At 43.5% G+C, this 72089-nt stretch overlaps 1 protein-coding gene across 2 annotated transcripts; it reads left to right on the forward strand.

Moving 5' to 3' along the window:
• The first annotated feature begins 21737 nt into the window (after positions 1 to 21737).
• KCNE1 (potassium voltage-gated channel subfamily E regulatory subunit 1) lies at positions 21738 to 43190 on the forward strand. Of its 2 annotated transcripts, XM_030552277.1 has the most exons (3): positions 21738 to 21804; positions 39495 to 39566; positions 42209 to 43190. In XM_030552277.1, the coding sequence occupies exon 3, from the start codon at positions 42247 to 42249 to the stop codon at positions 42625 to 42627; it is 381 nt and encodes a 126-aa protein (XP_030408137.1). In that variant the 5' UTR covers positions 21738 to 21804; positions 39495 to 39566; positions 42209 to 42246; the 3' UTR covers positions 42628 to 43190. The 2 variants fall into 2 exon arrangements, with proteins under 2 accessions (XP_030408137.1, XP_030408147.1); XM_030552287.1 differs by lacking the exons at positions 21738 to 21804; positions 39495 to 39566 and adding an exon at positions 34407 to 34461.
• The last annotated feature ends 28899 nt before the right edge of the window (positions 43191 to 72089 follow it).

Here is a 72089-nt window from a genome sequence, read left to right on the forward strand (position 1 = left end):
GCACAATCACTTAGAAATATTTGTATTGTTCTTAGCTTTTGCAAGACCTTGTTTTCACAAAGCCCAGAGTTGGGGCCAAATTTGACTTGACAATGTCCCTTTAATATTAAACTAGTATGATACTTCAGCAAACAAATGTACTTTATTGCTTTATATGGAACACTTTTTTATGGCATGCTGTATCTTGACTTTCAATACTTTGTTCCAGCCACAGCAGCTGAGTCAAGGCTGTCAACATATTTAATGTATTTGCCATCAAGCTCATTATTACATCTTGTGAAGGATGAGAGAGAACCATTTTACTGGTGAAAGTTAAGGTCATTTCCAGATCTGCTAGTGCAAAGTTATAAACTATTGTAGTGATCCTAACCTTCAAGTTTTCTATTTAAAAGCTTTAACTATACAACTTCAGCTGGTCATTTATATAGTCAGCAGTTAATTGCAAGATTTTAAAAATGAAAACAAACAATGCGACTGTTAGCGTCTATAAAATATGTTAGCTCAGTAGTCAGGTGTTTTCTTCTGCTTAGTCACAAAGCAGTTACAGCATGGGCATCATGTGAGCTGGCTTTCCCATGTTGCCTGACAATATGACTCAGCCCTGTCAAGTAGCAGCAAGTAGGTAGTTCAGTCTCCTCTGTTCATCCATTCTTTGACTTTTTGGTTGATGCTGCCAGTAAAGGTGTCAGTTACAATGAGGACATCCAGCCACTGAAAAGTGGATTGAGAATTCAAGCTCTTTTCGTTTCACAGAGTACAGCAAACACACTGGTGGTAATCAATTTTGGTCACTCACTACTGAACTGAGCCAAAGTTCACTGCTCCTTTAGCAATCGTAAGCTTCCTCGTCTCCAGTGACAAGATCTTTATTTATTTCAGTAGATCACATCTCTAGAGCAAAAAGGCCGTCTCATTTTAAGGGACAGTTCTCTGACATGAATTAAGTTCCCTAAATTCCTGAAATACATTGTTCATGCTGTCCCTTATATTTAACTACTCCTACAAATATGTTCGTTTTCATCCAACCTGCGTTTTCTTTCAGACATGGGGTAAGGAAAACCAGTTGATTAATGATTTTCCATCTAAAAGTAATCTCTAAAAATTAGTATTTTCAGTACTGTCCTATATCAAAATGAAAAGCATTCTGTGGTCAGTGCTTCATGGATAGATAGCAAATTTTGTGTACACTCTGTATCCATTCCCATACAGAGACACTGTAATTCAGACAGTTGCTAGGACTCACAGAGAGGGGAAATGAGAGGTAGTACTGAGTCAACGATGTTCAATGATAGTATTGACTCAATGGTTTTTAAAAATATTGTTAAGCTGGAGGGTATTGATGGCTTCCAGAAACTGTGTATTTGTTCTATGGGCATTCATAGACCTCGCTGAAGCTAAAGGGCATGCTAGTCACTTTTCATTCAGCAATTAAATTACCTTTTGTTTAGTGATAGCTAAAACACCAGAAGCCACTGCCCAAGATACGGACCAGCATAGCAAGTCCTGAACAGAATCTGAGACATGTGGCTCAAGAGGTTTCCTTGGAGACTGATTGTAAACACAGGGGACATAGTGTTGATTTGGTTGCAGCTGTTTGAATGTGTGTGAAAGGAATCATAAAGTGAGCAGGCAGACAAAAACTCAGTGTGAGTGTGACCCGGGGGAAAGAAAGAGAGAGAGTTTCTTTTGGGCAGAGTGCTGGCCAGATAGGCAGGCCTGGAAATTGTGAGTAAGGAAACTATCTTCTGTTGTTTGTTCTACTGTGGTCAGGGAAACAGGACTGGATGTACATTCTTTGTAAATAAATAGGATTGCACACACAGACAGCCCTGACTCCTATCATTAACTGGGGAGAGAGATAGCTCAGTGGTTTGAGCATTGGCTTGCTAAACCCAGGGTTGTGAGTTCAGTCCTTGAGGGGGCCACTTAGGGATCTGGGGCAAAAATCAGTATTTGGTCCTGCTAGTGAAGGCAGGGGGCTGGACTCAATGACCTTTCAAGGTCCTTTCCAGCTCTAGGAGATAGGTGTATCTCCTATTATTATTAATAATTTCTCCTCCTAGCAGAAACAAGGCAAGACACCAAATATTGGTGAAGCACTCGGACCAAGGGGCACCCATATTTTCCAAAGTGCTAAAAATCATTTAGGGTCATTTGCTTGCTGAGGTTTTAAGAGCTATGTACTCAGTCCATGGGTAGGAGCAGGTCACCTCACATTGTCCCAAATAATCCCTCCAGCCAACCCAGGGGTAACACTAATGGTCACTGCTGGGAGCTATACCAGGCCCTCCTCAATTAGAAATATAAAATGAGCTTCTCTGGGGCCTTTAAGAGGGGGATTAAGGGAATATGTTCCTGATCCTTTGCCACTAAAATCAGTGGCAGTTGATCAGTGGGAAAACCTGAACTGCTAACACTTCACCAGCTAGGTGGATAAACAGGGGACTTCAGTCTGCAGGGCTGGCACCGTTTTACTTCAGTGAACATTGGATCAAGGGCTGTACGAGGGCTATTAACTAAAAAACAAAATACACCAGCAAGCCTCAGCTCCTGGTCAAAACATATTGAGAATTGATTGTTTGCTTGGCCCTTCCTGTGATTTTCCTCAGCTTTCAGGAGCTCTCACTGTTAAGCAGCTGTGGATATTCTGCCAGTTGGGCTTTTCTTGCTATATTGTCAATAGCATTGAACAGAAAACATTGTTAGTTTTTCAAAAAGAGTAACCTCAAACTGTGTCTAAAGATTTAGCTAATTCCTCCCTCCCTCCCTCCCCCCTTTTAACTCAATAAGCCTTTGGTTTTGAGGCCCATACTCCCTTCAAGTGTCTTCCTGGGTAATCTTTTGTCCCTCCTCCTGCTTCATCCCATTGCCCCTCGTCTGGGGAATGACACAAGGATCTGAATCAGCATAAGCTAGTAAGTCTGTTGTTGGATTCTGCTGCTCTGGCTGTTTAAAATGTAAATACTCTTTGTGGTGTAGACATTGTCTTAATTACTGCAGGATTAATTATTCTCATGGGAATGGTGGGAAGAAGGGATTGTACAAGGGATTAATACAGTGCTCTTGGAGCCAGAACATCCAGAATGCTTTTAAATGTTAGCTCCAGAGCCATGGGTCCCAACAGAGGGATCACTGGCTCCTGCTACTCTAGCATTGAATATTAGGCTGACTGGTCAGACTTGAAGACATTGTCAATAGATCTGGGATTCAACGGGGCTGCCCGTACCTATGTTGGAAGGAGTTACCAAGTGGCTAAGATTCTCTCATGGAAATGCAATGGAACCAAGCTGCCTACTGGAGTAAGCATGAAAGTTGTGGTGCCTGTCAGGGGACTGTGCAGGGAGGGAGAGGTGGCAGGATGGGAGGTTTGGGTATCTCATCTGAAATAACCATTGTGTAGGAGTACCTGAACTCTTGGATGCTCATTTGAACCAAATTACAACTCTCAGCCTTTAGAGGCTTTCCCATTGCCAGTACTAGTTATTCCTTAAAAAGCACTCGGAATAAAAGAAGACACCAACTAGAGCTCTTTTAAACTCTCACATTTAGCATGTTATTTCACCAGAGAAAGAACCTGTTGCTCTCCTGGAAACTATTTGGATGTGCTTCCGTTAATACAGTTTGGGTATTGGAAAGTGTTTGGAAACAGAACTTTCCAAACAAAAGGAATAATGTGTAATATATCTAGCACAGTAGCTGAACCACAGGAATTCACTTTTTCCATTTCCTTATACAAGACAAACAAAGCAGGCTTAAAATTAGTAAGTTCCTGTTAGTCAGTGCATTGTGAATGTCAAACTATCTTAATGCCACTGCTCATGGAAAGTGGTTTCAAAGCTAATATACAGGTTTTAAATAACTTGCTGGGTAGTTAGCATATGGACTTTATCGTAATAAAGATGGACCTGCTATTTGGACATCCAGCTAGAAAGCTAACGATCTTCATCTGTATACACCTGGAGGTTTGAGATAGAGAGGGCCAGTAGGATTCAGTAACCGGAAGATTCTAGACACCAGTAGACTGTGATTGTAAAGATACCTGAGGGAATTTCCTAGAAGCTGACTACTGGAATAAGATATAATCTATATGCTGAGTGATATGGTTTCACGGTGTCCTTCCAGAGATGAAATGGCCAAATTAATTGGACAGATAAGTGGTGGTGTTAGTATGGAGAAAATCCATTTCATCACACGTGTCTTTTAAACTTCCCCTGCTTTTTTCCAGTGGAAGAACGAGACAAAAGGTAAAAAGTGGGGGGAGGGGGGAGGAGAGGTAAAAGTCCCTAAAATCCAAGTCAAGTTTGGAAAACTGAAATGTTTTGGTTCCAGAAATTGAAATGAAACACACAACTGAAATGTTTCAACTGTGTTGATATTTTCCCATCTTTTTCTTTTTCTTTTCAAAATCTGTGTGTTCCTGCAAAAATTGAATTTTGATGAAACTCCATTTTCCACCAGGAAAATCTTTCATTTTAAAACTGTTGACCAACTTTACTTATGATGTGTGTGTGTGTGTGTGTGTGCATTCCAGAGTAAAATATCTTGCACTGGAAATCTGTAACTTTAAACGATAATTTTTAATTTCAACTCTTCCATTTAAAGGTGCAATATTCCCTGAGGAGGGTTATTTTTATTAGCGTAGTATATATGTGTGCTACCCGGAAATGCTAAACCCATGAGAAACAGGTTACATACTGCTTGGTCACAGCACCTTTCATGCATGGATCTCAGTCGCAACAATGTAAGCTTCTTATCGCCCTTCAGACTGAGGTATTATTAGCCCCATTTTGCACATGAGAGAGGTGGTGTGTGTGTGTGGGGCGGGGGGAAACTAAACCAAAAACCATGACTTGGCCATTGTTACACAGTAAATCAGTGCTGGAGAGTCTAGAGGACATGACTGCCAGTCACCTGCTCTAATCATTCTTTAGGAAACAGAATATGCTCCACCCTTATTGTTGTAATGTAGAGGGGCAGGACATATTAAACTAGTTCAGCAACAGCCTTTTATTTAAGTGCACAGAGAAAAGAGTGTGTATAGTCTGATTTAGGGGTGGGCAGATCCATTTTGCTTAATTTTAAGCCCGTTTTGACTTGGGATTCAAAACTATGACTTACATGTTCTTGGGTTCACAATTTGCTTATGATAAAGAAAATTGTGTGTGTGTGTGTGTGTGTGTGTGTGTGTGTGTGTGTGTGTGTGTGTGTATATATAACCATAATCCAGCCAGGGAGTCTGGCCTACAGAGTACAGGAGCATAAGGCACTCAGACTAGGACTACCCAGAGACAATAGAGCAGATCTGATCAAAAAATATTGAAACAAAACATTTGGACATTTCTGAAGTGAAAGTTTTCAGAACTTTCCATTTCACAAAAAATTTGGTTATTTCAACTTTTCATCCTGATTTAACACACAAATTTTGAATTACTGGAATTTCCCATGGGATGGCCATTCCCATTTTTGACCATCTCCAATGATAGCTTCTTTAGGCATGATAGATTAACCACAAGTGCCTTTTACCTTCTCATTGATGGTTTACAGTAAATGTATTTCAATAAATCTCAGAAAAAAATCAGTAGATTCTGTAGGTGTGTAATGGCACTTCTCTGCCATAGGTCTTCCAGCAACTGAGCTGAAAGGAGTGGTTCCTTTTTCTCAGACCCTCTGCTGAACCTGCATTTCTAATAGGTCCCGGCCTCTTCTTTTATGTCTGCACCAGTGCAGGGCCAATATGCTGAGAGGTGGGTTTTGAGGACGGCAGTTTACAGTATGTGAATTGCTATCAGGTCATTTAGTTCAGCGAGATGGCATAAAATTCTTGGCCTATACTTGGATGTTACTTATGGGCTACCCATTCCTCTTTGCCATTTATACTGCTTATATTTGTTCCAGCTTTGCAGCGGAGCTGGTCTGTCTCTTTCAGTAACACAAACATAGGCCTGGACTTCTGTCTCTTGATGGTTGGTGATAAAACATCCCATTGGGCTTCTCGCAGAGTATCTGCCACAATTAACCTTTCTCACGGCATGTCTGGACATTTTGCAACATCATTAGGTAGAGCGTCAGCCTGTGGCACTTCCTCTGTGTCTTGTTTATTGAAAGTATTAAAGATTTATTATACCTTAAATCAATTAATTATTCACATTACCTCTATCTATATGCAGCCCAAAGTGTGTGAGAGGTTTTATAGACAAGTCAGACAAGTCCCTGCCCTGAGGAACTTACAATCTAAATAGACAGAACACAGATGACAGAAGAGAAGTGGGATGCACTGAAAACAACGAGGCTGAACCATGAGATTTGGTATGAATCTTGTTTTGTGGATATCATGCTATGCTGGTACCAGGGAGTTACAGGGATAAAAGCCTGGCACCACTGAAGTCAATGGCCAGGACTTCACCCCAGCTCTTTTGTGGCTTGATTCTGCCCCACATTCCCATGGTTCATAGTACTTACACAAGTAGTTCCATTGACTTCAACAGGGCTGCTTGTGGGAATAAGAGTATCACGAAAGTGCTCTTCATATACTTAAAGGAAACCATCTCAAACTTTACTACCCGCTACTGTAAGTAAAAGTAGCTTTCTGGGACCTTATCCTTCTCTAACATAAACACACAGCTCTCTGTCTGTGCGTGTGTGTGCGCGTGCGCATTAAAAACATTCCAAAACAACACTCCACTGTGCACACCTTTTTCCCTAAGGAGACGATAAGAGAACAGATACGTGACAGAGGTTAATCATGTTGCTTAATGTATGCTTGGACCTATGTGCAATAGAGTAGAATTATATCCAAAACAACAGCATAGACATTTTAAAATGTAATAATCAATAAATATGTGTATGGAGACCATCTTTCCAGACAATAAGGATAATTAAGGAAGGGTGGTGGTGTGAAAATCACTGTGTTCAGGATTTAGTGGGGAAAAGACAAAACATCTTGCATGCTGTTTTAAAGGCAAGTTTCAATGGATATTTACAAAAAATACATTGGGTAATGTCTCTTTTGTTTCTTAACATTTTTAAAACTGTTTCATTGCAGGGTCCGGGTGCTGTAGATTAACCTAATCTACATACTGCCCCCTCCTGTCCTCCTGAGAATTGGTGTTTCTCTGATTTCCTTCCCCTTTCTGTTTGCTCTTAAACTCATCCATCATCACATAATTTGGCCTGCCTTTCCATTCCATTCCACCAGTGTAACTAGGCTGACTTTACTGGAGTTAGCCAGTATATACTGGCATTATGGAGTGGAGAATCAAGTCCATAGACTAATGTCATCTATGGTATTCATAGTAAGACTTTACTGAATGAGTCTCATAGAGGCCAAAGTTGAGTTGGGGCGTGATGGGAAGACAGATGAGTTGCCAAAGAATCAGGGAAGGAAGAAAGAGGTACTGTGATGAAAGGCATTTAAAAAATGCTGATAGACTATGTAGTTCAGTTATAGGAGCAGTATTCCCAGGGGTATGGGTGGGGGATGATTATCTAATCTCACCGATCATCACCAGACCTATCTGCCTATAAAGTGAACAAAACCAACTTATTTTAAAAAGAACAACCTGTGTTTAAAAGAAATTGTAGATTGAAACGGGTCTTATAAACATTGTTCAAAGTGGTCACCTTCTCTCACTGAATTTTATGCAGAATGAGTTTCTCCACATCCTTATTGCTCTCACTTTCTGGAAGTAGCAGCTTTCATGTAGGTCAGAGTCATCCATGGCGATAGGAAAGATAAAACTTTCAGCAGTTATTCTCTTCAGTAATATTTGTTATTTCTCAACATTCTTCTTATAGCAATATTTATCCGTAAAAAAATGCTTCCGTTTTCTATTTAAAAATAACTCCATTTGATCTTGAATTTTAATTCAATTCAATTCAATTCTTTTAATTCTTCAATCAGGTATAGAGGAGTTGTCTAATAATAGGTAGTTCTGACAAATATCACCTGAAATAATCTATCATCCCTAGCATCCATTTCAGCTTGGAGGTATTGCTTGGCGGTGAGAGTTTCTGTATTGCCTTCACCTTTTCTGGGTCACTCTTTTGCTTTATATTTCAAGAGATGTGTAGGAGTGTAGAGGAATCTTCCAGAAACACCTGGCTGTGACCAGGAATGAAAACACTGTTGTGTCCTGTCAGCTTTGAGGCAATATCACGCAGAAGATTGCCTCATTTACTTTCCTGATTCCCAGTTCCATGGTCTTTCCTTTAAGCTGTGTCACCTTTCCTGTTCCAAGCTTCAGAAGTGGCACCATAGGTGTGTACCATTCCATTGGGTCCATTATTTTCACTACTCTCTCATTTATTTCTGTCCTCATTAACCTTGCTATATCTTTCTTCAGTTGGTTGTTTGGGGAGTGTAAGATCTTATCTGCTTGTTTTAAAAGTTCTTTTAACAGGTTCTTGCCAAATATACCACAAGCTCCCAGATTCCTCTTACAAGGTCTATTGTTCTGGCTGCTGTCTGACCTAACAAGTTATACACAACAGACCTACTGATTATAAAAGCTACATATGCATGTATAGGCTATGACCTTAAAGGAGGTGCAAGCCACAGATGTGTGTCTGTAATTTTTTCTGCCATCTGTGCTGTTGATTATAACTAGAGTTTTCTCTGTCTCAGGGGAGGACTCTATTCATTTTGTTAGTGTTTCCTCTGTATAGTCAGGTGCTCCCATTTTTATTATAAAGTTTAATAAAACAGTTAAACTTTTTCAGCTTCACCATATACTTGAGTCCAGAGGTGAAAGTAAGCTGGTACGGTTCAGTACGGCATACCGGCAAGAGCCAGTACGCCATGCCGGACCGCACTGGCTTTTGCGGTGAGAATTTAAAGGGCTCTGGGCTCCCTGCAGCAGAGGGGAGCCCAGAGCCCTTTAAATCCCACCCGTGGCTCAGCGGCCGGGCTGGGGCTGGGATTTACAGGGCTCAGAGCTCCCTGCCACTGAGGAGAGCCCAGAGCCCTTTAAATTCCGCCCGCAGCTCGGTGGCCGGGCTGGAGCTGGGATTTAAAGGGCTCAGAGCTCCCCGCCGCAGCGGGGAGCCCAGAGCCCTTTAAATCCCGCCCGCTGCTCTGGCAGCCAGGCTGGGGCCGGGATTTAAACGGCTCGGGGCTCCCTGCAGCAATGGGAGCTCCAGGCCTTTTAAATCCACACCTGAGCTCGGCTTCTGGGCTGGGACCGGGATTTAAAGGGTCCGGTGCTCCGTGGTGGCCGAGCCCCAGGCCCTTTAATTTGCCCCTGAGCCCCAGGGGTTCCCAGTCACCTCTGCAGCTGGGAGCCCCGGTTGATTTAAAGGCCCTGGGGCTCCCAGCCACAGCCAATGCCCCAGGGCCTTTAAATCTCGAGAGGCCCCGCCTCTTCTGGTTGAGGCTACACTTCTTCCAGATGAGGCCATGCCCCCCGCAGGACTCCGGCAGTACCAGTAAGTCCTGTAAGTTACTTTCACTCCTGCTTGAGTCCCTCAGAAAGACCCAATGGGCAACAATCAGTTTAGCTGTGGTTTTGGTTTACCAGGCCTGTTCCCACTGACTTACCTTCCTGCAATTCCTGCTCATGCCTCTTCTGGCCAGTTGGGTTTCATTGCTCTTGTGCACCAGTTTGCCTTTCCTCAGGTATAGTTCTTCTTCATGCTGTTCACCCCAGTTCACACCTCTGTTTGTCTGTCTCACACATACATTGTCCCTCTTCACTTGGAAGTCTTTCTTTGTAAGCGCTTCCAGACTCTCATTGCCTGACCTCTTTTTGCCATTTCTAAGTACTTTACCATTTGCGCTGCTTTGCACAGTGATATCCTTCACTGCTTTTGTTAGAGGGGCCTTATTATCTAGGGGCCTGAATGTAAGTCTGTTTCTAATGCATGCGACGATCCACAAAATCTATTTTTTCTACATGTTTGCATGGAAGTCCTTGTGGCAGATGTGGAGTCATGATATGCATAGTGATATGCACTGACATATAACGTGTAAGAATGGTTCAAGTATGATCAGAAGCCTGGCCAGTGAGGTACAGTTACTGTGTTACTGCAGTGGGCATTAGAATTTCCTGTATGATTGACAGTATGGATCTAACTTAAACTGGGACAGTCAGGGAATGTTTATTATTTGTCTATAATGCTTGAATTCAGTTGGGACTGTACAGGAAGGCAGCACAATGGTGCGGTAAATAAGAACATCCCAGCAAACAGTTGGAGGGGAGGGACGCGGTGACTTGCTCTTCACGGCTTCAGGCTGAAGTGGCACAGTTTTTTTGAGAGAATGGGAGCCTGGAGATCAAAAGAGCACAAAACAGTTAAGAAGCCCTTTGGAAGGGAGGTACGGAGATCATTTGCCAGAAGCTGTCTAGGCAGACAAGCTGGAGGAGTCTGAAGGAATTGGACCTTCCAGGTGCAGGGTATAGTAAGCTTAAGGGGAAAGGTAAATATGCAGACAGTCCATTTAAGTGAATTTAAGATCTATTTTTTTGAAATGCTTTTGTTCTAAATACTTCACTTGAAGAAGGATGCTTGGCCACTGGTTCCCATAGTCATTGCCCCAGAGGGAACAGAACTTCAGGGTCTATGCCTATATCAGACCTGCTGAGGCAAACACAGTTGATCACAAGGGACTGAAACCTAGGGCCCATCTGAGAGTGGGAAAATCACATGATTCCATCCCAAGAGACAGGAGATGGCCTGAGCCTGGACCTCGATGGAATGTGTCCAGAGAGCACAAGTGGGGTCACAGGTGTCGTTTATCCCATAAGTAGGAGAGTGTATGATGGTCTCATCTACTTTAGTTGCTTTCCAGTGCTCTAGCATACTGCAGTTTGTATTGACATGAAGCATTTCTCCAATAGTCTTAAGCGGTCTAAATTGTCTCTTCCCCCTCTTTCAAAAATAATTGCCTGTAAAATGATTCTGGGCATGGCTGCCCACCTCATGAACTAGTGAGTAGAGCTGGATAAAAAAGTGTTTAGATGAATCATTTATTGGATGAAAAATGCAGTTTTTGGTAACATGAAACAGTTTGCAAATATGACATTGATATGACATTAATTGTTTCTGCCATTCACAAAATGGTCAGAGGAGGAGGAAGAGATGGTCAGGCCTAGAGGTTTAGGCACTCACATGGGATGTGGAAGAGCTGAGTTCAAATCCTTGTTCTGAAGCAGACCCAAAAGAGACTTTTGCAATTCGATAAAAACTGAAAAATTTCAGTTTGATGTGAAACACCCTTTTTTCCAGAACTGCCACAGAACCAAATAATCACTTATTTGCTCAGGGGTCACCCAATGAAATGAATAGGCACCAGGTTTAAAACAAACATAAGGAAATACTTCTTCACACAATGCAGTAAACCTGTGGAACTCATTGCTAGTGGATGTTGTGAAGGTCAAAAGTATAACTGGGTTAAAAAAAGAATAAGATTATGGATAAGAATAAGTTTATGAATAAAGAATAGGTCCAGCAGTGGCTATTAGCCAAGATGGCCAGGGATGCAACTCCATACTCTGGATGTCCTTAAACCTCTGACTGCCAGAAGCTGGGGTTGAACGATGGGATGGATCAATTGATAAATTACCCTGTTCTGTTCACTTCCTCTGAAGCGTCTGACACCAGCCACTGTTGGAAGACAGGATACTGGGCTAGATGGATCATTGGTCTAACCCAGTATGGCCATTCTTATGTTCTCTACCAATGAGTTAACCTGTAGCTCTGAGTTATCCTCTTTGACCTTGGTGGCTATGTGGAAACTGCTTAAGTGCTGTTGCAAGTGAGTCTAGTCTGGCAAAGTAGATCCTTATAATTAAGGATTTTTCCCCATTTCTTTTCTCTTTTTGCCCTGTGCCACCATGTCATGCAGAGATAGGCAGTGCACATGAGATTACTTCAACAGCAATCTTTTATTTAAATGGAAAAATGTAAAGAATTTATATGGTCTAAATGTTTTTCTGACCTGTCCATCTCTAAGCCTTCAAGTTTCATTTCTCTGTAGCTGGCTTTGATCTTTAATATATAGATAGATACACACTTTGATAATAATAACCTTAAAGCTATAGAGTTATCATTCAACTCACCAAAGCAAGCAAAATGGTAATTACAGCAGTTTGCAAATTCTGTATCATCTTTCAGCATGACAAAGCACAAAATATTTTTACAGACTTCAGTCTAGTGCGAGGGAGAGATCACTTACCTGCCACTTGTATCCTATAGCCTTTCCGCTTCACAAACACTACACCACAGTGCTTAGTAGCAGAAACAAAGTATAATTTGCGGTGAAACTATAGCAAGCATTTTAGAGAAGCAGAATGAAATCACCCTTGTTTAAATTTGGCCATGATGCTGGGATCAGCACTTGTGTGAGAAGTGTCAGGCATCTCAAATGACCACCTATAGGAAGAGCTTGGTTTCACAGCCCCTTCCAGTAAATGGCACTCCCAGTGGAACAGAGCCCCTTACCATCTTGCTTGAGGCATTATATTCTTTCTGATTGGAGAGAAGTGCTAGCTGCTGAATCACCAACACTGGATCCTGGAGTGCCTCCATTTTACATGGGGCCTCTCGCCCAAGCACTGAGCAAATCTTATGAAAGCTGACAAGCCTGCAGCAGAATGGTTGCAGGGTTAACACGGATGGACACTTCTAGTAACTAAAATATTTCTCTTTGGTTGAAAGCCTTAAGCACCTTCTGACGAACAAAAAGTCACTTTAAAAATCATCCGGGAAGGGTTGAATATCCATTATGTATCCTAAGATAAGACTTTGCATGGGAAAAACTTGCTCGGCCGGCAGCACAGGAGCATGTGTGATTTTCAGAATTGCAAAAGTGAGATTTAATTCCCAAATAAAGAGGTGCCAAGTACATGAGCTCACTCAAAGCACTCCACTTCAAAGAAGTATTAAACACAAATGTCTATTGGCTCTGCAGCAGAAAGGCAGACCAAAATGAATGAAACCTGACCTGGAAAATATTTGGTTCACATGGATCCTAGTTCTGGTCACCTCAGCAGCGAATTGCAAGATCAGGCATATATTACACCAGCGTGAGTAATGTTCTCAGCTGAAGGATGACCCATAGAGGGTGCCATTGCAGCTTGAGTGTAAATTAGAGCAGTGTTTCTCAAACTTGGGACGCTGCTTGTGTGGGCAGCGCCGGTTTGTTTATCTGCCCCACCTGCAGGTCCGGCCGATCGCGGCTCCCACTGGCTGCGGTTCTCTGCTCTGGGCCAATGGCGGCTGCGGGAAGCGGCACAGGCTGAGGGACTTTCTGGCCGCCACTTCCTGCCACCTCCATTGGCCTGCAGAAGTGAACCGTGGCCAGTGGGAGCTGCAATCAGCTGGACCTGCGGACATGGCAGGTAAACAAACAGGCCCAGCTTGCCAGGGGCTTTCCCTACACAAGCGGCAACCTCAGTATGAGAAACACTGCCTTTGGCTGACTCTTACACTAGGGGAAGACAGAGCCCTAGAATCTCAAAAATACTGGTGCCCACATGGAGCAATGGAGAATCTGTGGTAGAGTGTTTGAGGCTTTTGCTGTAGAAGGGAATACTTGTCTTTACCAAAGAAATCTAAAGCTTTCCCTATGGAGATTCATACTTGTGCTGATCCCATGGAGAAGTGTCCTACAACCTTGTGCTGGATCTTCTGGAAAAGAAGGTGTTTGTCCTCTCCCATCCCATCCCACCCCCACCATAATGCATTGCCCCAAACAATTATTTTTCCACTTTACAGAAAAATCTCTCCAAAGAGCAGTTGCGGCACAGGAGATTCCATAAACAGACCATTCATGATCTCTGCTGGGCATGACAAGGGGAGTTAGAAAATTAGAGAAGGTGCAATGTCCTTCCTGCTGTGATCAAGATTAAATCAGCTGCAGCCTTATTGGGCTACCAGGTCCCTTTAGACCAGGGGTAAGCAAGCTATGGCCCAGGTGCCGAAGGTGGCACTCAAGTTGATTTTCAGTAGCACTCACACTGCCTGGGTCCTGGCCACTAGTCCAGGGGGCTCTTCATTTTAATTTAATTTTAAATGAAGCTTCTTAAACATTTTAAAAGCCTTGTTTACTTTACATACAATGATAGTTTAGTTATATATTATAAATGTAACCCTTCTGCCCCTCTGAGTTGGCAGCAACAAGGGCCGGGTTCAGTATCCAGGGGTTCCGTTTCAGTAACACAATGCATAACCGGCTCGAGCCCCCACCCAGTGACCTGGGACACTCACATACCACACCCCCCTGGGCGCCTCTAGGAGGCAATACTTCCCCTCTCGCAAGCACGGAGTCTGAGTGTAGCAAAATCTTTTTAATAAGGGAAGGAATCAATGTGGCATCCCATTGGAGAAACACCACAAACAGGGTTATAACACAAACCATAAACAAAAACCCACCTCCAAGAACGTTTGACACTGTCCTTTTTCCCCTTAGGGTTTTAAATCCAATCACCCCAAAGTCCAACAACCCAAAAGTCTCTGGTCAATGCCACCCCAGAGTTCGAGAGATTATCTGTAGAGGTCCCTCCCCCCAGCCTGGGTAGAAAGGGGCACCTTACGTGGTCTGGGGCCAACTGCCCTGCCTCTCCGTGGGTTCTGCTTCTGCCTTCTCCATGAACTGCTCCGCTTTACCAGCTGCTCCACTCTGCTCCTCCAGCCGTCCTCAGAAACTGCTCTGCTCCACCAGCTGCTCTGCTCCATGAGCTGCTCTGCAAACTGCTCGGCTCCGCTCGCTCTGTGGGCCGCTCCACCCGTCCCACAGCTACTCCGCTCTGCCAGCCGCTCTGCTGCCACCAGCTGTCCTGTGATCCGCTCCAGCCATTCCCGCAACTGCTCCACTCCACCAGCTGCTCTGTTCCACAGTATAACTTCAGGCTCCCCCCACTAGTTAGCACAGTACTCAGTGCTCTCAGCTCAGTTATTTCAGCTCTTTAGTGATTTCAACTCTTAGTGATCTCAGCTCTTAGTGCTAGTGTACCATTAGCCCAAAGTGAGTTCAGCTCAGTAACCTGTATTTAGATTCTTGAGGGAATAAAAAAAATCAACTCTGACATTCCACAGTGGAGAGAGGAGACGGTGGAACTGGTGCTTCTGGCTCCACAAGGAGACTGCCCTACCAGGCACAGATACCTGTCCCCAGCCTCTCTCAATTCACTGGGTTTTGGAACCCATGTCCCTTGTCTAGCAAGTACCACCCAACTGAGGGTGAGTCATTTGTCACCAAGCAGTCCCACAGCTCGGCAGTCTGGGATAGGGTAGGCGTGCCTATGCAAATACACTCTCTGAAATTCTTTCCACCAGATGTCAGGGTAGAGCTTATCCTGACTCTGCTTACATAGACATAGAAAAATACCTTCTAAAAACATTAAAATGTATTACTGGCATGCAAAACCTTAAATTAGAGTGAATAAATGAAGACTCAGCACACCACTGCTAAAAGGTTGCCCACCCCTGCTTTAGACCATCACTGGAGACAATAGCTATCAGCCCTGTCATAAATGGTTTTTGTGATGCTATTCAGAAGAACTATAACCAATCAATGAAATTTCCTATGGAAAGATTTAGCAGCAAACAGTGCACGAATTTTACAACATCCTGTTTTTATATTTCAATTTATCCTGTTTTACAGATTGCACAAACTTCTTCCTCCATTTGCATTAACTGGATGAGGGCCTATTGAGAAAGAGGAAGTGGAGTGTAATGCCAAATGTCAGTTTTTAGGTGTTGTAAGTCCTGGGATGATTTCGTGATTCAGCCCCAGGGAATCAACATTGTATCCATTCTCTGAGCCTGGACAAATCACTCAGTTGTGGCTAATTGAGAAGTTGTTATTAACTATTTATTGGGTGATGGATATTTTTGTTTATTTCATACTCCCCCCACCCCTCTATTATTATAGCAACTTGTTGCTAAAGCCAACTTTAACTTAACAGTCAACTTCACAAATGGTATCCGATTGGGGGTAGCCAGAGGATTACTACTGCAGCCAACAGTCAAGAATCAAGATGCACCCACTACATATAGTCACTGAAAAGTGTAACCAAAACCCAGACCATGTAAATGCACCTTACACAGTGTCCTGAGGTCCACTAAAAATGGCTCTGACAAGGCCTCAGGGTCCGGGGGAGTGAGCTCCCAACGCACTAAACCTTCATTGAGAGCATATGGTGGCAGCAGTGGAATGTTCAATCACCGGAAGTACAGGCGAGAACATCCCCTACTCAATAATAATTGTCAGTCAGATCTAGCATGAGACACCTTGTCAGGCTGCTTGATCCCAGCCCAGACAAAGATTTAATGATTATCTCCAACAGCTCTGATGGTATCCGGAAGCAAACAGAAAGCTAGTGCAAACGTGTCAGCACAGGAGTTGTGTGCTCATAACAGCATGAGCCAGCAACTGCACTCTTCACTGGCTGAAGATGCTGGTTAGACCTAAAGAGAAGACTTCAGCAAAGCACATTGCAGCAGATTGTCCTAGAGGTTACAAAGACATGGACGATCACTGCAAGAAGGTTCACTACCTCTTGTCCAGCCAGACCTGGAAAAAGGCACTGTAAGCCACTCGGTTACCTGGGACTCAAGCAAAATACGAGCTATTCCTAAATGACCCTGTATCATTCTGATGAGTAAGGACACCCACTTCAAGTTCTCGAGGCATGTTTTTTCGGATATGTGGCAGTATCTTCCCTGGATTCAAAGAATAAGACAGTCCAACACCAGTGCCATAACGAGGGCAAGGCGAGTGAGGCACTTGCCTCGGGCGTGGAAGGTGAGGGGCGCAGAAAGTCTCTCATTCGGCGGTAATTCAGCAGCAAGTCCTTCCCTCTGAGGGGGACTGAGGGATCTGCGGTTGAATTGCCACCGGTTGTCAGCAAAGAAGAGGGGCAGCACGTCCGGCTCTTTGGCGGAAATTCAGCGGTGGGTCCCTCACTCCCTCTCAGAGGGAAGGACCTGCCGCCAAATTGCTGCCACACCGCTGAAAAGCTGGACATGCTGCCCCGATCCCTTGCCTCGGGCGCAAAAATCCCTAGTTACAGCTCTTCCACACACAATGAAGATCTCTGTGTCTCTATGAATCCCAAAGTATACCAAGTAAGGATTGAGCCTATAGAATACACTAGAAGAATTGCTTTGACAGTCTGTTCCTGCTTACTTATTTAACATCTCTGCTGTTGTTACTTCTGGTATCATAGAAGCTACTGCCTCCTCAGTTGAGGCTGTTAGTGCCAAGTCTGCACAATGTCTGGCTACACATCAAGGCAACGCTCCTAGGCCCAAGTCTTTCCTTTCTTACGGCACTGTAAATCAGAAGTAACTCCACTAAAGCTAATTGCGTCAGACCAGTGTAAAATTGGTGTAAAGGGACATCAGGGCCTCTGGAGTATGCTAAAGTAGGGAACATCAGTTCCAAGCCTCAAAGAAGAAGTTATTGGCATACAAAGTTGGTTCAGAAAAATCAAAGTGGAGTGGGAAATCCCGCTCTGTATTACTGCTCTGGGTCAGTGAATAAGAAATAGAGAGACTCTCAGACATTTCAAAAGGGTGGTAATTTTCTGGGACTGTTCACATTAAATGTTTGTTCAAGAGAAAAGTAGTTGAAACAGGAAGGCACGCATGGCTGCTGCTGAAGAAAAGCGTACTTATGCCTCATTGGAAAGGAAAGCTTTGTTTTGTGTTTTTTTTTAAAAGAACAGTACATCCTTTCTAAAAACATCTGTGATAATGCAGCCAAGGTAAATGAGAACTCAGGTTACTTACTGCACCACATCCTCCCAGTTGCATAAGTTAAAGTGCTACTTATAGGGTAGCTTTCATCTTTTGATTTGACTCTTTGGGGAAAGTTTTGCCTTTATTCATTTGCACAAGTGGACAGGACACTTCTCCTTCACTCTGATAGGGTCCCTTTTTGTGTTCGAGGATTTCCCAATAGGTACTAGAATATATATATGTCTGTGGTGCAAAGAAACAAACAGAAAACCTGGTGACTGAATACCTTTGACATAGACTAGATAAAAAGTTATATATGTGCTACTTTCTTCTGAATTATGTGCTCGGATTTGTACTACCCAAGGAATAATGTCCTTAGGACTCTGTCCTGCCCTCTTACAGCAACACGTAGTGCTACAGATGAAGTCAGTTATGAGACACATGCCCACATGATGCTCCTTTTATGGACTGGGTGAACAATTTAAAAAATTGTGAATGAAAGCACTGTTTGGGTCACTATTATTTGAGAGCTTTTATTAGCTATTATGAGTGGTCAGACAACTGGCGAGTATTTGTGGAAAAATCATAAATCTCAGCAGTTTTCACAGATGTAATTATGAATGTATATAGGAAGTGATTTATTTGTTATTGTACTGTTTCAACTGTTTCAGTTATTCAGACAGGAAACAGAGGGAATATTAATTGGCTACACAGCACAAATAGTTAATGGCAAATAGTCAAAGTGGCAAAACTTACTGGGTGAAAATTCTTCATTCAATCTATCTGGTGGGTAATTATGAATAATAAATACAAATGAAGATCACCTCACAAACCATTTGCTACATAAAAGGGGGGTAAGGTTATTATCCATAATGAATAATTCAACAAGCTGTTCAGATCATAAATAAACAGGTCGCCCCTAGAAAGAACTGAAAAATGTGGCAAAGAAATTTTCTCCTTGGGGAACATCAGAGTATTTTGTCTCACTGCATCCCTGTCTCTAACTTGGCAATTCTCAATCATATTACTGACACTGAGCCAAGTAAAACACCATTTAAATGCAGACTTGAATGTGCAATACGGGTCACAAACAAGACAATGTATTAAATAGATATGCAAAGATTTCCAAGTGTTTTGCCCATAAGCGTTACAATAATGTCCTCAATAATTAAGGCAAAAAAATCCAGTATTAGTGAAATAAATAGAAAATAACATGCTAGATATTTTTATTAGTCAAAGCACATATTGACATAGGTGAGCAGTTAAAACCTGTTAGGATCTTGGCACTGTTGACACTACCTGCATGATAAAATAACGCTCCAACAACTTAGTCATAATACAGCAGTGTCATTGTTTCTGAATTCCCCGCCTATGGGATGATATGACAGCTGTCCATGGGTCATTGAAAAAATATTGATTTGCACACATTTTCTGGTGTAGCTTTTTTTTTTCTTTAGGCGATCACACCTTTATACAGCTATAGACTTCTGGATACAGTATGATCTATTCTGAAGGGACTTACTTTGTGGAAGTAACATTTTTCTAATCTTTTGGCCATCTGGATTTTTTACCACACAGCTGCTCATTATGTGATGTATGGGAGAAGGGGCGGGGAAAGTAAATTTTATTGGAAGAAGTGACTGGCCCAAAACCTAATGTTCGGATCTGGATTTCACGCATTCCAACATTCAGGAGGGCCTGGCAGTGCTCCCATTAGAAAAGAGAAATGGAATCTGTGAAAAGGGGAGAGAGATAAAAGATCACAAATATAAAGCTTTGAAAGTACATCAGAAGCTTGTTGTTCAAGATGCATGTGGCCACTAAGCTGAATTAAATACACACATCAGATATGTTAAATTATGCAGAGTCTCTGAGTTTAGCAGCTTTATGAAAAGTGAAATCCCTCTCCAACTGGATTAAAGTTTCCCCATGTCTCTTTCACAATTTGCATGGTATGAACAGAACACAGCATATTCCTCCCCTACCACCACCCCCCACACAGAGTTAGTAATTTTTGGTGGGACATTCTCCAAGTCAACAAATCCCTGTGCACACTCTTACCAGTGGAGGCTGCCTCCTTCTTGTTGAATGCCAGAAATCAACCTTGTGTTTAGCTGTGACACTGAGTCCCTTTTCCTGATCTGAAGAAGAGCTCTGTGTAAGCTCAAAAGCTTGTCTATCTCACCAACAGAAGTTGGTCCAATAAAACGTCACCGAACTTCTCTGTCTCTAGCAGTATTTCCAGTTATTGTTAAGACTATCAAATTTCCACAATATAAGGGCCTTTTCCTAAGATTCACTGAGCATTCCCTTAGAGGTGGTGAGCTGCATCAACTCCCATTAAAATCAATGGGAGTTGATGGAACTGGGCCCATCATCAACACTAAAAGGAATTCCTTTGCCAAGAAGTCTTTGGGTGTCTAAGCCTTGTTGATTCTGTTCCCATCTTTCCTTTCCCAGCTTTATGTTGCATACATTATTTAACATCATAGCCATAAATCCAAGTGTGTTTTGGATGTTTCTTCTGTATTCATGCCATTATTTCTCTTCAGTTTCTTCAGGGCTTACTCCACCTACAGAATTAATGGTCTGAACTGGCAAACGAATTTCACTAAGGCCACTTCATCCCCCCTGCCTTGGCCACACTTCTTATCTAGCCAGAACCACCCATTCTTTGGGCTGCACAATCCCTTATAGCCCTGCCCCCTGGGAGGTTATAGTCACATGCCACAGCCTCCTCCCAGATGGTCTTTCTGTTTTGGGAACTTTCTGCCACAGTTTTATTCGTAATCCCTGAGATCCATTTTTTGTGTTAATGTGGTGGGAATAATAACAAACAATTTAATTTCCTTAAGTCAGTGACACTGAGAATATGAATGCAATAAATGATTATTGCCCTTTTGTTGTGTAGTGAGTGATATCTGATCATTGTTTGTTCACTATGGAAACTGAAGTTTGTTGCCCTTTCCACGGTGGGGTAGCATACTTGAGTTACAGATGGGATGTTAGATATAATCAAGGCGAGGTCTTTGTTTCACTATCATTGAAACATCTCCGGGGTTGAATGAGCCATGATGTTGTATGACGATAGACCAAATACTCTAATTCTATATCTGTTATTTTGTGCATCTTGCATCTGATGTTTCTACTGACTTTATTTAAATCAATGAACTGAGGTTTTTGGTTTTTCCATTTGTGTTAACTAATGTTACTGGAAGCCCAGTTTTAAAATATGGAGCTCTAGCCCATAAATCTAAAATGGCTGTCAGTGTGTCAACTTTGATTTTAAAAGTCTTGTCTTTTAAGCTCAGCTGATTTATGATAGATCCAGGGAGCGGCTTTAAATCCTTCCAAGTAAATATATGAGATATTGTTTTAGCCATGCTGAATTTAAGATAATCCTATATATATTTTTCTCCAAGTTTTCAAAGTTAGACACCTAAATCTCTACTTCGGCATCTTGAGGAAAACAAATAAAAAGTGCTTAAGGGATTTAGGCGCTTGTCCTCTTGCATAAACTCCTAGGTCACATAAACACTTTTGAAAATGTTACTCTTAATAGTTGCCCAAGTTTCAGAATTGAAGAGCACCCACAACCGCTCCGGAAGTGGGAGATCAGCACTTCTGAAACTCAAATCACATGTTAAAGTATCCGTGTAGGTATTTAGATACCTTTCTTCAAGCACCAAACTGAAAAATGTGGCTGTACTTTCAATATATTAAGATGGTAACGGGTGTGAGCAAACTATTCTGTTTTTCGGTATTAGTAGGGGAGGAGCCATGTTAAAATCTTTTTGTCAATCTAGTTTCTCCCATTGCTGTAGTAGCGGAGTGACTGATATATATGAAAGCATTTAACTTTCAAAAACCCCTTTGACATATGGAAGTGTAATCTCCATTTTACAGATGGGAACTGAGGCAGAGTGATTCAGTGAGGTGAATACAATAACTTAGGAAGTCTGTGTAAGAGCTAAGAACTGAACCCACTTCTTCTCACTCCCTGTTTAGAACCTAACCTCAAGACAACCCAGAAGGAGATTGTGATGAATGGTTTCTCAGGAGGAATTACACACCTAAAAGCTTCTGGATAGGTGTAATGGGAGCAAATTAGTCTACGCACATGTGAGTATTGTGCACATTTCAACAGAATGAATGTTGTTGAGGTGGTAGGATGCATGTGCCATCATGTGTCAGCTAGCACAAGGTCTGAGATAATTGTAGGCTTGAGGCATCTTCTGTGTGAGTGTAGGAAGTTGGATGGGATCTCTGTGGGGTATTATTAAGAGTACAGCTCTGCTCATCTCCTTAGAAAAACAATGAGAGTGTATGTGAGATGACCTGAGAAGCAATCTTTTTTCCCCTAGATACACCTCTACCCCGATATAACTCTGTCCTCGGGAGCCAAAAAATCTTACTGCATTATAGGTGAAACCGTGTTATGTTGAACTTAATTTGATCCTCCGGAGCGTGCAGCCCCGCCCCCCAGAGCACTGCTTTACAGCGTTATATCTGAATTCGTGTTGTATCAGATGGCATTATAACAGGGTAGAGGTGTATAGGATGCAAGGTCTTTCTGAGTGCCTGGGAGCTGCAGCAAGGGATTGGAACTCCTCAGGCATAGTACAGAGAGACAGGAGGATATTAGTTTCCTGATATATGATGAAAAAGTCTAAATCATCTTGTTTACTTTTGAAAAATCTTCCTGAGGCTGATACCACGTTATATTCAAATTGTTTTATATCGGATGGCGTTATAATGGGATAGAGGTGTATTTTTTATTGTTTTTTCTAATGCTCAGAAAGGCAAGGAGTTGATTGAACACACAAATGCAAAGCACAGTGCAGCCTAACCTGCAGCACTGAGACATTTCTGCCTTGAGGACTCTACTATGTATTCGACTGGTTAACATAAGCAAGTATATATTCATGTTTCACTGGAAATGAACACCATCATGCCAAAACAGAATGGGACAGGTTTCACATTGCACTCCATACCATTTAAGGAGTTTCAGTGGCAATATAACGGCTGTCTAGTTGTGTGAACTCGCATCTGAGGAATACCCTGAGTGACATGGAGTGGGCTACACACTCCCAAGGATATAGCATAGGTGTTGGAGGTGAGTCAGGAGAAAGGGGCTATTTTTAGCAGTGGAATGTCCCTTTAGGGGCCTTTGCAGCATACTTTGGAGCAGCCTTGAGGCTGCTATTACATAAGTTGAGGTCTGGGCATAGACTATGGGGAGGTGAGGTGGTATAAAACTGCATATGACTGCTCCACTCTGTTTTTGCACGGAGTGGAGTTTGGGATGAGTAGAGAAACTGACCTAATGTTTGAAAAGTGAAATTCTACTGGGTTTCACCGCCCACTCTTCAGGCAGTGAAACAAATGTATGTCCTTAGTCTGTTTCCGTAGTCCTTTAATTCCTTAGTCTACTCTTTGAAATCTACCATTCCCAGGGGACAGAGGCACTGCTGCAGAGCAAAGGGAGTTCCTCCTGGGATGAGAGGGAAGAAACAATATTTGCAGTAGGATGAAATTCTACATCCGAAATAGCATACTCAGAGGTGAGGACTCCCTCCTGCACACCACCTCAGGCAAAAATCCCAGTGGCTTTATTGGGATTTTACTTTGGTCAGGAGACAGGATTGGCTCTGTTACCATTATCAATTTAACCAAAACTCCTTTACATGTTTTGGTATGTGTTGATCTCTCTTTAAGGCACTAGTCTGTACTCCTTGGGGGGCGAGGAGGGGAGAGGAGGGGAGAAGCATCATTTAAAATTCTAATTTTTACAAGTAATTAGCCCCATTCAGTCTTTGCGCCTCTGCTGAGCTGACCAGTTGCAGTAGCAGCTGCAATTACAAGAGTAGTTATTGTGGTATGGCCACCTGTCTGCTCAGAATGGAGCAAAGACCATTCAGCTTGGCATGTTCTTGTCCCAGTTGCAGAAAGTACAGATTCCCAGGTCAGAATTAGGCAATCTACTGTTGCGAAAAGACTCAGCTCCTGTGTAGGAATGTGTCTGAGAACTTTATGGTGGTCTCAGAGTTCCACCTCAGTGTGATTTTTATTTCAGTTATATTTATTCTTATCCTTTATTAACTGTATTTTTAGTAGCACCGAGGGGAATGAATCAAGGATCCCCAGATTCCAGGGCTACACTCCACAAGCAGAGTAAAAAGACAGCCCAGGCCCCCAAAGAGCTCATATTGTAGAGCTGCTTTAAACTGTATTTCAAGGTTAAGTATGGGGTTCTCCTGTGCATGCTCTGCAATACCCGATAACTGCAGTTTGTTTTCAAGAAATCTGGTTGAATGAATTTTAATTTCTAGTTAGTGGCACAGTCTTTCCACCAGTTAAAAGATGAGTTGTCAGCGGTATAAACTGTAACACCCTCACCTCTAAACCAAATTCTCCCTGTACCATCATTAAATGAATGATCCTCATTTGGATGACACGTCTGGTTCTTCATAAAAATTGAATGCTCTATCATGTCTTTATTGGCATCTAAAACGAACACTTATCTGGGGAGAGGGAATTATAGTTACCCACATTAGGTACAGTGGAAGCTACTACAAACAGGTTATACAGTTTGTTGAAGTTTAAGCACATTTTTAATTAAACAATCCATTCTAAGCTGTAGATTCAATCTGTGAATCATACAAAGGTTGAGGCAGATTCTCAGCTGATGTAAATTGGCATGGTTTTCAACATAGTTACACCAATTTACACCAGCTGAGGATCTGGCCTGTGATAGTTAACTTGTTTCTGTAGTCAAGCAAGCTGTCCTGCCCACCTTGCCTCCCATTGCCCCCCAGCCAGCCCATAGTGTGGTAGAGGAGGATGTGGCTCGAGGACCTGGGATTATGGGGAAGGAATTTGATTGATTGGTGTTCTTGTTGTTATTAATCTGATGGGCATACATTAATGTTGGAATATTGGCAGGTCAATAAGTGTATTAATATCTCAACTGTGATTTCCATGATTCTGAGTTTTTCTATTTTTGGCTCTATAATTTGAGACAAATTAAAGGATCTTGATTTTCAGAGGGCTGATGTTAAGGTCCTTCAAAATATCAGTCCTCTTTAAACTGTCATAGGCTGGTCACTTAAAATCACCAGACACTTTAATATGTTTGCACTGAAGTTGAAGCTTATGACCCTGAGACTTTGCCAAGAAGAGGTTGTTGGAAACCTTAGTGAGAGCAGTTTCAACCGAGTGAAATGGGCAGAAGCCAGATTGGAGAGGAGCCAGGATGAAGTTGGAGAGAAGCTTGAGGCAATGTTGGTAAAAGAGGTTACAATAAATTTTCGGATTAAAGGGAAGAAGAGAAATGAATAAGCAATTCAAATGACTAGCTAAGGATGGGCCCAAACCAGTATTTGATCTCTCTCTAGTGGGGAGAATCAAAGACTGAGAATGTGAAATTTAGTGGTAGGGGAGGATTAAAATTCTAATCCAAATTGTCCTAAATTTTAATGTGATTAGATTTGGTATGCATATTCATGAGAGAAAGAGAGAGTGTGTGTGTGTGTCCTGGGGCAAACACTATCCTTACCTGGGCTTTTGTTCTGGCCCATCTCTGATACGAGTGTATGTTCAGTGTGAGTGAGTTGATGTTTCTGTGGGGATCTTAGCTTTTAAATGTCGGAGATATATGTTTAAGTTATTAGCATTAATGTTTCATTAACATTAGGTTTTTGCATCTGATTTCCTTTTACTTTTAAATACACAAAAAGAAAATGAAGTAACTTGGTTCAGTTTTCTTGTGTTAGGGCCTCAAGCAGAATACCAATGAGCCTGTTACAATGTGTGTGTCTGATCAAATCCCACACCCTAGGGCCTGGTCTACACTAAGCATTTAAACCAATTTTAGCAGCATTAAACCGATTTAACGCTGTATCTGTCCAACAACGAGGCCCTTTATATCGATATAAAGGGTTCTTCAAACCGATTTCTGTACTCCTCCCCAACGAGAGGAGTAGCACTAAAATCAGTATTACCATATCGGATTAGGGTTAGTGTGGCCGCAAATCGACGGTATTGGCCTTCGGGCGGTATCCCACAGTGCACCATTGTGACCGCTCTGGACAGCAATCTGAACTCAGATGCACTGGCCAGGTAGACAAGAAAAGCCCCGCGAACTTTTGAATTTCATTTCCTGTTTGCCCAGAGTGGAGCACTGATCAGCACGGGTGGCGATGCAGTCCCAAATCCAAAAAGAGCTCCAGCATGCACCATAGGGGAGATACTGGATCTGATCACTGTATGGGGAGACAAATCTGTTCTATCAGAGCTCCATTACAGAAGAGGAAATGCCAAAGCATTTGAAAAAAATCTCCAGGCTATGATACAGATTCTACAGCACAGTGCTGTGTGACAAGCGTAACGGAAAGCCAAAGAATCAAATGGATGCTCATGGAGGGAGGGAGGGGGTACTGAGGATTCCAGCTATCCCACAGTCCCCAGCAGTCTCTGAAAAATATTTGCATTCTTGGCTGAGCTCCCAATGCCTGTACGGTCAAACACATTGTCTGGGGTGGTTCAGGGTATAGCTCATCAATGTACCCCCTCTCCCCCCTCCATGAAAGAAAAGGGAAAAAATCGTTTCTTGATTTTTTTCAATGTCACCCTATGTCTACTGCATGCTACTGGTAGACGTGATGCTGCGGCAGTGAAGAGCAGTATCCACTCCCCTCCCCTCCCCGGTGGCAGAGGGTACAATATGACTGCTATCCATCGTCATCATCAGCCCGTGAGTGCTCCTCGCTGGCCTCAGGTGAGATTGGCTGGGGGCACCTGGGTAAAAATAGGAATGATTCCCGGTCATTCCCAATAGATGGTACAGAATGGCTGGTAACCGTCCTCATCATAGCAACTGGGGGCTGAGTTCCATCAGCACCCCCTCCACCCTTTCATGTCTAAAGAAAAGATTCTGTCCTACCTGGACTATCATAGCAGCGGGATGCTGGGCTCCTCTCCCCCACACCGCTTAATGTCCTGCTTGGACTATCATAGCAACTGGAGGCTGCCTCCTACTCATTTTATCTCAGTAGCAAGTCAGTGTTTCTTATTCCTGCATTCTTTATTCATCACACAAATGGGGGGGGGACACTGCCACGGTAGCCCAGGAAGGTTTGGGGATGAGGGAAGCAATGGGTGGGGTTGTTGCAGGGACACCCCTTAGAATGGCATGCAGCTCATCATTTCTGCGGGATCTGACACAGAGCGGCTGTGCTCTCTGGTTCTCTGATACACTGGTTCTCTAGTACACTTGCCCCATATTCTAAGCAGGACTGACTATATTTTTAGATACCATAAAGGAGGGATTGACTTGGGGAGTCATTCCCATTTTTGTCTTTGCGCCCCAGGCCGACCTCAGCCAGGGACACCCATGACAGCAGCAGACAGTACAGAATGACAGATAACCATCATCTCATTGCCAATTTACAATGGCGCAGCAGATGGTACAGAACAACTGATAACCATCTCTGCTGTCATGCAAAGGCAAATGAATGCTGCTGTGTAGCGCTACAGTATCGCCTCTGTCAGAGGCATCCGGTACACATACAGTGACAGTAAAAAAAGCTGAATGGGCTCCATAGTTGCCATGCTATGGCGTCTGCCAGGGCAATCCAGGGAAAGAGCTGGGCTCGTAACAACCACACCACTGGTGTGAATTAAGTTTCTCAGGATATGTCTACACTATGGGATTATTCCGACTTTACATAAACCGGTTTTGTAAAACAGATTGTATAAAGTTGAGTGCACGCTGCCACACTAAGCACATTAATTCGGTGGTGTGCGTCCATGGTGAAATGATTGTCTGCCGTTTCTTTCCTGGAGGAAGGAATGGCTGACTACATTTACCCAGAACCACCCACGACAATGATTTTTGCCCCATCAGGCACTGGGATTTCAACACAGAATTCCCAGGGAGAGGGAGACTGCGGGAACTATGGGGTAGCTACGGAATAGCTACCCACAGTGCAACGCTCCAGAAATTGACGCTAGCCTCAGACCATGGACACACACTACCGAATTAATGTGCTTAGTGTGGCAGTGTGCACTTGACTTTATACAATCTGTTTTACAAAACCAGTTTATGTAAAATCGGAATAATCCCGTAGTGTAGACATACCCTAAGAAACTTAATTCACACCAGTGGTGTGGTTATTACAAGCCCTTCATTGGTGTGAACTACACTATGTTCCTTAATGCAAATGTAATCCTTTTAAATTCTAAGAATTCCTTGAACCACCAAGATAGGAATGCCTACATGTGTCCTCCAGCCTGCCTGGTGTTTGGATTTCCTGCAAGACCTCCAATCTACCAGGCCTACCCCAGATAGATTGGAGTAGTGATTTGTGGATTGTCACTGGCATGGGATCAAGGTAAGATCTAATATCTTGGGGTATCATGGGATTTGACAGCTGTTGGAGTTACTAGATTTATATTTGGGGAGAAGGTGATAATCTAAATCAGTTTGGCAACTAGGAGGGGGATTCAAGCCATAGTCATTGCGGTTGGCATTTAATATGAATGAGCAATTGGATGACCACACTTTACAAAAGTACTCTTGATGTACGAAGGTAGGACTGAGAAGGAGAGGAGAGAATGATATCTGGATTGTGTTCAGCCAAGGAGGTTCAGGATCAAACAGGCCAGTCCATTTTCTCTCAGTGTGAGCTGGAGGACTAGCTTGGCACAGGTCGGTCCAGGAGCAAGGGAGTACAAAAGTGCCTTAGAACTACTTTTCTGCCACCATGCCCACCCCTTCCAGAGCCAAACAGAGCAATCCTGGTTCATGGCCACTGGGCCCGGCACTACATGTACATTATTAATAGAGGCAAGAGGTGTATCACTTCCAGCTGATTTTCCTAGGATTTTATAGTGATGATTATGGTTTAATATAGTATGATGCATGGGAGTTATGCCAAAGATAGCAATCTCATGAACTACATGATTCACTATTCCATTGCTAACAAAAGCCACTGGAACAAGTCCTTCACTAACCTTTCTGATAGACACTGAAAATGCTCCGAACAATAAGTTGTTATTCCATACACCGGCTCAATGCTGCTTGTAGGAGGGTGACAGCAAAGGCCAGTTTGACCTTGTTTGCAAGAAACCAGAAAGCAATTTTGAAAGAGCTGCAAAGCCTTGTTATTTGTGCAATGTTACTGACCAGTCGCCTAAAACAGGCAGCATCTGACTGATCTGATGGATCCCATTGCTCAGCGTGTCACTACTGTATAGAGTGTACTAAAGAAAATGTCAAGTATCAGAGGGGTAGCTGTGTTAGTCTGGATCTGTAAAAGCAGCAAAGAATCCTGTGGCACCTTATAGACTAACAGACGTTTTGGAGCATGAGCTTTCGTGGGTGAATACCCACATCGTCAGATGCATGTCATAATTCACCCACGAAAGCTCATGCTCCAAAATGTCTGTTAGTCTATAAGGTGCCACAGGACTCTTTGCTGCTTTTAAAGAAAATGAAAACACTGCTTGTTTACAGACCCAGTAGGGTATAGAAACTTTGGGCTAGATCCACAAAGGGAGTTAAGCACCTAACTGCCACATCAGGTGCCTAAATCCAAAATTTAGACCCTCCCACTCAGTTGCTGCCTACTCCTATAGGTGCCTTAAGTCCCTAGGTGCCTAAATTTCCACTGATAAAGTCCTCTGAGAACCTGCTAGTGAGTATGTACACAGCCACCTCAGCCTTGGTGCTCAGGTGCCTAGCTGATGCCTAAACCACAATGGAATTCTTCAGACTAGACATTCCCCAGCCTAACTTGCCTGACGGGCTTGGTCTGGTAGGCATTCTCAGAAGCTCTCTATCAGATCAGGCACCGCACAGGACAAAGGGGGAGGAGAAAGTGTGGGTGGTCTGCTACACAGTATCTCTGCACCAATAACTTTTAATTATTTATAGACAGGGAAACCACTTCAGTAGATGAGACTGCGAGAGGCCTACCCTGGAACAGTACATAAGCTAGGGCATGGGCCTCAGAACCAAGTTCAAATCCCTTCCCTGCATCAGAAAGAGCAGGAAATTGAACCAGAGTCTCCTACATCATAGGTGAGTACAGGACCGGCGCTAGGGGTTTGAGCGCCGTAGGCTGACGGCAATTTCGCCGCCCCGCGCGCTGGTCCCGCGGCTCCAGTGGAGCTGCTGCAGTGGTCCCTGCCGAGGGACCGGCGCTCCGCTGCTCCGGTGGAGCTGCTGCAGTGATGCCTGCGGGTGGTCCACTGGAGCCACGCAAGCAGCCGACCGTCTGCAGGCACGACTGTGGCAGCTCCACCGGAGCCGCGGACCAGCAGACCCTCCGCAGGCACCACTGCGGCATCTCCACCGGAGCCGCCTGCTGCCCCCTCCGGCAAAACGGCGCCCACCAATTATTCTGGCGCCCTAGGCGATTGCCTAGGCTGCCTAAATGGTAGTGCTGGCCCTGAGCGAGTACCTTAACCACTGAGTTAAAGGTTATAAGGGGTGCGGCAGGAGGGGTCCTCCTCTTCAGAGTTTAGCGACAAAGGGCTTAGGTGCAAAATTCCAGGAGAGGGTTCACAGCTGTGACTCCTGAGTGGAGAGAGGCACCTCCGGCCCAGACTAAGGCCCCTATCTCTCTTTGAAGGGTTTAGGCCCCATCCTTCTCTTCAGTGTTTCCCATTGGCTAGCTTAGCCAACTCTCCACTCAACATGTTTGAAACAGCACTTCTTTAAACTGCACTAGGGAACATTTGATACACACCAGCAGGACCAATTCATGTGCAACATGCTTTAGAAATCACAGCCCTGTAGTAGTGCTCATGGGCCCACCTGTAGACAAGCCTCAAGGTGTCTCTGGTCTCAGTAATGTTATTGCAAATATCAGAACACATTGGTCTTTCTACTGGAGAGGGCATGAGAAAAACAAGCCTTGGCAATTTAGTGATACCAACAGAGATACTGAGAAATACCTTCCTTTTAGCACCCTTTTAGTACATTTAGGGCACACTTTGTGCTGTCTTTAATTGTTGTGTGGTATTTACCTAGTAAAGTGACAGGCACTTGATAAAAACCTAGGCCAGAAAGGCAGTTTGCCAGATAGTACAAGTGACAGGATTTAACCGGATGAACTGGGTTAACCGTAAAAATGCATCTTTCTATCACCAAAGATTGGCATGAGTCCTGTCTCCAAAATGTCACATAGGAAAATGAGTTCCTCCACTTCAATTGACACCTCAGAGCTGATGTGTCATTTTTAAAGAACGAGTCTAGTCAGGTTAGGCAGCTGAAGACAGATCTCTAGCCATAAGATGCAAACAGTGATCACGAACTGTTTTTGTTCTTTTCTCTTTGTATCACAAATAGTTCATCCAACAAGAAAGATACATAAATAGAATCCTGTACTGCACTCAGATATTCGAGCTGTTCTATTTCTGCGTAACTCTGCTACATTGGTTCCCAACTTTTCTTCTGGTGGCATTCACCTTATGACAGATGACTGCCCCCCACCATTTCAACCCCTGCATGCCATGCCTTAGCACAATGCCTGTACCTTTGCTCTCTTCTGTCACAATCTGCCTGGGTACACTCTTCTTTAATCCTTCTCATCTTTGTTCTTGAGTCTTTTGATCTCTTTTCTTGCAACTCTCCCTTTGGCATACAGTGGTTCTCAACCTTTCCAGACTATGATACCCCGTTCAGGAGCTGGAAGCCTGATCCCCATCTCTCAGAGCATGTACTTTAGCTTCTTGGAGCCCCTAGTGGCACGGGACCCCAGGCAATTGCTCCACTTGCCATGCCCTAATGCCGGCCAGGCATTTGTGACCCCCCCAAAACCTGCCCGCAACTCCCTGGAGGTCACAACGCCAAGCTGAGAAACACTGATCTATATGAGTTGATGTACCCACCCACACACACCCCTGGAAGACCTCTGCAGACTAATAGTCTAATAGACTAATTAGTCTAGCAGACTAATAATATAGAGTCAGATGCAGCTGATTATTAATTCAGGCTGTCACTTTCTGCACATGTTTACATGGCCCTTTGATTTTGTTTATATCTGTGCACTGTTGTCAGTGAAGATTTACTGATGGGGTTACCAAATACCATACTTCTTCCTTAAGGAGCTATAGTGTTACATTAACTTCTGCTTTCTTTGTTGAGTTCTTCTGTATTCATTTAAATCTACTGGAGATGATTCTGACTTTGAGGGGACGGAACTAGAGCTGGGTGAATAACTGACTTTTTGGCTTGCTAGCAGTTCCTAAACAATTTAAAAAAAAATTGTTTTGAGTCAAATGAAATGTTTGTTTCCATTTCAAACTTTTAAAAAGGTTTATTATTATTATTTATTAACATAAAATTTAAGGAAAATTCAAAACAAGAGTAGTTTCTAATTGAAAAAACAAAACATTTTGAAAATGTTGAAACAAAACATTTTGGTTTTTTAAGAATTTTTTTTGGTTGTTTTTTTTTTTGACTGAAACAATTCAGTGAACTTGACATAAATATGCAAAATGTTTTGGTTGACTTGAATCTTCGTTTTTCACCCAAAAAAGATTTGGTCAAAACATTTCACACAGATCTAGCTGTAACTAGCTCACCTTCACCTAGAAGAGAACTCCACACATGGTGGACATGATTCATTACCACATAATTCTGTTGCATTGTTAGTAGCCTTGCATTGACTAGAGGCAGTGTTGTCTAGTAGTTACAGTAGGGAAGTGTGTGACCCATTCTTTTGTATACCGAGCTCTACCATTGACTCGCTCTTTGCACTTGGCCAAGACACTTGCCCACCTCAGCCTCCATTCATATGTCTGTATAATGGAGGTTATAGTACATCCCATCTCTCAGGGATGCTGCAAGGTTTAACTAACTGCTGTTTGTAAAGTGCTTTACGGACCCTGAATGGGGAGCATTATATGAATGCTAAGTGGTGTATTAAAGCAATTATTAAGTATCAGAGGGGTAGCCGTGTTAGTCTGGATCTGTAAAAGCAGCAAAGAATCCTGTGGCACCTTATAGACTAACAGACTTTTTGGAGCATGAGCTTTCGTGGGTGAATACCCACATCGTCGGATGCATGTCATAATTCACCCACGAAAGCTCATGCTCCAAAATGTCTGTTAGTCTATAAGGTGCTACAGGATTCTTTGCTGCTTTTAAAGCAATTATTGTCCTTTTCATTTTAACAACCTGCTTCATCTTCAGGATCCACCAGTCCGACAGGAGGTATATTTTAGTGTCTACGGCAACCCCATGGGGAAAAAATGTGCTCCACCCTTCTGGAGAAGATGTGTGAGAAGTATTTCAAGATGCTTACGTGTTAGTCTTCATTTTTTCATTTTAAGTACTGGTCACGTTCTAGACTCTTCTGTTGTCCAATCGTCCTACAAGGACCACTCAATTTTGAAGGACTATGTACAATGAATAACACAACTACGTAAGGAAATAGGCACTGGTAATTTTGCTATTAATGCAATATTTTTTGTTTTAGAACTTATGCTACCTTTAGTCGGAATTTAGTCAGCCGGCATACACTGGGAGACTTACCAGACGTATCTGTTACAGGCATTTAGGGAGTATGAAGGGCACGTTATGTTGCATTTAATCATATTTTAAAAGTGAATTTAGGGCTCAAGTAAGCTTTCCAGTTGAGCTCATCCCTTCATTTCACATAGGCCCTGAAGCCTTTCAGGCAGTAATGACTGCCAGCCAAATGTTCCCTCTGCTTAGCCAGTGGAAATGGACACGCCTTAGTCCTGGATAGCAAACCTTTTTCAGGTACCGAACAGAAGCAAATAGGGTGTTCCACACCACAGTCTGTATGATTTAAGGAGCAGTTGCTGGAAGTGGCTTTCTTTCCCTTTAACACTGAGAAGGATAATGCCAGCTAGGGGTCTCACAGGACCGAGATGTCTGTAAAGGTCATAGCATTTATATCAGCCATTTTGCAGATGATTTTTGTTTCTCAAAATGTTTCATTCAGTATATCAATGCAGAGCTAAACAACAACCTGTGAGAGACTTTATATTGCAACTGAAGAATGAGCCATATTCAGAGAGTGTCAGAATGATTGTTCTGAGCTTCTGGCCTCTCTCCCTACTTCAGACTCCGAAGAGGTGTGGGGCACAGGCAACGGAGGGAGCTGTGAGGGCTGCAGGATGAAGTATGTTGAAAGAAATTTTGATAGATGCATGAGGTGTGTGCAGGACCTGTAGAGTCAGTCGTATGGTGTGCCTTGGGGGAAGGGGAGTGATTCCAGGAGAGCAGGAGTGTGGGTGACTGAGGGGACGTGCTGAAGATAGGATGAAAGGAAGGTGGCTGGGTCATTGTGTGGATGCCCTGGGGTGAGTACTCAGGAGCAGGGGAACACTGGGTGCAGGCAAGGGAGCCAAGAGCTGAGTCTCCTTCAGGCCAGGTGCAGGGTGCTGTACTAGGTGCAAATCACACTCCCCTTTCTTATTTTGTGAGAGGAGGCAGCTCACTTGCTGAGAATCTGCTATCCTCTGGGATGCTTTGTCTTTGGGCCACCTGACCTCTGTGCCCAGCTGGTCCCCAGCTTGTGCACAGAGCTGCTCACAGCCTCCCTGTTCCCTGTGCTCACAGTCTGAGGTTGGCTCCCAGTGCCCATATTGCAGGTTCCCGCCCACATACGCATATAATCTGAGGCTGGTTCCCAACACCCAGACTTCAGGTTGCCTCCCACTCATGCTCACAGTGAGAGGATCTGGCTTACAGCACCCAGATCACAGCCTCCCGCCCTCTTCCAGCTGCACAGTCTGGTGAGTTTGCATGTTTTCCTGTTTGCCTCTCAGCCTTTGTACAGATCAAGGGGAGAGCAAGTAGCTGGGCAGCTGTGCCTGCTCAGGACTTTTTTTTTTGCAGGGCTCCCATAGGAACAAGGAGTGAATTTTCCCCTGCTATGACCCCAGTGAAGCTGGAGGCAAATTTGTCCCTAGATGTCTCCAGAGCTCACTTGTTTCTGCTTCTCTTTTTCTCAGCAGTAGCTGGAATCCTGAATCTTGACTGTATTTTGCTAAGACGGGCTGGTACTGCAAAATAAAGTTCAATGCAAAGGGGCTGGAGTGAGAGTGGGGGAAATAATAATGCTCATAGGAGCCACAGTTCACATAAGCCTCCCTCAAAGGAATTTGTGGCCATGAATAAAAAGGGAGAAGGTCTTTAACTTGATGATATTGTTTATTTGTATGGTGCCAGGCATTGGCCTGGCACTTTACAGTCCATGTGTTACACATCAGCCTATTGTAGTTAGATCTGGAGGGACAAAGACTGTGCACGTGATTTTAGGCTGTCGTATCGTATAAATGAAGTGGGGGTTGAATTTCTATCTTGTAATCATATAAACATAACATTTTGTAAAGGAACGAGCCAACCAGCCTAGCCCCGCTGTATCTGTGTGGCTGTCTAAAGTGCAGTTGTGAATGATGGTTGAGGATTGGGTGAACAGTGAGACACATGTCAGAGGGGTAGCCATATTAGTCTGGATCTGTAAAAGCAGCAAAGAGTCCTGTGGCACCTTCTAGACTAACTGACGTATTGGAGCATGAGCTTTCATAGGTGAATACCCACTTCATCTGATGCATCTGAGACACGGGAAGAGGAATGATGACAATATAATCTGGTCACACTTTGAAGTTTATTAAATTACAATTGTTGAAGAAAACAGTCTGAGTCGGTGTACAGGAGTGGAAGCATAAACCTACCTAAAGCTACGTCTACACTATACACCTCTTCTGGTGGTGTGTAGTTTACAGGTAGCTATGTAGTTTACGAAAGGCACACCATAGTGCACTGGGTTGGCTTTAGCAAGTGTGGGGCCCGATTCCTGGGGGCGGGGGAGGGGCTTGTACCCACCGGGCGGCGCTCCCAGTCTTCCACAGCACTTTGAATTGCCAGCCGGGAGAGCAGGGCCTTGGGGCAGTGGGGCTGCTGCGCTCCAGCCAAAGCTCCAGCCGGGGTCCCGGGGCCGCGGGGCTTGCTGCGCTCCGACCAGCACTCTGGCCAGGGGAGCGGGGCTGTCAAAGACCCCGGCAGGGCTGACCGCCACTGGAGTGAGTAAAAAAAAATTAAAAAGGTGCCTAAAGCCGGCTCTGATAGTGCACAGCTACACAAGTCAGTGACAGGCTCTGGCAGAGGGAGGCAGCTGGGAAAAGGTATCAGCTGCTCCCCACTGTGAGAGCCTTTCACTGCAGCTAGGAAAGGCTCTGGCAGGGGGAGGCAGGCAGCAAGGCGAGGCTCAGCCTTTTCCCTGTTGCCTATCCCCCTGCCAGAGTTTTCCCCTCCTGCTGGAGTCTTTCCCTGCAGGATCCAGGGAGCTAGCAGCCTTTCCCTGTTGTTCCCCTCCCCCACAGCCAGAGCCTTTCCCTGCACCTGTACCCCAGCTACACACTCACACCCTTCAGGATGTCTTTACTCTACTGGCTTAATCCGTGTTTTACCATCTACACTGCTATTTATACCTCTGCTGGGGGCTAAATGTTTGTGCACACCGCACACTGCTGAAAGAACCCTGCTGTGTAAATGCACCCTGTCTATCCTAGGTGTTTCTCTTGTGCCCATCACCGTGATATCTAAACACAGACCTAACTATGCCCAACATTTATTCAGAACCGCCTGTTGGGGGGGGGGAGGGCGCAAGTGGGGCAATTTGCCCCAGGCGCCGCAGGGGCCCCCAGGAGAATGTAGCATTCTATAGTATTGCAACTTTTTGTTATGCAAGGGGCCCCCAAAATTGCTTTGCCCCAGGCCCCCTGAATCCTCTGGGCGGCCCTGCATTTATTCAATGCAGTAGTAAATTTTACCTGTTTCTGTTCTGTCTCTGGTGGGATCCTGGCATTCTGGATGCCAGATTGTTGCATACAGTTCTAAAAGCCATACGAAAAAAATGGGGGCTCGGTTGTGGAACACTCCAGTCTCCAGAAAACTGCTCATCCTAGCAATCTCTCTGAGTGAACAGCCAGGGAAGAGAACCACTTTCACTCTGATGTAACTGGTTACAATTATGTATAACGGGTAAGGACAGTACTGTTGCAAGACATTTTATGGGAGTGATTGTGGGCAAAGAGCAGTGGTAACATATATGTATTGGATTGGCACACAGGCTTTCAGCCCCTAATCGCTCCAGTCTGAAAAGATTACTACAGTGCTGTATTTTCAAAAGACAAATACTTCTGTAGAGATTTCAGTGATAGGCTGCTATGGCTGATGGTCATACGGCTGGAAAGATTAAGGTCAGATTCCCAGCTGGTGTAAATCATCCTAGCTCCATTGACTTGAAGGGAGTCAGACCAATTTACACCCAGTGGAGGATCTGGCATTTAACAGTTATCTGTCTCTGCAATGCACACACTATGAAAATCTGTCACTTTCTAACCTCAGCATGCATGAAAATCCTAAAAAAAATGTTGGGCCCGATCCTGCCCACTTTGTGGCCAATGTCAATATTCCCCTGGTGCAAGATCAGGTCCTTTTTTGAACGTTATAATAAGATCACTCTTACTGAATGACAACTGTAAAAGTGAGCTGGGGCCAAACAGAATTTTTCAACATTTATTCCTTAGAATGCCTGCTTTCTGATCAGGCATGAACCTGTCAAAATAACCAACCTAAATTAAATAGTTAGACTATACACTGCAAAGGAATACTTATATGTTGAAATGAACCCTTCGTGTTGTATACATTGTACTTTTATGTATCTCACATAGATGTAGCTATGCTTTTAGGGATGAATTAGTGTTTGACTGTCTTTAATTTCTTAGCACAGCCACTCCATAGTTACAAATGCTTGTATTTGGTAATGAACTGACTGATAGAAATAAGAGAAAATTTATTATGGTACTGTAGTACTTGAACTTTCACTTGAAAGATCTGGAACCAGGTGTGTTTATGGGCAGTCTTCAAACCAGCTCCCAGCAGTCTCATGTCATGCAGGTGGAAAACCTGAAACACACAGAGACAATTCACTGTATCTCCATCAAGTTGAAAAGTGTGCTGAGTTTCCTGTGTTTGTGGGTAATGGCTTTTTAACTGGTTCATCTAACACCCACATTCTGCTATTGCACAGCTACAGGAGATTGTTCGTGATCACTCCACTGAAAAGTAATCTATTTTTAAACAAAGGGATCCTGGTGGTTTGAAAGCTTTATTTACTGACTTTCTGGATTGCTACATGAACTGTTTAAGCACTAATTTGAAAGGCATCTGCTGGCAGAGAACGCCCTCTGATATCTTCCTTCACATACTTCTGTCAGGTGACACCTCAGGCTAATTTCCCTTTGGCAATAGGTCCCCATAGGATGAAGATACAAATCAAGAACAAAGTGGCCATTGGATGCTGCTTTAGCAATTTAAGTTTTCTGGAGAATTTTTTCTACCACTAATGCACCTCTCCCATCCTCTCCCATTCTTATTTCACAGGTGACAGGGCTCTTGTCTAGGCCAGAGAGAATTAATTGGGTGATAATTGGGTAGCACATGCACATTAAGTGATTGCTGGAGGGTAATATGGAGGACTGAGCAGTGTGACTAGTTCAGTGTACATTTGAATAAGGGAAAGGGGACACTGACTGTCTAAGGTCTTGTCTACAAGAGTGTTTTGTACCAGTGCAAGTCACAGTTTGCACCAATGCAGCACACTTAGACTAGGGGTTTGCACTCGTGCAGCTACACTGGTGTAAAAAATCCTAGTGTAGAAAAGCCCTCAATTTAAATCATCCCAAACAATAGCCACAGACAAATAGAGAAAGGAAACATTGGGCCAAACCCTCCGCTGATGTAAGTCAGATGGAGCTGCTCTGATTTAGAGCAGCTGAGGCTCTGGCTCCTTCTGTTGTAAATAGTGCTACATTTACAAATAAATATTTTAAAACACATTGAAACTAATGGAACGCAGCCTACAAACTCTCTTGCTTTTCCCACTGACAGAAGTGCTGTATGAGCTTCCTGCAGGCCTGCTCTATGACACAGCTAGCAGGTGCTTGGATGCTAATTTAGTTATGTCTACAGCAAATTGAAGTGACGCTGGAATGTTTGAAAGACACTGGAGATGTACTCGATTGCACACATGAAGAAATCAAGTCAACCAAGTGGCAGCTAGGGATATTTTTGTACCTACATCAAGCAGCAACTGAGGGAATGAAATTTAGCTCTTGACTCAAAGAGAGAGTTCAGAGGGAATCCCTCATCTCCTTGCACAGTAAGGCCAGGATTTGGAGGAAAAGTGGACAAGACTCCCATATTGGGAAAAAACAGAGCATGAAAGAATAGAAGTTCAATTTCATCCTTTGTGCAACTCTATTGTACTCATTAGAGTTATTGCCACATGCAAGGGTTGATCCTTATGTGAGGACCACCATGGAATTAAAACTGTAGGCCTAATTCACCCCTGCAGTACTCCAGTTTTACACTGTTGCAACTTGACTGGTTTCAGTGGAGTCACACGAGTATTAAACAGGAGTAATACAGTGGTGAACAAGGCCTTATATTCTCATGTCTCAATATAATGTCACCTTCTGACCCTTCTTAAGGGTCTTTCTATCTAAGGTGACCAGATGTCCTGATTTTATAGGGACAGTCCTGATATTTGGGGCTTTTTTTTATATAGGCTCCTATTACTCCCCACCCCGCCCAATTTTTCACACTTTGTCTGGTCACCCTATTTTTATCCAAAATCCCGTTGTCACTTTCCATTTTACAGTATTCAGAATGTTGACATACTTCCCACCCAGTTTGTAGAAATAATTCTCTCGGAGAAAGGCTTCAATTTCCTTTTTTCTTTTCTTTTTTGCTTTTAAAGGATCTGTCAACAGCTGTGAAATCTGAATGTATTTTAGCCTGCTGAGCTCAAGTTACCAAGACGTAGTTTTCTGTAAGTAAATATGACCTGTCAGAATCCTTTGTCTAAAGCAATAATTTGGAATCAGGTATTATTTTGTAAGGGGGATTTTTCCATCTTGTGGGCACATAATTTGCCTTGTCAAAAAAATGTTAACTCAGCTTCTAGGTGTTGTAAAAGCTAATCAGAGGGTTACTATGCTGTAGAACAGGGGTTCTCAAACTGGGGGTTGGGACTTCTCAGTAGATCGTGAGGTTATTACATGGGGGGTCGTGAGCTGTCAGTCTCTAACCCAAACCCTGCTTTGCCTCCAGCATTTATAATGGTGTTATAAATTAAAAATCTTTTTTTATATATTTAAAGGGGGGGTCACACTCAGAGGCTTTCTATGTGAAATGAGTCACTAGTACAAAAGTTTGAGAACCACTGCTGTAGAAAGATACTGTTGCTATGTGAAATTTGATGGCAAGCTTTTTGTTTCAGTTCACATCTCGACTGAGCCATACTTTCAAGTTTCAGCATTGATCTGAACCACCAAGCAACCCAAAAGGCCAATTTTTGTCTGATTTCAGTTTGAAATCATCAAATCTCATGTGGTTTGATTGAAACCATTAATCTTTCCTGGAAAATGTGAGGCGCAGGAGTCCCTGCTTTCTCCAGAATCTTTACAAACTTAAGCTGGGTGTCAAGTTTGCAGTGAACCCAAACCCAGGGAAAATGTTGCATAGTTTGGGGTTTCATAGCAAAAGGTTCACACAATTCCAATGCTGAAACCAACATACTGTTCTTGTATTAGTGTTTCGTTTCGTTAACTTTCATAGCATTATATTTCAGGTAAATAAATGCAGTTTTTATAAAGGACAAAGAATCATAGGATCAATTTCTTTTTTTCATTTCCAGTGCATCATAGCATCTCTCTTTGCATATGCCATAGAGAAAGCTGAGTAAATCATAGATTTTTCTGTTTGCTGGCAATTAAAAAATGTTTTTGGTCAATTGGAAAAGAAATTTTTAGTGAATCAAAGAGTTGAAAAAATCATTTTGAAGCAAACAACCTGTTTCAAATGTTTCATTTCAATTTTGACCAATTTTGTTTTGGATTGTTTCCTTTTTAAGTTAAAGGAAAATGCGGTGACAGAGGGTAGAAGTCATTTCACATTAAAAAAATCAGAACTTTTGTTAAAATACTTTTAATAAAAAAATTAAAAATTGGGTTTTCTTTTCAGGAAAAAGAATTTGACAAAATTGACATGAATTTGCAAAGGTTTTGGTGTCACTGAATCTGCAGTTTTCGTCAAAAAAAAACCAACCCTTTCACGCAAAAACTATGCCCACCATTAGTCATACGCTATCTAGGAACAGAAAATGTAACCTGGCCTCACAAGATAGCACATATTTGAGTGCCTTTACTCCTAAACTGAGTGTTTGGAGTGAAAATCACTCCTGTGCAGAGGGCCAGCACAAGATCTATGCACCACTCAAGTCCTACTTAAGCCCTCAAAATAATGCTCAAATAGTATGTAAGACCTGCATAAACCTTGTGCTGGCCTTCTGCCCAGGAGCAAATTTTACCCTTGATGTAAATTAATAAAATATAGTACATGGCTAAAAAAAATCCCATTTAAATCAGAAGAGCCTGTGTAAATGGACAACTCTGTTTTCATATAATTAAAACTGTATAAAGAACTGACAGCTCCTGTAATATTACAAGATTACCATCAGTGAAGTCACTTTGAATTACAATACCTGCTATTCAAAAAGTCTAAGGGCATAATACAATAAGGAATGTTTGTTTTAATTTATAACAAAAGCTAAATTATGCCTTGTACTAAGATTAAAGTGACATGTCAGTTTTATTGTCTGGTTAGGGAGACTTGGGTATTGCAATCCTGATACATTGTTCTTATCCACTGAAAGGATTTACTGGACAGGATGTCTGGTATTGAGACTCTAAAGGGGGAAGTGACCATTAAGCTTCTTGTGTAAAACTCTCAATCAAAGTAGTATTGATTACCAAAAATCTTTGATTCCTTGTGTCAAAGTGATTTGACTGCACTCTATATGGCAGTATTCCTGATTTGCAAGGATGTCAACTTAACCATCCAGCAAAACTCACAACTGCATGATGGCTGTCTTTGAGAAGGACTCTCTGAATCAGTTACAGGAGGGGGGTGGGTTTTTGTTTTACTGGAGGTAAGGTGGCAAAGGGAAGCACTTATCATCACTAGCCCCTAGGAGCTCCTGCACTGGAGGCTGCTGCCTCTTTCTTCTGTCACCTGCTGTTTTCACAGCTGCTCCTGGCTTTTCCACTCCCTATTCTCCCCCAACCTCTGTTTTACTGCAGCACAATGGGGAAACAGACAGAAAGAGCAGTAGTAATTTATTTAGGATGTTTGTACTTACATAGTAAACATTACTATAAATTGACACATTAAGGGACAGGTCCTCAGCTGATGGAAATTGAAATTAAATACATCTTCACTGAATTCAATAGAGTTATGCCAATTTACCCCAGCCAATGATATGGTCCGAAATATTTTGTTTCCAAGTTCAGCATTCTCCCATGAAATAGTTTTCTTCTCTAAGAAAGGAAGGCAGACAGGATATTTATCAGTTGTATAGAATTATTGCCACACTGGGTTTTACAAGTGTACCTGGCTTTTATGCTTTTCTAGAAGTCACCACATCAGAAAGGAAAGAGTGACGGAAGAAGATGGGAACGCTGTCTAACGATACAGCACTGAATTCACTCCTCTCCAAATTATTACAAGAATATGTAGACCGGACAAATAACTCTGCATCTTCTCAGGCTGAAAAACCCAGTGACAATCTGGAAATCATCTATGTGCTCTTGTTGCTTGGTTTCTTTGGCTTTTTCACATTTGGAACAATGTTTAGCAACATCCGCTCCAAAAAGCTTGAGCACTCAAACGACCCATACAATATGTACATTGAAAGAAATATTTGGCATAAGCTGGATGAAGCAAATTTTCATGCAAAAATTGTGGAAAGTTATAAATCGTGCTGTGTGTTTGAAAACCAGCTCGCTGTGGAGCAACCTATCAATCAGATTCCTCAGGTGAAGACTTCATAGAGAAATGGGAGAAAAGATGGTCTGTTAACTTTACAGGCATAGAGCCAGATCTTCACCTGATACAAATGGAAGTAGCTCGTGGCCCATCGGTGCAAAATAATTTTGCATGTAGAACAAATAAACAATCTCTTTCTGCATAGCATCTACCATGATGTGATAGCACTGCATTTTGTATACTCCTTGTTACATGAAATTGGACAATCATGCTGCAAAGCTTTCAACCTTGAATATGGTTGCTGTAATCTCTAAGATCAAGAACAGTAGGAGCCAGATCCTCAGCTGGTGTAAATCAGCATATCTGCATTGTTCTCACCAATGAAGCTAGTTTAAAAAGTGCTTTATACTTTGAGGCTGCATCCCATATTCTTACAATGATCAAAATTTAGAACCTGCTTGTAGCATTTGTAGTAACCTGCATGATTAAAACAATAATTCATCTAGCACAAGCTAGAAATGTTAACAATCAAGTAGCATCTAGGCAATTACCCCCTTTCAAAATATGGAAGCAGCTGATCAAAAGAGCTGGTTGAAATTTGTCATTCAAAAAATGTTTGAAGGAAAAGCAATCTGGTTACTAAACGAAAAATTTTGTGGAAGATTTTTGTTTCTTTCCAAGTTTTTCCATGGTTTTGATGAAAATCTGAGAAAAAAAATTGGTTTCCAGTTTGGCATGTAAAAAAAAATCAGAAAATTATTCTGTGAAAAATGTAAATACAATTTTCCAACTGACCTTACAGATCAACCCCGCTCTTTACTTTCTTCTTCCTCATAAAGAAAGATTATGCACTAGGGATAAAATTCACCCAACCGCACAAGGTGAGCACAAAGTCTGTGCATCATTTATGTTCTGCTTACATGCTATTTCGATGGGATTTAAGTGGTGCATAGATCTTGTGCTGATGAATTTCATGCTATGTGACGAGTTTGTTTAGCAAACCTCTGATATTTAAGCCCCAATTCAGCAATGCACTTAGAAATGTGCTTAACTTCAAGCTTGTGAGTAATTCCATAGAGTGCTCCAAAATAGCAGTTTCACATTCAGTAAAATTCCTTTATTACACAGTGGCCAAAGTGCAGCCCAGCTCACGGCAAGATTTTTCTACCTATCCAGTGCCATTTGTTTGGTACTGAGTCAAGCTGAAATGTGTCAGCTGAACTCAATAACTTTGGGAAGGGGGAAACCTAAAATAAACTGCAGGAAGCATTACTTGTCTCTGCGAAAACAGGGGAACATGCCTTCCCCGATCTCAGCATCTCACCTTTGTGCCTGGTCTCAAAGAAGCATGGTCTGAGCAAAAATGCTGTTTCATCTGCACATCACACATACAGTTTCTAGTTCCAAATTTCTTATAATTAAGGGGAGGTGGGAAGACAGTCCCCCCTGGGTCAGGGTAACGCATGTAAAGAGCCACTTCAGCGGCAGAGACAAATAGGCAGGGAGCTGGAAAGATAAGTGCAGCACTACAGGATGTGCCAGGCCACATACTTGGAAGACATGTTGCTGTAATTCACTGACTGTTCTCTTTCTATGCTTAGGTACTCCTTAAAGCCCGACATTGTCATTAGAAATCATCCTACTATTAAAAATATTGCTTGTGCTATTAGTGTTTGTGCTACCAACAATAGCTGAAAATAATTGATGGAGATTGTCACAGCAGTTTAGGGGATTTAGACAAGTACCTTCCATTAATCTGAGTGGAAGGTATATGTTTTATGTGCCCCAGACTGCTCTAAGAATGTCATTGTCATTATCTGATTCACTTTTTCTAGAACAAAGCAACGTATCCAAACACACTCCGACTTTGGGGAGAAGAGCCTTCCTGGCTTGGAACTTTTCTTCTTAGTGCTATTTATGCTGTTTATTTATTTTTTGAATTTCCTTCAGCTTGAACAAATGAAAACATACTAAGCAGTTTTGCTTTCTAGTTCTCCTGCAGTAGGCCTGTACTGTACAGTTTAGAGTAAAGCGTTGCTGGGAAATGTTTAAACCTGAACAAAACCCAACTAAAACATTTTAACAAATACTATTAATGTTAGTTTTGTTGAAAGTTTTTTAAACAAATGACTCCCCCCACCTAAGTTTTGGCCCTAAACTACATGACAGTGTCCTTGTTAAAAAGAATGTACATTACTTGCAATATAATTATTAGTGGTGAAGGTGACTGACATTTTTAGTTTTATAATAACAGGAGCTATTAACTGGCTTTCCAATGGTGTACCATAGACTTTGAATGTTAACTTTTATTCTTATAATTTTTTTCCAATTTGTTTTGTGAAAATCATTTTCCTTTGTTCAAACTCAATAAAATGTGTAATTACAAAACTGTGGTGTAGCTTCAGATGTCATTCCTCGTAAGATCATAGAATCATAGAATTGTAGGACTGGCAGGGACTTTGAGAGGTCATCTAGTCCTGTCCCCTGCGCTCAAGGCAGGACTATTATCTAGATCCTTATCTAGACAGGTGTTTGTCTAACCTGCTCTTAAAAACCTCCAATGATGGAGATTTCACTTCCTCCCTGGGCAATTTATTCCAGTGCTTAACCACTCTGACAGGAAGATTTCCCAATGTCCAACCTAAACCTTCCTTACTGCAATTTAAGCTCATTGCTTTTTGTCCTATCCTCAGAGGTTAAGGAGAATAATTGTTTTCCTTCCTCTTTGTAACAACCTTTTATATAATTGAAAACTGTTATCATGTCCCGTCTCAGTCTTCTCTTCTCCAGATTAAACAAACCCATTTTTTTTTCAACATTCCCTCATAGGTCATGTTTTCTAGACCTTTAATCATTTTTGTTGCTCTTCTCTGGACTATCCAATTTTTCTACATCTTTCCTGACATATGGTACCCAGAACTGGACACAATACTCCAGTTTAGGCCTAATCAGTGTGCATTAGAGTGGAAGAATTACTTCTCATGTCTTGCTTACAACACACCTTCTAATACATCCCAGAATGATGTTTGCTTAAGAGTTATATAAAAATCTGTGTTTCTGTTTGAATAACTATTTACCGACCTCTTGCTTTCAGTTTTCGAGCATATTCAGCAGTGTCATAGCTAAGCACCTTTATATCTTCATTATAAGTATAATTATAGGCTGAATAATGTAATTGAGCAATAATGATGTCATAGGCCAGATTACTGGCTGGTGTAAATGAATTACCCTGGGGTGAGGATCTGGCCCAACATTATATGGAGGAAAATACCCAATTGGTTCATCTTTTACATGGACATCACACATAATTTTAACAATGTTTGTAAAAAAAAAAAATCCAATTAATTAAGGATTCACCCCAAGGCAGAGCTCTCCACATCATAGGAACTCTGTTACCAGGTAGTACTATGGGCTTGGCTACACTTACAGCGCTGCAGCAGCACAACTACGCCTCTGTAGCAATCCGTGATGATGCTACCCTCGCAGACGGGAGAGCTTCTCCCATTGGCGTACGTACCTGACTTCCATGAGAGGCGGTAGCTATGTTGATGGGAGAATCCCCCCACCCCTCCGTCCACACAGCGCTGTCTACGCTGGGGTTAGGTTGGTATAACTACGTCACTCGGGATTTTCCACATCATGAGCGACAAGATCATAGCGACACACATTCCTAGCGTAGCCCAAGCTTATGGGGAAGATGAAGGAAGAGTGAGCATGGAGGCGGGTGTGGAGGTGGATGGAGCAGACTTGCCTCCACATTCCCTGTAATCTGTGGAAGGGGGTTCCAAATGTGATGGCATGGAGAAGGAGCAAGGGAGATTGGACTAGATTCCACCAGATCATAATTTAGCTTGGGCTGAACTCTTTGTGAGTACATGAAACCTAACACATGTTGAGAGCTAACACCTGTGAGCCAGACTGCAGTCTCTGCACTTCAAAGCATCATGTAGGTCTTGTAAACTTAACTCCAACTTCTTCTGTCATTAATCACTGACTAATTCAGGATGAAAGATGCTAGAGCCTTAATTGCTCATGAATATTTAACAGAAGCAAGAGTGTTAATTGAATGAGTAACACTTATGAATGTGCAATCAGCTCTTTAGCTGGTGATATTTGCACAGACAAAAAACCACCACTAACAAAAATATTGTTATAAATATCATTAACTAGCACTCACATTTCCTGGCATCCTGGTGAGTACTGGTGAGCTGAAAAAGAGGCTACAGTCATTGGATACATTATTTGTTGTATATTATTTAATCTACTTTTTAACTCAGTAGAATGGGAATTGGTGTCCTCAGGGATAGGCTGGATAGACTAATCAGGAGAGGGATAAACTAATAACACAAAAAGAGGGTAAAACAGAGGGAAGATCTGAGTACTCATTTAGCACAGAATCAAGATGTTGAGAACAAAATTAATCAAAGAACCAAAGAACAAGAAAAGAAGAAATTCTTGAATTATCTATACACCAATGCTAGGAGCCTGGCTAACAAATAAGAGGAACTGGAATTGGTCATATCTGAGCATGAATTCAATCTAGCTGGTATTACTGAAACCTGGTGGAATGACTCTTACAGTTAGAATGTTAAAACCAACGGTTATAACCTATTTAGGAAGGACCGAGTGGGCAAAAGGGGGAGAGTGAACGGCACTCTATGTAAAAAACAGGTGGAGACCTGTTTGTGAGTCACTGATAACTCGGGAGAAAATAACCCTGAATGCTTATGGATCAATGTTCTAACAGATAAAGCACAAGATGGAGTATTTGTTGGTGTCTGCTACAGACCATCAAATCATGCTAGAGAACAGCATCTATAATGAAAGAAAGCTGCATGATCATGGGGGAACATCAATTTGAGTGACATATGTTGGAGGCCTCTTGCGCCAATAATAAGAAATTCTCAATATAGATGACAATTTACTAACTCAAAAACTGTTGCAACCAACACAGGGGACTTCTATATTAGACCTGATCTTAATAGGTAGAGAGGAACTGATCACAGAACTAAAAATTAATGATAGCCTACATACACATGGTCCTGACTTGATCACATTTTTAATGTGCAACCAGAATAAACTTCAAACGAGTAATATATATACTTGGTACCTTAAAAGGGCCAGTTTCACAAAGCTGAAAACAATTATGAACCATATTAGCTGACAGGAAATATTTAATCAGAAAAATGTGAATGATAACTGAGAACTGTTTACTAGCACTTTACTAGGTGCCTAAAAAGTCACAATCCAGGAAGATGGCCTTATTGGATAAAAAACTGACCTAGTTTAGAGGGGAGTGAATGCAGCTATGAAAAATAAAACTATATCTATAACAAATGGAAGAAGGGGAAAACTGATAGTAGTGACTATAAATCAGAAGCTAGGAACTGTAGTACATTGATAAGGGAAGAAAAGGGACACACAGAGAAATCTATGGCCAGCAGAGATAAGGACAAGGAGTTTTTATAAATGTATATGACAAAAATCCTGACAATAGATGGAAATAGTTTACTAGATGAAAATAGCAAAGAATCCTGTGGCACCTTATATACTAACAGAAGTTTTGGAGCATGAGCTTTCGTGGGTGAATACCCACTTCGTCAGACATGCATCTGAAAATAGTTTCTTTGCTGCTTTTACAGATCCAGACTAACACAGCTACCCTTCTGATACTAGATGAAAATAGTAGAATTATGAATAATAATGCAGTAAAGTAGGAAACATTTAATAAATATTTCTGTTCTGTACTTGGGGGAAAAAAAAGATGATGCAGGTTCATCATATGATGGTGATATTCTTTCCAGGCCCCTACTGTCTCAGGAGTATGTTAAATATCATCTATTAAAGTCAGACATTATTCACTCATCAGGTCCCAAGAACATGCATTCAAGAGTTTTAAAAGAGCTGGCTGAGGCACTTACTGGACCGTGTTTGATTTTAAATAAGTCTTAGAGCATTAGGGAAGTTCCAGATGACAGCTAATGTTGAGCCAATATTTAAAATAGCTAAATGGCTTGACAGAATGATAGGTAATTATAGGCCTATCAGTCTTACATCAGTCCTAGAAATGATAATGGAGTGGCTGATATGGGACTCGATTAATAAAGAACCAAAGCAGGATAATGAAAATCAACACTGGTTTATGTAAAATAGATCTCTCACCAGGGCCGGCTCTAACTATTTTGCCGCCCCAAGCAAAAAAAAAAAGCATAGCCCTGCCAAACCAAAAACAACCCCCCTCCCCGCACCGCCGAACCAAAAAGAAAATTACCACTATCCCCCCAAGCACCGTCCTGCCAAACCAAAAAAATAAATAAATAAAACTCCAGTGCCACCCCGCCAAATCAAGATTGGCCCCCCCTTATAAGGTGCTTCCCCAAGCACGTGCTTGGTCAGCTGGTGCCTGGAGCTGGCCCTGTCTCTTACTCTAGCAATACCTTTTTTTAAAGCAGAGATGGGCAAACTTTTTGGCCTTAGGGCCACATCTGGGTGTGTAAATTGTATGGCAGGCTATGCATGCTCACAAAATTGGGGATTGGAGTGTGAGAGGGGGTGAGGGCTCCAGCTGGTGGTGCAGGCTCTAGGGTAGTGCAGAAATGAGGTGTTTGGAGTTCGGAAGGGGGCTCTGGGCTGGGGCATGGGGTTAGGATTCAGGAGGGGTGAGGTCTGGATGGAGGTGCGGGCTTTGGGATGGGGCCAGGGATGAAGGGTTTGGGGCGCAGGAGGAGTCTGTGGGCTGAAGGTGGAGCAGAGGGTTTCAGTGTATGGGAGGGATCTCTGAGCTGAGGCAGGAGATTGGGGTGTGGCAGGGGGTATGGGCTCTGGACTCAGGTTGCAGATTCCAGAGTGGGGCCAGAAATGAGGGGTTCAGGATATGGGCAGGGGGTCAAGGCTGGGGCAGGGGATTGGGGTGTGTGGGGAGGTGAGGGCTCTGTTTGTGGGTGCAGGCTCTGGAGTGAGGCTAGGGATGAGAGGTTTGGGTTGCAGGAAGATGCTCCAGGTTGGGACTGAGGGGTTCAGAGGATGGGAGGGGGATCAGGGCTGGGGCAGGGGCATGGGAGGAGATCAAGCAGCTCCCAGAAGCAGTGGCATGTCCCCCCTCCGGCTTCTATGTGGAGGTGTGTGGCCAGGCAGCTCTGTGTGCTGCCCCATCCACAGGTATCTCTCCCGCAGCTCCCATTGGCCATGGTTCCTGGCCAATGGGAGTTGCAGAGCTGGTCCTTGGGCTGGGGGAAGCATACAGAGCTTCCTGGCTGCTCCTACACATAGAAGCCAGAGTGAGGACATGCCACTGCCTCCAGAAGCCGCATAGAGCCATGGAAGCTTGAGGGCCATATTAAAAGGTCTGACAGGCTGGATGCAGCCCTTGGGCCACAGTTTGCCCACCTCTCTTTTAAAATGAGGTTACAAGTTTGGATGATAAAGATAATAGTGTTGTGTGACAAAGTTCCTCCTCTACCTTGTATCAGAGGGGTAGCCGTGTTAGTCTGGATCTCTAAAATCAACAAAGAGTCCTGTGGCACCTTATAGACTAACAGATGTTTTGGAGCATGAGCTTTCGTGGGTGAATACCCACTTCGTCAGATGCATGTAGTGGAAATTTCCAGGGGCAGGTATATATATATGCAAGCAAGAAGCAAGCTAGAGATAATGAGGTTAGTTTAATCAAGGAGGATGAGGCCCTGTTCTAGCAGCTGAGGTGTGAAAACCAAGGGAGGAGAAACTGATTTTGTAGTTGGCAAGCCATTCACAGTCTTTGTTTAATCCTGAGGTGATGGTGTCAAATTTGCAGATGAACTGAAGCTCAGCAGTTTCTCTTTGAAGTCTGACCCTGAAGTTTTTTTGCTGCAGGATGGCCACCTTAAGATCTGCTATTGTGTGGCTAGGGAGGTTGAAGTGTTCTCCTACAGTTTTTTGTATATTGCCATTCCTAATATCTGATTTGTGTCCATTTATCCTTTTCTGTAGAGACTGTCCAGTTTGGCCGATGTACATAGCAGAGGGGCATTGCTGGCATATGATGGCATATATTACATTGGTGGACATGCAGGTAATGGTGTGGCTGATCCAGTTAGGTCCTGTGATGGTGTCGCTGGTGTAGATATATGGGCAGAGTTGGCATCAAGGTTTATTGCATGGATTGGTTCCTGAGCTAGAGTTACTATGGTGTGGCGTGCAGTTACTGGTGAGAATATGTTTCAGGTTGGCAGGTTGTCTGTGGGCTAGGACTGGCCTGCCACCCAAGGCCTGTGAAAGTGTGGGATCATTGTCCAGGATAGGTTGTAGATCCCTGATGATGCGTTGGAGGGGTTTTAGCTGAGGACTGTATGTGATGGCCAGTCCATGCAATAAACCTCGATGCCAACTCTGCCCATATATCTACACCAGTGACACCATCACAGGACCTAACCGGATCAGCCACACCATCACCGGTTCATTCATCTGCACGTCCACCAATGTAATATATGCCATCATATGCCCGTAATGTCCCTCTGCTATGTACATTGGCCAAACTGGACAGTCTCTACAGAAAAGGATAAATGGACACAAATCAGATATTAGGAATGGCAATATACAAAAAACTGTAGGAGAAAACTTCAACCTCCCTGGCCACACAATAACAGATCTTAAGGTGGCCATCCTGCAGCAAAAAAACTTCAGGACCAGACTTCAAAGAGAAACTCTGAGCTTCAGTTCATCTGCAAATTTGACTCCATCACCTCAGAATTAAACAAAGACTGTGAATGGCTTGCCAATACAAAATCAGTTTCTCCTCCCTTGGTTTTCACACCTCAGCTGCTAGAACAGGGCCTCATCCTCCCTGACTGAACTAACCTCGTTATCTCTAGTTTGCTTCTTGCTTGCATATATATACCTGCCCCTGGAAATTTCCACTACATGCATCCTACAAAGTGGGTATTCACCCACAAAAGCTCATGCTCCAAAACATCTGTTAGTCTATAAGATGCCATAGAATTCTTTGCTCCTCTACCTTGGTGAGTCCTGTCCTTATTGGCAGATTTTGCTATCCTCAGTGATCTTCCTGTGTTGGATCAGAAGTTGGGAGGTTTTGGGGGGAACCTGGGCCCACCCTCTATCCTGGGTTCCAGCCCAGGGCCCTGTGTACTGCAGCTGTCTAGAGTGCCTTCTGGAACAGCTACACGACAGCTACAACTCCCTGGGCTACTTCCCCATGGCTTCTTCCCAACACCTTCTTTGTCCTCACCACAGGACCTTCCTCTTGATGTCTGTTAATGCTTGTGCTCCTCAGTCCTCCAGCAGCACACCCTCTCACTCCCAGCTCCTTACACACAGCTCACTAACTAGAGTGAAAGCCTTTTTATACCAGGTGTCCTGATTAGCCTTAATTAATTCTAGTAACTTCCCGACTGGCTACAGGTGTCCTAATTATCCTGCCTGCCTGCCTGCTTAATTAGTTCTAGAAAGTTCCTGAGTCTTCTGGAATAGTCCCTGTTATCTTACCCGGGGAAAAAGGACCTGCTTAACCTGGACCTAATGTATCTACTTTTGACCGCGCTCTTGTAGCCATCAGGCCTGACCCTGTCACAGTTGATATAATTTAATTAAATTTTTGTAAGGTGTTTGACTTGATACCATACACATTTTTTATTAATAAAAATTGAACAATATAAAATTAACACAACACACAGGTATCTGTTGTTGGTCCTACACTATTTAACATTTTTATTAATGAGCTGGTAGAAAACATAAAATCATCACTGATAAAGTTTGCAGATGACACAAAAATTGGAGCAGTGGTAAATCTGGATTGCTTAGTAAACTGGGCACAAGCAAACAATGCACATTTTAATATGGCTAAGTGTAAATGTTCAGTGACTTTGAAAAAGATTTTGGGGTCCTGGTGGATAATCAACTGAACATGAGTTCCCAGTGTGACACAGTGGCCTAAAGGGCTAATGCAATAAACAGGGAAATCTCAAGTAGGATTCGTGAGATTATTTTACCTCTGTATTTGGCACTGATGTGACGGCTGCTGAAATCCTGTGTCCTGTTCCCACTTCCACAATTCAAGAAGGATGTTGAAAAATAGTAGAGGATTTAGAGAATAGCCATAAGAATGACTAAAGGATTAGAAAACATGCCAAATAGTGATGATAGACTCAAGGAGCACAGTCTATTTAGTTTAAGAAAGAGAAGGATAAGGGGTGATGATTATAGTCTACGTGTATGTACAGGGGGGAACAAATATTTTATAATGGGCTCTTCAATCTAGCAGAGAAAGGTATAACTTGATCCAATGACTGGAAGTTGAAGCTAGACCAGTTCAGAGTAAGGTGTAAAATTTCAACGGTGAGAGTAATTAACCACTGGAACAATTTATCAAGGATTATGGTGGATTCCTCATCACTGACCATTTCAAAATGAAGATTGAGTATTTTTTCTAAACTAGACATTCTTGGAATTATTTGGAGAAGTTCTGTGGTTTGTTTTATACAGGAGGTCAAACTAGATGATCATAATGGTCCCTTCTGCCCTTGAAATATATGAATTGATGAAAAAAACAAGTAGCTCTGGAGGCAGACGTTATGAATGTGGCCTGGGTTCCTGCACCGATATGAGGTGGTTGATTTCTTTTCTCTCTTCTCGATAACTGAGGGGGTTTGTGCCTTGCTTCAATGCCTTTTATGTTTCAAATACAGAATATTAATGTTGGCTGGTGGTAACCAGTATGTCTGTGTGGCTGATTACTTCTCTGCGACTTACTGTGTGTTAGCTTGGCAACCATCTGTGGCTATTGTCTGATATTTGTAAGCTACATAATAGGAATGTTGGTTTTTTTAAATCAATAGTTGCAGAGGGTGGGAGAAAAGAAATAGTATTATCCCTCTTGAATGGGAAAGTGAGCCATGGGGCAGTCATGGGTGAGATTCTGTGCTGTGTCTCTACGAGGTACAGTACAGAAATCACAGCCCACAGGAAGGGAAGCTGAAGTGGTTTCAAACCATCTTAGTGCCAACCCAGGCCTGGGCTGTTGAGGCCCCCAGCGTAGCTTGGACAGCCCTGGAGAGCTCTCTAAATCACAGCAGCCTCCCCAGAATGCTTTATAGGCCTCCCGGCTGTCCAGAATCATTGTAGCACTGCATCCTTTTGCTTCCAACACATCCATCCCGCGCCCAGCCCCGGGTAGCCATTCAGCTGGTTTTAAGCCAGACAGTCCTGTTTTGGTAAGGTTGGTTCTTGACTCTGGTACTGACAGAAAACAGCGTGGTTTTGTCCAGTATCATCGTGGATGCACAGAGAACTCCATTTTGCTCCATGCACTGCTCCGCCCTTGCAGTGTGATCTTGAATGCAGCACGTGTGCTAGGTCATGCCAGCGGGGGCGGGCTTTGGTTTCATGCACCCGAGGGGATATCCTGCACTCTGGGGATGCATCAGTGGCCACCCTACCCGGCACACCTCCTGCACTGGGGCAAAGGGGTCATGGAGACAGCTTTTATGGCTATCTTCCACTGTGACTGCACCCATGGTCAGATTAACACCTAGGCTAACTAGGCATGTGTCCAGGGCACAAATTTGTGGGAGTGGGGCCAATTTTTTTTAACCAATGCAGATTTGCATGTGAACTGAAAGAACTTCACTCGCTTGAGTGAGTGGTGGTGTAGCCTGGGGCATTGGGTCACAGTGCGACGCAGGTTTGGCCCAGATGTGCCTGACCTTCCCCCTCTCCCCCACATCATCAACTGGTCCAAATCTGAGTGAGTGGCATTGCGACATAGCACACGGAGTCGGAACTCTACTCAAATTTAGCACAGTCACCCCTCCATCATGGGGAGCAGTGCTTCACGGAGCAGCCAGTCCCAGCAAATCCACAGCATGGCCAGCCCAGCCACAGTGAATGCGCTACATGGCTCTTTATTGCCATGTATTATCATATCAGAAGGTGGAGGCCAAGAGTATATATGTTTGCCTATGGCACAAAAAAATGGGCTATACCTGGAACCAGCTAGAGCGAATGGCCCAGGATAAAGGACTCTGGAGATCTGTGGTTGGCGGCCCATACCCCGAATGGGGTGATGGGCATGAGTGAGTGAGTGATGGCTCAGAAATGAGTTAATACAGCCCTGCCTGCAACAGGGGAATCCTTACTTAGCCAGACACTGGGGGCCAGGGCTTCTATGACCCCTTTATACTGCACCACCTTTTTTATCTGACAAAAAAGCCAGAATGGGGTGAAGATCTCACCAAAAGTGACATACCCTAGTCACAAACAAAGCGAGATCTTCTGACCCACAGCCCAGAGCCTTAGGCATAAGACCCTCCTTCCCCTCTTGGAGATGTGGATTGTCTCCAGCCCAGATGCTCCATTCCTAGCACACACAAAACTCCCATTGAAGTCAATGGTCCTGGGATTGCACACAATGAATGTCTTGGTGCTAAAGGCAAGCAAGATCAGTTCCTTTAATATTAACTACTCTCTGCATGAAATATTTCACACACCAGGACAACTGGAGTGTGAAAGACCTGGGTGGGTTCCTCCTTTCCAGTACGTTAGAACTCACTGCAGAGTTATCAAAACAATCTCTGTTTGGAGTTGCTAGGATCAAACTAGCTGTTCAGGGAAAACACGAACAAACAAATGATTTAATATAAGCTTTGAGCAATGAAAGGTAAGTAGAACATTCTTTACTGTTGATAACCAGTGTAGCAATTATCTTGTACAATATTTCTAAGGCATCATGTTTGGTTTCTATGTGTTATTATCACTATACTAAAATCACTCCCTGATCTCCTTACCCAGCAGAAGCCATCAGTTCTGTTTATAATACTGCAATGAAAATTGGATCAGCTGAGCAAGACACTGGGTAACAGTATTGCTGCCCCCAAGGGTTCAAAAATCAGGAGTCAGTCCCCAAAATATCATGAGATTTTTAAAAAAATTAATACAGGATTATGTTTATTTGCCCTCTAGTTTTTGAGTCTTTAAAGTTCACAAATCTCAGGCTTTTCTCTACAACCATGAGGACTCAAAACTCTTTTTTTTAAATGAAGATGACAATCTCATGTAATCACATGCCTCGAGGAGCTGGGGCTTTAATACAAACTGCTAATAGCAAGCCTGTCTGATGCAATTACCCAAGAGACTAGCACAAATTTGATTGCTTAGTAGAGGTGGTGATCATTAAAGGTCAAACTGAATTATCCTTTAAAGTGGTTTCTTTAGACAGCGGTTGTTTGCAGAAGGTGGTTCTGAGTACTAGCTTAACTGTAAGTCAAAGCAGGTTCTAGCCAACCGACTGTATGTAACAAGAAGTACAATATCTTGCCAGCATCATGCTAAAGTTACTCAAGGGAAATAATTTTCTCTGCTAGTTCCATGTCAAGTTTTGCAAGGGCATTTGTTTCTAAAAATATGTTTAGGTGTGTTTATGGATATCCTACAGGTTGAATGCGATAGGAAGGATAAGGAAATATAGACTAAAAAATTCATAGACTCATAGACTCATACATTCCAAGGCCAGAAGAGACTCTTGTGACCATCTAACCTGATCTCCAGCAGAACACAGGCCAGAGAACATCACTTAATAATTTCTGTATGAAGCCTATAGCCCTGGGTTAAGCTAGACCTTATCTTTTAGAGAGACATCGAGTCTTGACTAAAACCTTGGCAGAGGAACAGCCAGAGCAGCTGCCGCAGATGCACAGGGACAGATGCAAAGGGTATGTCTACACTGCAGTTAAAAACCTGTGGCTGGCTTGTGCCAGCTGACTCATGGAGCTCGGGCTAAGGGGCTGTTTAATTGCAGTGTAGATGTTTGGGCTTGGAGTGGATCCCAGGCCGTAGGACTCTGTGAGATGGGAGGGTTCCAGAGTTCAGGCTGTAGCCTGAGCCCAAAAATCTATTCCACAATTAAATAGCCCCTTACCCGAGCCCCAAGAGCCCAAGTCAGCTGGCATGGGCCATCTATAGGTTTTTAACTGCAGTGTAGACACACCCTAAGAGGTCCCAGAAGGCTCAAAGGTAGGTATCATTGTTAAGGCTGCAGATTGTCATGGCTTGAAAAAAGTCACAAATAACATTTGTCCTTTTGTCTGGGGCTTTTTCTGGGTCTATGACTCACTCCGCAGTGGCAGCTCCAGTGGCACCTGTGTCCCACGGGGCTTGGTCTGGTGCCCTGCTCTGGGCATTGCAACTTGACATGTGAGGTCACAGCATTGCTCAGGTTTGGCCTGCTCAACCCTCCATCAGGATGGGGGTGGCGAGGGAGCAGATGGGTCAGACCTCAGTGAGTAGCGTTGTGACCTAGAGCACCGGGTCGCAGTGCCGCTCAGGTCTGGCCCTCTGTTATGATGAATGGAGGTTCAGATGGGCCAAACTTGAGCAGTGCTATGACTACACCTGCCAGGTTCCAATGCACAGAGTTAGTAACAGGCCTAACCCCATGGGGCATAGGAGTTGCCAGAGCTGCCTCTGCAGGGTGAATGCAGGGAGAGCTTGTTGTCCAGTCCTCCTTTTCCCCACATTGCATCCCCTCCACACTGGGCTAGGATTGAGGTGCCCAGAGAAGAGAGGGTGCTGCTGTACTTGGTGCTGCTCTGGATGGTGGCCCACAGTAAAAACCTGTAGTGGGACCCATCAATTCTGTCCCTCCACCACTGGATATAAGAGATGGAGAATCCATCACTCTCTCCACAAAATCTATATATTAGACTATGGCCACGCCTCATTGGAAAAACTGGATCCTCTGAATGTGAGTTTGTCGAAGTCTCCCTTTTGGTGGAATGAGAGGATATGTTGGTGTGCACTTCCTGTGTCACTACGCAGACTTAATTTTACATGGTGTAGCCCAAAGGTCGTGACATCAGAAAGTGCCTAATTGCAACGTTATCAGACTCAGCCATCACCGCAGCACAGGGTACTGAATCAGATTTTCTGCTGGCATCAATCAGTATGACTCCATTGAAGTGGCTATGCTGATTTACATCAGCTGAGAACCTGGCCCATTGTTTCTGGATATAGACATTCTCTTTCTGTTTTTCCTTTGTGTTCATTTTACAGCAGCAGTGTAATGTCAAAACATTCCTGATAAGGTGTGTAATGTGACTGAGAGGTCATTCACTTTCATGCTTGTATACCTCAGATGAGATGCAGTCCTATAGTCTGTACTCAGACACATTGAAATCAATGGGAGTAAGGGCTTTACATCTGGGTCTATGTTTTGCCCCCTTATATTTCTATGTATTATTTATATATTACATTTTCATATTAAAAACTGGATCTGGAAATGCAAATAAAATTCACACAAAGAACATAGCAAAAAGCAATATTCATCTCCAATAAATCTTTTGAGCTCAATTCTCCTCTCTGTTTCCTGTGCAGTTGCAATGAAGTCAGTGGGGTTGCATAGGAGTGATGGATGAATTGGGCCCTCCTTTGGTTCAGGAAGATGAGAAGACTCTAAATACTTCTACCATTTACTACCACTAATGCAATATAATTTATACATCTTAATAAGATGCTTCAGCACCAGTTGGCCATTAGGCCCTGAGGCTGCCCAGCACACAGCCACAGAAGTCTGCCCACTTCCTCACAGAGCTCACTCCATGACAGAGGCCTTAAATGACAACATTGTCAGGATTGTCTATATTTCTCCCCAAAGAGGTACAAAGAGAGGTCTTTCTAATGTCAAAAATACAGCAATCCCTTCCTAAATCCAAATCCTATCCTCAAGTGATCATAGCTGATGATGTCTCTAGAGCAGCTGGTATATTTGAGTGAAAACTGGCAGCAGAGCGGCACTCCATTCTGTGCTTCCCAACATTTCTTGTGGTGCTACTGCACCATGTAGGCAACAGAAAAAGGATCCTTCTCTTAAGGAATTGCTTATTCCAAAATGAACATGAAACAGTCCCTGAATATCTTCTCCAGAATTCTTTACATGCAGATTTCTCTTTATTCCCTCTTTAGAATTCAGCATCAGTTCATAGAACTCATCAAAATACAAGAATTTATATGCCTGTCATAATTACAAATGGAGTCCAGCATACAGCATCAGAAACCTGGTTTGTGAACAGCAATGAACAGAGAGAGGATCTCACCACTTGTAACCTCCTTGGCAATATCTGAATGAGAAGGCTTTTGAACACTTTACAACAGGGAAAGCAGATAGAAACAGATTTCAGAGTAGCAGCCGTGTTAGTCTGTATCCGCAAAAAGAACAGGAATACTTGTGGCACCTTATAGAATCATAGACTATTAGGGTTGGAAGGGACCTCAGGAGGTCATCTAGTCCAATCCCCTGCTCAAAGCAGGACCAATCCCCAGATTTTTACCACAGTTCCCTAAATGGCCCCCTCAAGGATTGAGCCCACAAGCCTGGGTTTAGCAGGCCAATGCTCAAACCACTGAGCTATCCCTCCCCCCCAGACAAACAAATTTATTTCAGCATTTATTTCAGTGTAGCCCATGAAAGCTTATGCTGAAATAAATTGGTTAGTCTCTAAGGTGCCACAAGTACGCCTGTTCTTTTTGCAGATAGAAACTGCGCTCTAATGTACTGCATGACTAACCTAGCTGAACAAATATCTTGATCTCTATCTTTATAGAAATAAAATGCCAAGATGCAGTGCTGTGAAAGAACAGATGCTAATTTTTATTGCATTCTTATATTTTCATGCCTTTTATTCCAAAGGCAGAATACCTGTACTCAAAATGTTTTATCCTCCTTTCCTGTGTATTTGCAAGCACAATTCAAGGAGCTGGTACAAACTTGAAGTCCACCCCCAGCTACCTGAAAAAGCCCTTCTCCCTTTTATACTCCAGGGGTGAAATCCGGGCCCTGTTGCAGTCAGTGGCAATGCTTAGAAACTGTACTCTAATGTACTGCATGATCAATCTATCTAAACAAATATCTTGATCTCTACCTTTATAGAAATCAATTGCCAAGATGCAGTGCTATGAAAGAACATTTCTCTGAGCACTTGGAACGGATTCTATTTTTATTGCATTCTTATATTTATATGACACCTTTCATTCCAAAGGCAGAATACCTGTACTCAAACGTTTTGTCCTCTTTCTGTGTACTCGTGTGTGCAATTCAAGGAGCTAGTACAAACCTGAAGTCCACACCCAGCTACCTGAAACAGCCCTTCTCCCTTTTATACTCCAGGGGTGAAATCCAGGCCTTGTTGCAGTCGGTGGCAATGCTCTCTGTGACAGCAAGGGTTTAGGCTGGTTTTACCCTGTGAACTGAACTATCCAGGACCAGTGGTGGAGTTTTCTCAGTTGTGGGCCTCACTTGATAGGTTTCAGTACCATTTGTAGTCCACCACAGCCCTGCTTTGTTGCCCTTCAAAGCTTAATCTGTGGCATATGCATCTGATTAAGGTTTGGTTCCTGGTAGTGTAAGGGCCAATAGCTATCATCCTTGGTAGCTCTGCTGCTCGCTGTTGTTAGCACTGCGTTATTTATATGTTTTAAATGTTTGGGGCCCCAGCACATGGCTTCCAAAGCAAGTGGTGCACTAAAAGTTAATACAATCCTAGGGGAAATTAAAGTGACAATTGTCTGGTAAATTGCCCCCCCCCCCCCCCCGGCCTCCGTTGCAGCACCACTCTCCCAGTTCCTTTGCAATGCTCACCCTCCACAATGAGGCATCCAGGAGGGAAGTTATGTTGTCACCACTACTTCCTGTAGCACCTTCCCTTTCTTCCTTCAAATCATCCTACATGCCCATTCCCTCTTCCCGTTCCACAAGTAAATAGAATGAGGACATTGGCACTGATTTGTTCTTTCCTTTTCCCCAGCTGTCTCTGCCTCTTCTTGGCTCACTCGTGTAATTAAACAGCCAGCATAAATAAAAATGGGAGAGAAATATGATAGCAAAAGCACACCAGGATTTATTATTGGCACAAGCTGGGAGACACCTTGTGGATTGAGTTAAAAATCTCGTGCAAACTGAGGTGTGAATGAGTCCCACATTTGAGATAGCTGTAAGAGACAGTTAACAGGCCACAGAGAAAACAAAGCCTAACAGAATCTGCTCAGAAACTAGCATCCGGTGGGTGGAAGTTTCCCCTGGGTATTGTGTATGGGTATAGGAAGGGGGCAGAGAACACACAGAAAACTGGAAAAGATGGAGGGGAAGAGATATCATGAATGAGCAGCTGGAAGCGGGGTGGTTGACTCTGGAGAGGTTTTTTGGATCAAGGGTATAGGCTACAAGTATACGCTTAGTGCTGAAAGCAACAAAAGCTGGTTCCTGTTATTTATACATTCTTTGTAAATAAACAAACCTGCCTCAAAGAGACACTTGACTATCACCAGTTTCTACTCCCAGCTAGAATATCCATGGGGCCCCAAACTTTGACCAGCTGCTCACGTCGAAAGGGGCAACACTATGTACATTTATGGGGTTGGGCAATTGCACATTACGGTTTTGATTTAGCAAGGGATTTAAGCACAGGCCTCGCTTAACGCACACGAGTAGTCCCAGCTGTAAAATGAGAAGAATGTTCCTGACCTCCTTTGCGAAGCATGTTGAGATGTACTGATGAAAGTACTATGCAGGAGAGAGAGATTTGTTATTTATTAATAAAGTCAATGGAGCTCCGGACATACATAAAATTATGCGTGTGCTTAAGTACCTCGCTGAATCACAGCCTAGCCTACCATTCAGGCAGAATTTCTTGTTTGATACTGTCTTCTCCCATTTTAGAACATCAGACTGACTCCTCTACAGCTCCTCATTTTCACCCTCTAGCTATCCGGACATTGCTTGCAGGTGTCTGCATTACATTTGGATTTATATGAATACAGAACAGTAGCAGAGGAGTCCATCATAACCAATGCTATTACAAGGTTATTAAACAAAGAATGCTGGTAACTTAACAGGCCACAGGCATTTAATCAAAGATGTCTGTTGGTTCCTAATGAATGTATTCACAAGTCTCTGAAACATAGACAACTGGGACCTCACCTTATGGGGGGCACAAGCTAAAGGGGAGGACATATCACCACCCCATATGTCTTCCCTACCTAGTGACCCCTCTCGCCCTGCACGAAGCTTGGGGCCACAGTGCTGTCCCTGCCCCACTTTGCCTGTGTGTGTGGGTGCTCTCTGCCTGTACACCCTCCCCCCCAGGCTTCTGTGAATTTTTGTTTATTGCCCATGACCTGTCCGTGACTTTTACTAAAAATAATTGTGACAAAATTTTAATCTTAGTAATAAAATATGAGAAAAATAGTGTTTGCCCATGGCTGTGCATTAGTTGTGCCATTGATGTTACCACAATTCAGTACAGTTAGCACTGATCTTCCATAGTTCGATTGTACTCTATTTATATAAATTAGCATTGCTCATTCTCTAGTTGAGAGTATTATTCTCTAGTATGAGTACCATCTAGTGGTCAAGAGGTAGCCTATTGTGGAAACAGGATATGAAGCACAGAATGGTATTGCTGCCATGAAGACAACATTAAAGCTTTGCTGCTTAAATTGTATGACCAACAGTTTTAGAATAGGAGCCAAAAATGTACACATTTGCCTATGACAAATGATGCAAGCCTCTTTTTTTCCCCGAGTTACAATTAAAGGGCCATATCCAGTCCTTTAATGTCAATGGAAGAGTCACATGAGAAACAAAGACAGGATATAGCCCACAGATAACAATTTTGTAGATAGCTGTGGTAACTGCTATGTGAAGAGATCTTCATGTAAAATGAATATAGAAATTGCCAGGTCGTGACATTTTGAAGGCTGCAGGCAATATTTTCCACTGACTTATATCTTTTAAAATAACTGTTTCAAGATAAAAGCTTTGACCAACTCTTGCTGTGGTCAGTACCTCTCATCCATACAGCATTAGCACATGGGCTTGTGTTGTAAAGGAATAGTATGAGAATGATGGGAGAACTGCAAAATGTTTGATGCAGCTGAACATTCACATGTCTGGGTGATTAGCTGCCTCTATTCAGTCTGCCCTGTTGCAATAGAGCTCTCCCAAAGCAGGCCTCCTCACACAGTTTTAATCTTTGCCCCTCCCTTCTCTGCCTACTCCCTTGTCTAGTTTCACCATGTTCTTTGTTTGTCTAAGGGCTTGACTAAATGCAGAGTTGCACCAGTTTAACTGTACTGTGTTGAAAACTGTTAAATTTGTAAGATGGTGCTTTAAATGCTCAGGGGGGTTTCTGGTCCTGCTTGCAGACTAGGGGCTAGCGAGTGATCTGGGCCTTGCAGCATTCAGTCTACAGACGTAAAGTGGGGTGAGTTGTGCCTCTGTTTTAGGGAGCAGCCTTCTTTCTCTCTCACTCTGTTTTTGTGTTCTTGTGGGGTATCGTGCTGGATTCTAAGACATAAAGTGGTGTTATGCTGCAAACTTCCTACAAGAGTATTTTATGTTATCTAATTTCTCTGTTTAAATGCCAGGAACATAAACTAGAGCTCTGATTTTAAATCAGCTTAGTTAAACTGGTGCAAAACACTGTGTAGACCCTCTTCTTTTGGGTTTTCGCTAGGCTTATTTCAGTTTAGCTTGAACTAATAAGGAACGGGTTTAAAGTAAACTAAAATAAGCCTTTTTAAAAATGAAATAAGAGTGTCCACACAGGAGTTTGCACCAGTTCAACTACACTAGTTTAATTAAACCAGTGCAAACTTATGTAAACAACCATTAATTTACTTAGAGACTAACAAATTTATTTCATCATGAGCTTTCGTGAGCTACAGCTCACTTCTTCGGATGCATAGAATGGAACACACAGACAGGAGATATTTATACATACAGAGAACATGAAAAGGTGGAAGTATGCATACCAACAAGAAGGGTATGTCTACACTTACAGTTTTGCAGCTCTGGTAGTTACAGCTGTGTTAGTACAGCTGTATAGGGCCAGCGCTGCAGAGTGGCCACACTTACAGCAACCAGCGCTGCAGTGTGGCCACATTTACAGCACTTGCAGTGCTGTTGGGAGTGGTGCATTGTGGGCAGCTATCCCACAGAGCACCTCGTCCCATTTCGGCGCTGTGGCTTGTGGGAAGGGGAAGGAAGTGTGAGTGTCTTTCTGCTTCCTGTTCCAACGCCCCGTGGTGCTTTGCTACACATTCCGAGCAGTTTGGCGGCATTGTGACTGTACAGCGCTTTTTCTGCGATTTTTGTTATAAATGGATCCTGAGCAGCTGACGACCTTATTGATGAATGTTGCTAGCACATCGTGCATGGCAGTGGAGCTATTCCTTCAGCTGCAAAGTGAGAGTGACAGTGACAGTGACAGTGACAGTGACAGTGAGGAGTCAGACGATGATATTGAATCACCTCACTGTGAAGACAGTAAATTGCTTGTGGCAGTAACAGACGTGCTCAGCTCCATGGACCGGCGCGTTTGGGCTCAGGAAACCAGCACTGAGTGGTGGGATCACATCGTCCTGCAATCCTGGGATGACGAGCAGTGGCTGCAGAACTTTCGGATGAGAAAAGCCATTTTCATGGCACTTTGTGCTGAGTTCTCCCCTACCCTGCGGCGCAGGGACACGAGATTGAGAGCTGCCCTGCCAGTGGAGAAGCGGGTGGCTATTGCAATCTGGAAGCTGGCAACTCCAGACTGCTTCAGATCGGTGGTGAACCAGTTTGGAGTGGGAAAGTCTACCATTGGAATGGTGCTGATGCAAGTTTGCACAGCCATTAATCGCACCCTGCTAAGAAGAACTGTGACTCTTGGGAACGTGCAGGACATTGTGGATGGCTTTGCAGAAATGGGTTTCACTAACTGTGGAGGGGCAATAGATGGGATGCATATTCCTATTCTGTCACCACCCCACCTGGCATCAGAGTACGTTAATTGCAAGGGATATTTCTCCGTGGTTCTGCAAGCGCTTGTGGATCACCGTGGGCATTTCACTGACATTTACTCAGGATGGCCTGGAAAGGTGCACGATGCACGCATCTTTAGGAACAGTTCCCTGTTCAGGAGGCTGAGGGCCGGGACTTTTTTCCCAGACCGCAAGATCACAGTAGGGGACGTCGAAATGCCCATTGTGATCCTTGGAGACCCCGCTTACCCCTTAATGCCCTGGCTTATGAAACCATATACAGGGAAGCTTGACAGGAGCAAGGACCGGTTCAACTACAGGCTGAGCCGGTGCAGAATGACTGTGGAGTGTGCTTTTGGCCGTTTGAAAGCCCGCTGGTGCTGTCTTTATGGGAAGCTAGATTTGGGGGAAAGCAGCATCACCGCTGTTATATCCACGTGCTGTACACTCCATAATATTTGTGAAGGGAAGGGTGAAAGATTCAGTGAGGAATGGACCTCCGAGGTTCGACGCCTAGAGGATGAGTTTGCTCAGCCAGAGAGCAGGGCTAATAGGGAGGCCCAGGAAAGGGCTTCAAGGATTAGGGATGCTTTAAGGAAGCAATTTGATGCTGAGAGCCAACAGTAATGTTTGATGCATTTGATGTGCTTTGCTTTACCTTGGTGTATAATATTTACCACTTCCAGCAATAATATAAAGTAGTGAAAAAGAAAAAAAACCTTTATTCAACATACAGTACATAACAGGCAAGGGGGTTGGGGTGGTGGACTGTACATTCACAGGTTTGAATATGCCCTATTTTGATCACTATTCAATGTCTGCTGCACTTCAGGATTACTATGCTGCAGAATAATGGGGGTGGAGTGAACAGGGTAAGAATTATAGTTATCAGGGCTGGTAGGTGATCGTACAGGTGTTGGGGGCAGCTGGGGATAATAAGGAACTGGCTGCTGGAGAAAGTTGTTTTGTGGAAATACTGAGGAACAAGGAAGAGGGCTTTGGGAGGGCTGTGGGTTACCACGGTACATATTTGTCTGCATGGCTACAAGAGACTCGAAAGACTCAGTTTGGCGAGCCAGGAAGCTTATCATCTGCTTTGTGGGTTTTTTGGCAGACAATTCCTTTCTCCTGCTTTCTGTTTGCCTCCATTCATGTACACTCTCTCTCCATTCATACGTCTTCTCTCTCCATTCCTGTGTCTTCCTACTTTCTCTGTTGTAGTGGCTTATAACAGATTTGATCAATTCCTCTATTGATTTTCTAGGATTCCGTCTCAAGTTCTGCAACCTACGTGAGGCCGGTGATCCGGCTGCAGTAGTCAAGATCACTAGAAAAAAGAGAGATAGAACCATGTAATACACAGAGGCTACATTGTTTATTATCACACATTGAAGGACTTTTTAGACTTTTGGTAGCATCCTTCTCACATACCTCACATAACACAGAGAGGGCAGGCAAGCTAAGTCATGGTGAGCAATGGGGTGAGTGGTTTTGCTCCTATTTCCCCTTGGGAGTGGGAATTGACCAATGGGTCACTAGGGTTCATCAGCAGTGGGTACAGGAGGTAGCTGGTGTCCTGAAGAGGGGACAGTAGTGAACAGGAAGGTGTTGAGCTGCTTGGGGTGGGGGTGTTCTTTGGTCCACGTTCACGCCGTCCTGCTGGTGAGGGGGGGGAGCACCGCAGTGCTGGATGCTTGCTTGGACGGGGGGTGGGGAACACCGGAGCACACCCCGGTGCTGGATGCCTGCTTGGAGGGGGGTGGGGAACACAGGAGCACACCGTGGAGCTGGATGCCTGCTTGGAGGGAGGGTGGGGAACACCGGAGCACACCGCGGTGCTGGATGCCTGCTTGGAGGGAGGGTGGGGAACACCAGAGCGCACCGCGTGGCTGGCTACGTGCTGGGAGGGGGGGGGGGCTAACAACAGAGCGCCATGGGCTGGGGAAACGCGAACCTGGCACCCTGCACTCAAGTATCCCTAAACTCTCAACAGGGTTTCCTACTGCCAGACATATCACTGCTGCGTGTTACCTGGGAAGAGAGGGAGGGTCTTCTACAGGAATGTGGATACCGCCCTGGCCCCTATGCAGCTTGCCTGTGTGCAGCCATGGTCGCCCCACCCCTCGCTGCACAGTGGATCGGACGAGTTAGCCTGACTGGGACAGGGACCACCGTGGCTCTCCCAATCAACTTGAGAAAGCAAATTGCAAACGCTCTTGCTGAAATTTTTCAAGAGATTACCGAGGCAGATTACAGAGATGTGATAGAGCAAATCAATGGGCTATTCCACGTTTAGGCATGCATGCAGGCAGCCATAACCAAAACCCTCCTCTCCCAAAACATAAAAATCTACTTACCCCGAGCACGATCCTCAGCTTCTTCCTCACCATCAACTTCCAGCTGCTGCGACTGGCTAGCCTCCTCCTGGCTTGAGAAGAGCTCCTGGCTGCATGTGTACTGGGACTCCGGGGTGTCTCCCTCCATGCCAGTACCTCACTGTGGCCGTCCTCTACAACCTCCCCCACTTCTCCCTGCTCTGAACTCTCCATCGTGCTTCTAGGATTGGCAGTGGGGTCACACCCAAGTATGTCATCCAGCTCCTGGTAAAAACGGCAAGTCGTGGGGGCAGCTCCTGAGCGGCGATTTCCCTCACGAGCTTTGCAGTAAGCACTCCTCAGCTCTTTAATTTTGACCCTGCACTGCAATGCATCCCGTTCATGGCCCCTTCTCATCAAGGACTGCGATATCTGCCCATAGGTATCATAATTTCTCCTTCTGGAGCGCAGCCTCCTCTCCCCAAACACTTATGAGGTTCTGCAGCTCTGCATTGGTCCATGCTGGGGCTCGTTTGGTGCGTGGAGGCATGGTCGCTGAGTGATTGATTGATTAATTGCACTCCACACCTGGCTGAGCAAACAGGAAGGGGATTTTTTAAATTCCCGGGGCATTTAAAGGTGGGGTCAGGTGAGCCCAGGGCAGTGGAGTTTGCATGATTACCAGAGAGGCTTCTAAGGTATGCTGGGATACCTGCTTATGCCACGGAGGTCAACAAAAACGCTGGTTGGTGTCTACACTTGCTGACCAGCTCTGGATCACCAGCGCTGGATCCTCTACACCCGAGGCTCAACCAGGTGTACAGCCAGCGCTGCAAACAGGGAGTTGCAGCACTGGCCGTGCTGTGCAAGTGTGTACACATCCTAAGTTGCAGCGCTGTAACCCCCTCACCAGCGCTGCAACTCTGTAGTGTAGACAAGGCCGAAGAGCCTAATCAATTGAGATGAGCTACCATCAGCAGGAGAAAAAAAACGTTTGAAGTGATATTTAAAATGACCCATAGAAGGTGTGAGGAGAACTTAACATAGGGAAATAGATTCAATTAGTGTAATGACCCCACCATTCCCAGTCTCTGTTTAGGGCTGAGTTAATTGTATCTGATTTGCATATTAATTCAAGAGTACCCAGAAGCTACCTACTACCGGACAGGCCCGACAAAGAAAATAACAGAACGGCACTAGCCATTACCTACACCCCCCAACTAAAACCTCTCCAGGGCACCATGAAAGATCTACAACCTATCCTTAAAGATGATCCCTCACTCTCACAGATCTTGGGTGACAGGCCAGTCCTCGCTTATAGACAGCCTCCTAACCTAAAGCAAATACTCACCAGCAACCGCACACCATACAACATAAACACTAACCCAGGAACCTCTCCTTACAACAAAGCCCGATGCCAGCTCTGTCCACATATCTATTCAAGTGACACCATCATAGGACCTAATCACATCAGACACGCCATCAAGGGCTCGTTCACCTGCACATCTACCAACGTGATATATACCATCTTGTGCCAACAATGCCCCTCTGCCATGTACATCGGCCAAACCGGACAGTCTCTACGCAAAATAATAAATGGACACAAATCTGACATCAGGAATCATAACATTCAAAAACCAGTGGGAGAACACTTCAACCTCTTTAACCACTCAGTGACAGACTTGAAGGTTGCAATTTTGCAACAAAAAAACTTCAAAAACAGACTCCAAAGAGAGACTGCTGAACTTGAATTAATATGCAAATTAGATACAATTAACTCAGCCCTAAACAGAGACTGGGAATGGTTGGGTCATTACACTAATTGAATCTATTTCCCTATGTTAAGTTCTCCTCACACCTTCTATGGGTCATCTTAATTATCACTTCAAAAGTTTTTTTTCTCCTGCTGATGGTAGCTCATCTCAATTGATTAGACTCTTCCTGTTGGTATGCATACTTCCACCTTTTCATGTTCTCTGTATGTATAAATATCTCCTGTCTGTGTGTTCCATTCTATGCATCCGAAGAAGCGAGCTGTAGCTCACGAAAGCTCATGCTGAAATAAATTTGTTAGTCTCTAAGGTGCCACAAGTACTCCTGTTCTTTTTGCGGATACAGATTAACACGGCTGCTACTCTGAAACCTGTCATTAATTTACTTGTAAGTTCTTCAGGGCAGAGACCATGACTGTTTATTAAATCTCTGTGAAGTCCCATGCAAAATGCTGCTGCTATATATGGGTCAGATTCTGACATCTGTACAATGAGCAATACCTTGCTTTTCAAGCAGGTTCCAGTGGAACTACTCCCAGAGCCAGGTGCTACTCAACAAGAGTAAAATTGGATGATTCTGGCCCTAAATCTTTAATAATAGCAATAAAGATACACACTGCTTCCTGTTTTGATGAAATCAGAAATATTCTACAAGGAGTCTTTTAATTGTATTTTAATATTTATAGTTTTGAGCCTGACTGAAAAAAATAAGAGGCATACATACATTAAAATTAATCCATTTACAAATATTTATTGAACTTGTAGCACCTTCTGTTCCATTTGTTTCAAGAACAATCTACTTAGGTCACTAGTTCAAATCCAGCCAAGGTCAGTAGTGACGAAAAGTTGTTTGGTGTGTTGTAGGCTCTTCCAGCTCCTAAGGGAGAGAACTCCATTTTTTATCTTCACCACGGGTTTTTCTTTGACTGTCTCAGTCATGTTTCTTTGTGTCCCTCTTCTGCCTCAGGCCGCCTCCTCTCTCTCTTTCCCTTCCATTTTTCTGACTGGCTCTTTCCTTTTAAATTGTCTTTGTTTCTTTCTCATTCCAGCCTATGTATTTCTGCTCCATGTGCTACTTTCCTGTGTCAGAGGTACAGCATGTGGGAAGGCATAGGCGCTGACTTTGTGGGTCTGCCAGAAAAAAAAATAGTGGGTGCTCAGCACACACCAGCCACAGCTGTTTGGCAGCTTAGGGAGGGCTTGTGGGAAGGCAAAGAGCAATGAGCTGCGGGTGGGCGGGGCTTTGGGGAGGGGGCAGAGTTGGGGCGGGAGAGGTGTACTGAGAGTGGAGCCTTGGGAAGCAGGGGGAACAAGGGTGGGGCTTCAGGGGAAGGAAGAGGCAGAGCGAGGATGAAGCCTTGTGAGAAGGGGCAGAATGGGGGTGGAGCCTCAGGGCAGAGTGCAGGTGAAGCACCCTTGGGAAAAACTTGAAGTCAGTGCCTATGTGGGAAAGGAGCCTGAACAGAGGGATATAGACATACCTAATATGTCAAACAACCCCTGAACCTAGGGTGACCATATGTACCAATTTTATAGGACGGTCCTGATTTTTGGGTCTTTTTCTTATATAGGCTCCTATAACCCCCACCCCCATTCTGATTTTTCACATTTGCTATCTGGTCACCCTACCTGAACCCTACCTCCACTATACAACTCCACAGCTGGCTGGGATCCCCCCTGAACATACCAATGACAAGAAAAAATCAAGATAAGAAAACTCCCCCTTCCTTCCACTTCGGCCATAGATAAACTCAACCCTCTATGTTGTTAATCTGATTCATGGTCCAGTGTCAGACTCTGGGTGGATAGGGGGATGGGGCTTTTGGCTAAGAATTCTAACCATCCTCTTCCTCAATCAATTATCATCATCTGTCAGTCATCATGATCATCACATGCAAAGGAAACTAAGAATCATCCAAAGACTGATGAGCTCATAAATAACAATTATTCAGAGTTGCTTGAAGTATAATTATGGGCAGAAAATTGACTGCAAAGGTGGCACCTTCTTACTCAGCAAATCTGTTCCCTGTGAGAATTCAGAGTTCCATCTGCTGACAAAAAATGTTTTTACTGCTTTTTGCTCTTGTTAGATCTTCAGAGCCAATACAGCTGTGACAGAGTGAGCTGGATTCTGTTCTGGTTCATGCATTATCAACAGACTTGTTAACTAAGTTCCAACTGAATCTTCTTTTTTGTAGTGCTGATGCCTGAAGCAAAATGGACCCCGTTTTGACTTTCACATCTCAATTTATCTCTAAAGACCTGGCCTGGAGAAAAATGTATTTTCATTAGTAAGTTGATTCATCAGGGTCTGATGTCACTGAGAAATAATAAGCATGTAGCTCCATGGGTGGCATTTCTACAGCATCCGTTTTTCAGATGATAATCACAAAGCTGGTGTGTAGGAAAAAAATTGGGTACAAATTTTGCAAGCACAAACGATATCTGCAAAAGGGAGCCCAGACTTCTGCAAACGTAGGTCAAAATATTGAACAACGTGCTGACAAGCACAGCCCAAATATTCCCATCCCAAACAATAGCTCTATATTTTCCCTGCAATCACACCTTCAGGCAGAGGTGTGACTGAAGTGAGGAGCCTTTACCATCCTATACATGATATAGGTTTGAATGGTGGTAAATATATGTGCCTTCTTTAATCACTTCTGGAGATGCTTTTTAGCTGAACCACTTCCCCAGCTTATATCCATAGCTGGATCTGCATCTCTTTTGGCCAAACAGCATGAAGTATCATTAACAGTGACTCCACATCCTGCCTTTGCCTTAATGGAAGCCAACCCATTGGGGATGGGATGGGAAAATGTGGACTTAAGAATAACCTGTATTAAAGAAAAGAAGAGCAGGTGCCTATGTTTAGCTGCCTGAGACTTCTATCGCCGGACTAAATCAATCAGTCATAATGTAATTGAGCTTTATCTAATTACACTCTTTGTATAAAGTGAGCACATGGCAAATTCCAAGGGTGTTGAGCTGCCCTGCGGTGGCTCACAAGCATGAGTAGCAACCTTAGGGCAGGAAACAGGACACAAACCCCAAATTGGTTGTGATTTCTATACTTAGATTTCACCAACCAGTTATCAAGTGTGGACCCCTCACACACTATAACAGCCTTACTATGGAGTCACAGACAGTCCTCTTGGGTACTCTGAGCTAACTTGCCCCCCGGGTAAGCTTGCCTTTGTGAAAGATGGTCTCTTGTGCCAAAAATCACAATGTTCAGGTTACTGCCAATCCTAAAGGACCAGTCACTTACCCCAGGCCAGTTGCACTTTAGATCTTACACCAAAGACATATGTAGCCAACCCTATAATAAACTAACAAACACTTTGGCCATGTCTACATCTAAAATTTTGCAGCGATGGTTGTTACAGCTGTATTAGTACAGCTGTATAGGGCCAGCGCTGCAGAGTGGCCACACTTACAGCAACCAGCGCTGCAAGTGGTGTTAGATGTGGCCACACTGCAGCGCTCTTGGGCGGCTTCAAGGGGGGTTCGGGGAACGCGAGAGCAAACCGGGAAAGGAGACCAGCTTCGCCGCGGTTTGCTCTCGCGTTCCCCGAACCACCCTGCAAACCGCAGGGAAGGAGACCTGCTTGCTCGGGGGTTCCGGGAACGCGAGAGCAAACCGGGAAA

The sequence above is a fragment of the Gopherus evgoodei genome, chromosome 1, assembly GCF_007399415.2.
Source record: "Gopherus evgoodei ecotype Sinaloan lineage chromosome 1, rGopEvg1_v1.p, whole genome shotgun sequence".
Taxonomy (NCBI): Eukaryota; Metazoa; Chordata; order Testudines; family Testudinidae; genus Gopherus; species Gopherus evgoodei.

Bases quoted from the DNA above. Each gene is read 5' to 3' on its own strand.
- KCNE1 (XM_030552277.1), top strand. From the start codon at position 42,247: ATGGGAACGCTGTCTAACGATACAGCACTGAATTCACTCCTCTCCAAA.